Genomic DNA, 72,089 nt, shown 5'->3' on the forward strand with positions numbered 1-72,089 from the left:
GCCCATGCCTTATCCTTGTCTCCAATTTTACAACCAAACTAAAGTTGATAATCTTTTGTTATTAATGGTGGTATATGCTGCATTTTACAAAAAAATATATATATATATAAACGTAGCATAATTTGTCCACTCTATTCACACAGTTTTGCGGCATTTTCATCTATTCAAACACTCAAAATGTCAGTTCAAGCGAATCAGAGGAATAGTTCAAAAATATGCTTGTAAACCAAAAACTGTACAACAATATGATTATCTCTTTTGATGTGCAACACCACAAGATAATTACACCAACAACTCTGATAATAGAGTTTATTTTGAAAAATAGCAGAACACAACTGTGATAAGGAGGCATAGCGTTTGTATAGCCCTTCCAGGGCAAAATAAATTGTTGCTAGATCAGGGACATTCTTTCCCTAAATAACGCAAATATGTTCACTATTAAAACGTTATTTTTAGATGAGAATTTAAAACAAAAACCAGAGCAAATATTCCATTTTCGCTTACACATTGTTGATGAGCACCAAAAAATCAATAAGAATTAAGTGATTTGGTTTAATTTAGATTTTCATTGTTGAACAGTGTTATTGGTATATGTACCTCATGTCTCATAAAGGTTGGCCGCACCTGTTGTTGGTGTTTTGAGGCACACAAATTCCAACTTCAGATATCTTCAGGAAAAAACTAAAGCAGGTTCGGGCCTCTAAGCCAACAATTGCAATTGGGAAAATGTTTGTAAATGTGTTTTTCTTTCAAATTTAATAAGACTTGTTACCAAGTGTAGAAAAAAGCAACATTGATTGAAATATTATATGATACAGTATTTCGAAACCTTGTATTAATGTCAACACATCATTGTTTGTCATTTTGATCTCCATAAACTAAAGAACATTTAATCTCCGTTTATAAAGGAGTCTTTACATGTGTTAAAGAATGCTGAAAGCTAACACGTAGTACATAATTCTCGCCTAAGTACTAAAATAAAAGTCTAAGTAGAATATAAAGAGCGTTTGCAGTAGATATCAATGACGTTGCCTTGAGAGCCAGTTATACATCGCTAGAAGCATGTTACGAAGAGAGTTTGAGTAAGTACAGTGGTAAGCCCTTGGATTTCAAATTTAAGATTCTGAGTACGATTCCTATCTGGGTCAATGCTTTTTTATGAAATTGTAATTTTATAAAATGATATAAAATAATCACATTAAAATACATCACTTGTATATCTATCTATCTATCTATCTATCTATCTATCTATATATATATATATATATATATATATATATATATATATGTAGAACATAATCATTGCAGAAAATATAAATAGTAACTATTATGTTTAAGATATAACATCTGATATAGGTGTACACAGTAAATTGGTATTCTATATGTGAGTGTTAAATACAAATTAAGAAAATATTATAGCAACAAATAAGTGATATAGTTATTTGTTTGCAGCTATTTCTCATATAGAGGTTATTTGTCAACACTCCCATTACGGCATGTCATTTGAGTACTTGAAATAATATTCGAGGCATCCATAGTGGGACCGTGGTTCCAGACTAACAACTCAAAAGTAAGAACATTTCCTGAGCGCCAAAGGTCACGTGAAGAGAATGACTTTATTCTTAGAATAAAAAGCCATCACATAGTGTTATAGTTTAAGAGTCTGATATGCGTTTTTTTTAGCTAGAATTCACATGTTTCAGGACACGGCGATGCGTTGGTCTCTCTCATTCTCGCTAATATATATAAATTATATATATATCCTTTCCCTCACCCTTCAGAAATAGACTTAAAATATTGGTTTGGCAAAACTAAACATTCTCTCAAGCTTCAAGCGGACAATAACAGGAAATAGTTTCGTAAAATGTTGCTTTTTCACTGCTAGGTTTTTTTAGATAGTGTATATTTACAGTGAAGGAAGTACATGCACCCCGGTGCACCCCTAAATCCTGCCCTGTATATATATATATATATATATATATATATATATATATATATATATATATATATATATATATATATATATATATATATATATATATATATATATATATGTGTGTGTGTGTGTGTGTGTGTGTGTGTGTGTTTCCCTTATAAATAAAATTTAGAGGTTGTTTGCTTGAGTGTGTGTGTGTCTGTCTGTCTGTGTATGTACGACCGATATTTATCAAATTTATGTCTCGGGTACCTCGGTCCAGGACCCAGAGGAAACCGGATCTTTTTTTCCAATTTCGTAACAAGGGTAATCAGGGGGTGTTTACCTTGAAATGTAGAAGTAATAGAAAATAACAGATACTAGTGTCAAATTCATAGTTTTCGCGGTAGCTGATATCAATGATGAAACTCCGATCACATTAGCTTCCAAAATCACTCCTTCGGCAGCGGGCCGGGGACTACCGGGGGTAGATGATACCGAGACATGAAATAATATAACAAACTGACCTATATTATTGTCTAATCCATAATTTTCCGTGTCGCTGAGGTCAATACTAACACTCCCACTAGCGATGACTTTGTATGCGGCCCGGGAGTCAACTGGGGGGGGGGGGATTTACAGAGACAGGTAAAATAATCGAAAATGACCGATATCTGTGTGAAATTCATATTTTGGTGTACATTCATGTTTGTTCTTTTTCTGTTTAGTAATAGGTGGTTTTATTGTGGATAGAAAGTTAGTTAATGGTTGTGTTAAGTATAAACCGTGTTTACTATTAAGTCATCCCAATTAAAACACATTTACGTTGTCGGATATCCATTCACACAAAATGCATCTCTTTTTAGAATTACTTAATTCTTCTTTCATTGTTCAATTTGTTTCCATAGATATTTTATCTGACCCCTACGAAGAACTGGCATAAAAGCTAGGAAATAATGAAGTGCTTGTGTTTACGTGTGTATATGTGTTCTAAAATAATTATGATATCTCTAGAGCAAAACGATCGAAATTAATATCGGATACATTGTATCGGTGTCACTTAGTTAAATAGTGTCGAAGTTCAATTAAGCATCCATTAGCACCCAGGGTGGGTAAGTAGGGACGTAAAAAACAAGGATTCGACGGATAGTAGTGTCGAATCGTAAATCTTCAGCGCCGCAAAATTAATTGCTAGCAGTTGTAATTTCATTTACCCTCAGGGTTAGTAATACCCCTTTATCCGTTCTAGGAGAAATGGGAGAGGTTGACATCAAAATGACAAAAGAAGATCGATATTAGTGTCGAAAACATAATTATGGTGATCGTTTAGATAAAGAGAGGCATTGCGGATTGCAAGTAATTTAACCCGCAAGTACTATGGACCGTCTCTCAGACCGCTGCTACTTTTCGTATCATTATATTTTCCACAGTCTCACTACTACAAGTGAATCTTTTCGTCTACCTTCCTGTCTAGCCAATGGTTACGTATTGTGAAGTTCGTGTTATAATTGGTCCCCTGTGCGCGGCGCTGGAGGAGTCGAGCGGTCTCACAGACGTACCATAGTAGTTACGTGAGTATTTTCCTGTTCAGTTGTCTTTCGTTATCTACTTATTATTAGCAGTTTTGTGTCTTACCGTGTGGCAGGTCTTGCACCACACGTCAAATAATGACCCAGAGACTGGAAAACCTGAAATAATCATATTTTATAACGAGTAAAGACGGAGTGGATACTCTAAACAAAAAATGTACAGATTACACATCAAGTCGTCGAACAGGACGATACCCATTGACAATTTTCTTTATGCTGGTGGATGTTGCGTGTGGTGTCAATGCGTATGTCTTGCATCAAGTCTACGCGAAGTCCGCAGTGATGACAAGAATTGATTTCGTGAAAACGTTGGCAAAATGACTTCTTACGCCTCACATAGAACGTAGATTGTTCATCAGACATCTGCCACGAGAGCTGAGTTTTTCAATCAAGAGCATACTATACCTTGAAAGTAAGTTTCCCACCATCGCGCACAAGGAGTTGAAGAGGAAAACATAGTCTTCTGTTCACGAATATCTAAGCGGAAAGCAGAGATATTCGTATCAGCGGTGTGGGGTACCGATTTCCTTGCAAGTGCCTACCTGAAGGAAGTACATGCTGTCAGAAAAGTTAGTGCGGTACTTTCTTTACGGGCAAAACGTATTTTCTTTACTTTCACCATCATATAAGAACTAAAAATAAGTTTTATTCGTTACCTTTTCACTACAAAGAATGTAACAGTACAACTATAACAGTACCTTCTTGTAAGTTTAAAAATGCTCAAATTCTATGTTTTTTTTCTCCGATTTTCTTGTATATTTTATCCTCAGTGCATCTACAACAACAGTGTATTTTAAATTTGTGTCATTTTGACAACATAGAAACGGAGAAAAATTTGAATATGTCAACAATTACAATTTTAGAGTAACAATGAAAGCATTGTTGCAAATTTTGACTATTTTCTCCTTCTCATTGTTTTAAAAATATAAACCTTTTTCACACCGTGAAATTACTATGTTTTATTTTTCTATAAGCAACTAAGATATGTAGGGTGGCATTTTAAAAAATATGCAATAAAACTACTATTCAGAAAATGCGAAACAACATTGCGGTCTGACAGACCGTTCCATAGTAGTTACGTGATTATTTTCGTCCATAGTACTTAAGGGTTAAGAACCATTAGCACTCTAAAGGAGTGTTTGTAATTGTGACATGAAAACGTAATTGAAAATGACCAATGTTAGAGTCGAATCAATAGATTTCGGCATCAACAAGTTCATTAGGAGCAGTGCTGATTACTTTTAAGTTCACCTTCCAGTAGGAGTAGGGTCCTTTAGGAGATCTAATAAGGAATGTCGAAGGACGTAACATATACAATGATTCAATAGGACTGGTAATAGTGTACAGAATACAGTTTTGGTGTTACGGAAATAAACAGCAACACTTCTGGTGCCATTTAGCCATTTAGTCAGGTCAACTTGATTTTGATATATCTGGAGCAGCATCGAAGGCGTTGCTCGCAATTGCTCTAAACATTTTAATGTATGTGTATAAATGTATATTAGGGCGTAACTCCGGAATATCTGCAGCAACTTCTGAAAAACGTGGTAGACATATAAATTTCAATCTAAGGAAAAAATATTCCGGTAGTTAGATAACTGAAGGGATGATAGTTGGGGGAGGTGACATGTAAAAATAGTGTAAAACGACTGATCATAGTGTGTTATTCATAGTTTTCTGGGTCCTCCAAATGACTGGTGATGTACCCTCTCACATTTCCCTTCAAATTCATACCTATGTTCACGATATGAGAAGCTGGGAGATCTGAAAAATAAAACATCAAAAATTACTGAAGCATTTTTCGAATTTTTGGGGTAGGAAGCAGTTTTTGGGGTCAGAAATTTTTCTAATAACATTGGAACGTGCTTTGTATCCACTTCAAGTTGGGCTTTTAAACATATCAATTTCCCAGTGTGTTAGCAATGACCATTTCAACTAGTATGCGTATCAAGCCAACCTTCGGAGAAAATGTGTGGATGTATCTTTCGTCTTTTAAGACATGTTAAAATGAGAGATGGAATAGGTTGACGTGTAAAATGAGTCAAATCTTGATCATTGGTAACAGGACATGACCCGCTGCAATACATCACTCACCGTGACACACTGACCCATTACGACCCATCTATCCATTCTACTCAGTGCATTGCAGACAGCATCTTCTGAACGTTTTTGAATTTGTGTATTTTTTTAGAACACTGTATTCTTTTTTCTTTTGTATCTAATGGAAAACTAAGTTCAGGCACTTTTGGATTTTGATTTTTTTCAATTGTAATAATAGCAATAGGAATTATTACTTTTCGTTTGAGATGCAGCCTGGGAGGTTCTAGAGGAGGTAACTACTGGAAAAAATGTTTAATTCTTTTCCAGTAGAGTATAACCTCTTTAGTCAGCGGAGAGGATGGTATGGAACATGCGTCAGAGTTGATGGCGATGGGGTTTGGTAGGTCGGAGTTGGTCACAATGGTTTAAAGTATTTTATAGTGTTTTAGTGTGGATCAGGATGGGTCAATGGGCCACGTTGGGCGGTGGGCAATCGTAGGTGACGATGGGCCGTGGGTGTGTGTCGTGGATCAGGCCCGTAGTCAAGGGGGGGTAGGGCGGGCTCAGCCCCCCCTAAATTTTTTGCAGCCCCCTAACTAAAGTCATAGTTCCAATTAACGAGGGATGCCGGGGAAATTCCCCTTCGGTAAAAATGTATGTCCGGCTCGTATCACAGAAGTAACATAACATCCATTTCTGGGATAAATTTTCGCCTTCTACATTTACAGCAAAAATACATAAGCATCCCCCTCTCGTTCGAAAGTTTAATTCGAACACTGACTGAAATGTTGGAAGAAATTGTATTTCCAAATGTACTTTAGAGTGCTAAATTAAAATTTACTTTTATTATCCTCATTTAAAGTATTGGCCTATTTATACGCTACGCTTCTTTGAATTGCTATTTCTTTGAGCGTGATACTTTTTTTTTAATGCTTCATGTGCAAACGACCCTCGCTGCCGGAGAAAAATAATTTATGGTTATTCTATCGGCAAACATGCATTTGTGTTCAGAAACAACATACTTTTACCTTAATCTGCGGACGAAGAGTTTACTTCTTCCTGTCGTTCTTGGAATTTGCAACTGAAAACATCCTTTTGCTGTATGTCATTGGTTTTCAGTCAATATGCAAGAGATTGAACAAGACAGCATCCCTCAACAGGGGGTCACAACTGCTTCGCTCTAATAATCACACAGGTGTATGGGTTTGTTTTGTGTATATTGGACATGGAGAGAGAGAGAGGGGGGGATTTTGACTACGTTTTATGTCACGTGATAACGGAGTAAGAAAAGTTTCCTTTTCTGAATTGTGTTTACTCTTGTTGTGTTATGAGTTGACCATGGTTGTAATTGAAAGTTGATCGATACTGGTTTCTGAAGATGAACCGCAGCTGACTTGAAGAATGAGAAATGTAGTGTATCAGCAACTTGACTATTTGTTAAATAACTTGGAATAGATAAGTAATACTTTTAATATATCTTTAAACTAAAAATAAGTTCGATTCACTTAATCTTTCTCGGGGATGAATTATTAGATACTTTAATAAAATAATTTAATAATAGTTGCCAATCTTTGGTGCCAGAATCAAATGTTCATGCAGATCATCAGACGTAAGCCTAATCATCCAGAGTTACTATTTTGTAAAGGAATACCTTGCAATCTTCTGGTATGTAAACACACAATGCAGCGGACTAAACGGAGGTAGTAGTTGCACTTATAGGAAAAACAGAATTTTCAATTAAAAATTGAACCTTATTGGATGATAATATGTATAATACTTTATAAATTTGAAATTTCTCCTTTGACTTAAAACAGGGTGCGTTGGGGAGTTTAGCGTCCCTCTTCAGCAGGGAGACTATGTAGACACGGGACCTATGGCTTAAAGTAACATCCAAATCACTATCGGTTTGAATCCGAGGACTCCCAGTACGGTTTGAACCCGAAACCAGACGCGACAAAGGCGAGCGCTGTACCCATGAGGCTACGGGGTAGCCCACAAAAGCAACAATTTGTTAATGTAGTTTCATTTTGAAGAAGAGATATCTTCAATAGAAATAAGTAAATGGCTGTTTAAATCATTAGTTCTTAACTTAAACTTTTTTTAGTGCCTACGAAAGCAACTCATCTCGAATTCTTATATGTACAATGTAAAGAAGAATTTCATGTATACTTTGATATGAATTGTACTATACAAAGAAAATTTAATGAATTGTTACTTCTCTTATCAATTTCGTTTCGAGAAAGAAGGTAACTGAGCTAGAACAGGGAACTTTTTTGGAGTTATTTCTTATTTGAATGCTCGAGTACCAAAACATAACAGATTATTTTTACTTAAACATGACTTTAGTAGCAATCGTCCTAAATGATTGTTGATAGTATGTTCCAAAGAGTCTAGAGCAGTGGTTTTTAAACTGGAGTCCGCGGACCCCGGGGGTCCGCGTGACCTGGCTACGGGGTCCGCGACGTCTAAAAATAGAAATGTGTTGTGATAAAATTGAACTCACAGCTGTTATGCAAAATGTATTTTTTCAGTTACTAAAAAGAAAGCAATTAGAAATTATACCTACGTTTGTAAATTTGAATATTTTCTTTACTAAATTTCTGCCCTGAAGCCGGTCAACCGTTATATAGGACTTCTTCAGGTGAGAGGAATTCCTTCTTTGTTAGGGCATTTTTTCAAAAGGAGTTGTACATTAACTGCACCGTGCCGATCTTGTTTTGTTGAGTTACAACAATGACATCACCAGAAATCTCGATCTGGACACGTTCTAAGATTGGCAGCATCCAAACCAAGGAGACTTATACTGTGATTGTGTTGTTAGTGATTGTTCAAATGTTCAACTTGTTTCTACTATAGTGTGCTAACGTGAGGAGTGTATATATGTGTGTTGTGTTTGTGTTTCTTAATCTTATAAAATTTATAAATTTGTAGATAGCAAAAACCCATAAACATATCATTATTTCTTTCGAACATCACTATGAAAAACTGATCAAAAAATGTTTAGAAGTACAAGTGTAAAATAAAGCGCGTAACATTTGAAGAAATATAAAGTTTCGTATCTAAGGACATGTAAATAATAATACAGGTAAGATGTTAATTTCATTTTTCCAATATGCATATATTTGTTTAGGCCACATGTATTTCAAAATATTGATTTAAGATTTTGAGACCCTTCTCTGTAGAATCTCTTTGAAGATAGTATTAAATCTCATTACTGTCTAGATGTTTTCGAGTTTCACAAATATTTTTTTCAGTCCATCAAAATTTAAAAACGTATTTCCTGTGCTAATTCTTTGGAAATTTTAATGATTGGTTCGTTCGGCCAACTATTTTTTTTTAATATTTTTTTTTATTTCCTTGAAGATGAGAAAACGGAAGGAATATTTTGTTGCCATAACAAATAAATAAAAATGAAACACAGTATTCTAGCTTTCAGGTACAATTGTACTAACGCTATAGGGGAAAATTTTAATAGTAATTCCTTCACGCTGTAGTTTTAGTTTTAAGAGCATAAGAAATTATTCATCATCACACACAGAAACAGACATTATATATGTGGAGTGCCACAAGGATCCGTATTAGGGCCGCTATTATTTTTTATATATATTAACAACCTACCAAGTAATATTTCTCCAGCAGAAGCATCCCTTTATGCAGATGACGCTAATATTATAGTAAAAGGTAAAACAAATGAGGTTGTTGAAGGTAGTGCAAACGAAATCCTTTGTAAAATCTCTCACTGGGTTAAAGAAAATAAGCTTAAATTAAATATTGAAAAGACACAAGCAATCAATTTTCATCACATGCGCAACAAACATGCACAGCCTAGGAACATTGTAATTCAAAATAACGAAATAGAATATGTAAACTCAACTAAGTTCTTAGGAATTTGGATAGATAAAAATCTCTCCTGGGATGTGCAAATAACTAAGCTTAGTAAAAAATTAAACCAAATATATTTCGCAATTAAAGTACTTAAAAATGTTTTAAGAGAGTCTACTTTAAAAACAATTTACTTTGGATTATTCCAATCGAATTTAACATATGGTATTATATTTTGGGGAAATACACACAAGGCCAACGTAATTTTTACGATACAGAAACGAATAATAAGAATGATGGCAACTGCTAAACCAAAAGATCATTGCAAACCAATATTTAAAAAAACTTCGTATACTTCCAGTACCCTGTTTGTATATTTTAAATCTATTGATATTTGTAAAGAGACACCTACAAGGTATCCTTACCCGAGTAGAACATCAACATGATCATAATACAAGAAACAAAGAAAACTTTTCTATTGTAGAACACAGAACAGTATTATATGAAAAAGGGTGTAAATACGCGGGTATCATGCTTTACAATAAACTTCCGAAAGAAATAAAAACTCATGACTCTGTTGCTAAATTTAAAAAAGAACTCCAGAAATATTTATTACAACATTGCTTTTACTCGGTAGAAGAATACATGAACTGCTAAGTGAATAGAAATGCACCATGATGTACAGTAAATCAATGTCATTACTCGCTTTCAGCATTACATATTTGTTGGAGGGTTTCTAAATACACTGCAAGTAATAATTGCTAAGTTTATTTTTAACAATGATGTCATGTAAAATGTACAGTGTAATAAGATGTAAGAAGTAAGACTTAATTATTAACCTAGTGTATGTAATTTTCACTATTATTGTTTCTTTCACTATTGTTGTTTCTTTTACTTTTGTATTCATATATAAATGACGTGTCCACTTCATATGCAATGTATTACAGTGCTAAATGTATGAAAAAAGGACGAAATAAATACAATACAATACAATACAATACAATATATATATATATATATATATATATATATATATATATATACATGTGTGCCCACCCTAATTTACATTTAGCCCCCCCCCTAAATTTCGAGGCTGGCTACGGGCCTGTCGTGGATCAAGATGTGTTTTGGGTCAGTGTGTTGTGCATCAAGTTTTCATTGACTCGCGCCTTCTCTGGTTAACATACTAAAGATGAGATGTTCCGAAAGTATACGTCGGCGATTTTGCCCAAGTTTTGCACATAGTTAGTACCCCACCAGAAAGTAAAAAATCTGAAACCATTCACAGTATCACTTCACAGAACTCGTCATAGAGGGATTTACTTGCCTAAATTAAGACATCTGTAATTTATCCTTCTACAAAGGAGGTTTTCTAATCGTTTCCGTAGCGAAGTCGGATGAGAACGACACTAGTAAACATAATCTTGAAGGTTCGCACTTACGTGAGAGTAGCTTTTTTAGTGCTTCGTACACTCACCTAAAAATAAACAAACCAATAATATAGGCAATGTATCATATTTTGGGTGAATAATTTTGTGGTTCGTTGGTGTTTCACCGCATCTCTGCCGCTGGCGGTAAAATTTTCAAAATGGAAATGGGGCCACCACGGATCGTGGCTACGTGCCAACCATTTTTTTACCAGAGGTTGATTGTTTACCTGTAGTCCAACAATACTTACAGCTTGTGGTAGTGAATGGTGGCCTTGTAGGCTTCATGAATACCGACGTCGGCAGTCAACTAGCTTTTAGCATTTTGATACAAACCGTATATCTATCATGTTTATACGCGGTGTTGTATTAATAATAATAGGAATAATATATAAGTTGTACTAGTACCAGTATCATTGACAATAGAATAATTATATTGTCTGTGTTTTGTCTAGATGGAATTACACACATAATTGAGCTCGTTTGTTTCGACTCGACTCGAAATTATACCCAAATCCAAGCCGTTTGTAGGAAATTTTTCGCCCCGAGTTGTAGAGTCAAAGATATATGTTTCAGAATATTCGAGTTTCAAAGAAAAGTCGCACTGCCCATCTCTGCTTATGAGTGCTTCACTGGAGTTCGGCGAAATCGAAAGTCACAATATTTACCTAAGCGACACCGAAAACTATGAATTCGAAACAAATATGAATTATTGTCTTGCAGTCTTTCACATGTATCCCCATCCCATACACCATAACTAACAGGAACAGTACTGTTTTTTCTTCGGGACTATAAGAAATATATTTAAAATTACTCTAGGAGAGTAGTTATCAACCTAATCCCTATCACATTCACCTTTTATCACATTCTCTTGCCCGTAACGCAGTGATAAGTTATGTTTTATAGTAAGCTTGTGTGGGATCTTTATCATACCTATTTCTATAACAGTAGAATCCATTTCTTGTTTATAGTGTTTATAGTGGCATAGAAAATCAGCGTTTGGAGCGAGTGCATACGACTATGTTCTCATATATATGAGTGAGGTCGACAGAGTATCTGCGAAGCGCCACCATGGTTGGCGCGATGAACAAGAAAATTTTCAAAACTAAACCCTGCTTTTCCTTGGTTTTGAGCACTTTTTATTACGTTTTCCTTCTATTTTATAAATGTGCACATGCATTTTCCTAACATGCGTAACACATTTCCTGCAATTTTTTGCCCCCATTCTTCGACGCCCGGCTCTGGGCACTCAGTCTCTTCACCTGATCTTTGTGATTCATGAATTTCTTAAGTGGCAATTTAGGGCTAGCTAGTTCTTTATCTTGAACTACCATCCGATTTTGCACATGCTCTAATTAAATCACATGCTATAATGCGAACATTGAGAAGATACGAAACACTTTCAAGTAAATACACTATGTAACTTAGTTATTGCTATTACACTAGTTCTTTACTTGTAATTAATATGCTCATCTAAGATACCGACGTTCTGTCAATAAGTCAGATGTTATATTCTAAACGTTATAATTACTTATGTCGTGAAATGATTATATATATATATATATATATATATATATATATATATATATATATATATATATATATATATATATACAACTGACGAATTTTAATGTAATTGTTTTATATATTTTTCACACATTGAGGGAAATAGAATATCATAACGAAATTTTCACCCAAGCGGGTATCGAACTCACGCACTCATGATTTGAACGCTCGGCGGTTTAGCACTGGGCTAAGATGGCCGCTTCAGTAACTGCTTCTAGTGCAACTTATTTGAGCACATACGCAAATGTCCCCTCCGAACGGAAATCACAATGACATTACTAGAGTGTGAATACACAGTTTCAAAATATTGTGTAATTAAGTATTTCAATCAATGTTACTTTTTTCTACACTTAATATAATTTCAACATATCTTATTATATTTAACATAATAGAAAACATATCTGTGCAAGTTTTTTATATTGCCAAGATTGACTTGGAGGTTCGAACCTGCAGCTTTAGTTTACTTTTTGCGAAGATATCCGAAGTTGGACTTTGAAAGTGTTCGTCTCAAAACAGGCATAATAATATCGTTCAATGTGTTTGGAACATGGTATAAGTTTCTATACACAGTTCTTCGTATGTAATAATGTTTATTTATGAAAACTGTTTTTAATATTATTGTTATATTTCCCACACCAGTTTTCGATTTCTTTCGCGAGTCGGTGACCAAGTTGTCTCTCAAGAAAGGTGTCATTCACATGTCAGGTACTAACGTGTATCTATTGCTCATTGCTCAAATCGCAGAGCATGGGTAACTATTTATAGACGTACAACAGTAATTATTAAATGGGAGAAGGCTATTCTGCAACTGACGTTAGCAGGCGAGTAAGTATCGTGGTCACTACAGGAAGGCGATGGATTCTGCAATATGGTGCTACAGGCCAGAATGGTAAATTATGATCTTTTGGTCGTCGTTGTCGTTTGTCTACCGAACTGGAAGATGCGATATTAGTAAACGAAGCCCGGTTAGACCCATTAAGGACGTCTAGAAATTTAAGGGAAGATACTCACTTTCCTAGTAGTAAGCAGACAGTTGTGCGAAGACTTCGTCATCCTGGATTACCTGTTGCTGCTGTGAAGGAAACAAACTCTCAGACGCACACAAAATTTACCGTCTCGCGTTTGGACATCCGAATGTAGATCGCAACTTGGAGAACATAGTTTTTTTAGATGAATCCATATTCATAACATGGAATTGAGGACGTCGTTTGAAATATCGTCTGAGAGGAACCCGATATGATCCTTGATATTCAGCTGCCTCCAATAGCAGTTGCCATGTATTTATTTCACGCTAGAGCTGGATTTCCAGTCGCCGTGCAGGACAGCTTCACAGAACTGAATGACATCTGGACAATGCTCAGTACTTATACATTGTGAGTGATATTATGGCGCCATCCGCACGAGAACTTCAGCCTGATGGTGTAATTCTGTTCCAGGAAGACCAATCGCCTATACATACTTCCAGTGTTGTTCAGGAATGGTTCGCAGGGCGGACTGAGATTAATTTAAATGACTGGTCTCCTCGTGAAACAGACCTCAATCTCATGGAAAATATATGGGCATAAGTGAAGCGTACTCTAAGTGACAGTTGCCGGAGGCAGATCCAACACGAACTCGGGATGATCTGTGGGATCTTATTTCCGGGACATGGTTGAAGTAGGAGAAGATAGGCTTGTCACCCATTTAATAGATTCCGTGTCCAGAAGAATGGAGCGTGTAACAAATTCAGAAGGGGGTTGGACACAATATTAATGTTCCGTCCTTAACTCTCGAGAATATCCCTTTTCAGGGCTACCTAAACGTTTATGAAAATATTTCTAGGAGTAAACCCCTCCTTGTATCCGACTTTGTACATTTATAGTAACAAATACAAGACCTCAAGCTCGTTGGCATTTGCAAGCCCGTACTCTACCAGTGAGCTAACATGATCACACAAACCCAATGTGAAGAAACGCGAATTTGCATTTCCGGAGTTCGATTACTCTTATAATCGTATACGATGCAAATGTTGTATTCAACTTGGAATACTCTCCAGCACAAACACACACAAAAACACATATATAAAGCGATAGAGAGAGAGAGAGAGAGATGAATATCAAAACCATATCACCGTATTGAAATTAAACTCTATATTCTGACTTTCCGTTCTAAAGACTATCTTCTTGTTACGTTAACGGAATCGGAAAAAGTCTGAATGAAACCACGATCCGACTTTGGAAACTAAGTTTAAACGCTTTCTATATCCCTAGGAATATGTTGCATTTCAAAAATTTAGATGGCATGCTTTAATGATAATCTTGAAAAATAACCTCCATATCGAAAATAACAGAAAAATTATATATTGCTTTAAACAATTTTCTAATTAGTATTTAACATTCGCATACATAATACCAACCTAGTGTGTACATCTAACTCACACATTACATTTTAAACATATTAATTACAATTTTCTGCAATGATTACATATATATATATATATATATATATATATATATATATATATATATATATAATGTATTTTAAGGTAATTATTTTATATAATTTTTCATGCATTGTTGAAAATAGAATTTCCTTAAAGTCATTGACACAAACGGTAATCGTTCTCATAATCTTACGATTAGAAATCTAACGGCTTACCACTGTGCTAGCCCAAACACATTTCGTAACATGTTTCTAGCGATGTATAACGGGCTCTCAAGGCAATGACATTCATATCCACTGTAAACGCTCTTTTTGTGTACTTTGACTTTCATTTTAGTACTCAGGCAAGAATTATGTTCTATGTCTTATCTTTTAGCATTCCTTTTCATATGCAAAGATTCCTTTATGTACGCAGATTAAATGTAATTTAGTGTATGGAGAGTTAGGTAACAAACAAGGATGTTCTGACATTAATACAAGGTTTCGAAATATTCTATCATTAAGTAGTTCAATCAATGTTGTTTTTTCTCCACACTTGGTAACAACTCTTATTATATTTGAAGGAAGAAAACTGCATCGGCAAATTTTTTCCCGATTTTAAAGGTTGGCTTGGAGGTTCGAAGCTTTTTACTTTTTTCCGAAGTTACACGAGGTTGGACTTCCGGTAATGGGAGAATGTTGCTTCAAAATATCAATAAAGAGTGCATTCGAGCTTTATGAAACAAGGTATACTTTCTCTAGTGTACCATTTGACATAGTTATTCAAGAGGTAAAATTTATATTTTAAATACTTACTATTACTTATATTTTGAAACTTAGAAACTCCGCCAAAATAGTTCAATTCTAGAAACTACACCACAATACTTCGAATGGATTATATATCAAGTAAAAATTTTAGAGATTATTGCTGATGGTTAGGGAAAATACTGTAACTATCAATAATATGAATAGGTGTCAGCGGAATTATTTCTTACTTTTTGTTCTGGAGTGTCTGTAGGATCGTTTCCTCGGGTTTATCGTTTCCTAAGATTATTAGTGTTCACCGCGCTACGTTAGAATCACTGCGACTACACAATCAGTGAAGAATAAATATATAGATTAATGAATAATAATATCTTCGGTAGTTTCTGTAAACATCTGTTTCGTTAGTTTTTCACTGATTTTATGCCTCAACGGTCGGTGTCTAAACGAGAACAGTTAAAACCTTATAATCTGTAGGACGCAGATGGTAGAAACAGAATCCTTCTTTTCATATAAAGACTTTTTTCCCTTAAACTTACAAAAGATGCGTATATCATGTGATGTATTCGTAAATCTCCACAAAAGTTAAATAAAAAACAGAATTAAGGTACTTTCATAATATTCTTTCGTTTTGGTGGCATTCTGACAAGAAAAAATAGAAATGTTGCTAATTTTCAAAATTTCAATATATGAAAGAAATTTTCGAATGAAGATTTCTTGAATATATTCTTGAAAGAGCATTAACCTTTAAAAATAAATTGTTTTACAATCTCATTGACAAAGAGGGTATAATGCAAGAAATGAATTCTCAGGTAACACTGTGATCCATTCGTTTAATGTTGTAATTTTTGATAACGCTAAATTGTGTACAGAATTATCTTCCTGAGGATCAAAACGAGCAATCCAAAATGACTGACACTCAGTTGTGACTGACAAACTGTTCGCAAATATATGTATTAAATGAGCTATCACATTTTAATATTGTAGTTCCTCATACCTAGTAGGATCAAATTATAAAGAGTGATGAGAATGTATTTGTGTCTAGTCAATGACAAAGGCACATCCTCTGTAGTTCACAAGGGACAAGATGTGTGTAGACATATTCACTCAATATGTTATGAACACAGGGCGATCTGGGTAGAATGCAGATAACTTCAGGGATTCGTTGCAGCCGCTGGTCCAAACCGTTTCTAATGTTAGGCTAAATGATCAGCCAGGTATATATTCATATCTTTTGTAATACCATCCTACTTTAAGTTCAAGACGAATTTCTGTTCACGTATGACAATAATGTTCTTGATACGTCCAGACATACCCAGCCGTGAATAAAAAACACCCAGAACTCATCTGCATATTCTGGCCACTATGTCCCTTCATCTCAACCCAATTGAACATCTATGTGATTTCGTAGTGCATGAAAGAATGATAAGATAAGATGATAAAGAGTAAACATTTCTTGAGGTATAGAATATTACTACAGTAACCGCGCCACTATTATGCAACTATTGCAAGATTACAGGAGCGACTGTGTGGCGTAATTGTTGCATGCGATGGTTACGCCAAATTTTCATAGGGTCATTTCATTGTCTGCATCTTTACAATAAGCGATGTGTTCATTTTCTACAAAATATACCAAAATGACTGATGTTGTGCAGTTTGTGCGCTTCAGAGTTTCGTTCCCTCTTCCAACCAAATTTTACATTTGACTGATTTAAATCTCGTATCTTTCATACCAGTTGTATAGGGCTGCCGGACTCACAAAAAGTTTCGATTTACTTGTTTGGAAATACTGTTTCTTTTTAATGATGATCGCGAAAGAGCATAAACTTTATCCAATTCAGAGCAACTATCTTTGTTATGAACAACCCAAAAATATACACCGTATTCGACATTTTCGCTGTCCTTAAAATAGTATGTTTGGAATATTCTCTAAGTTTCGCTTTGAATATCGAAATGCATGGAGGAAAACGGTAATAATACAGAAAGGAACACATTAAGTGAATTTAGAGACCTAATAAAACTGATTCAAGTTTATTGTCACTACTTGGATGTTTGTGCCATCCGATAAATGTCTACATACTGCATGCTATGACATGCTATATACGCCATGTTATTACGTAGTGTTTATTATACATTCAAGGATTGTCTAGCGAAATGAGTTATCCGTTATCAACGTCAAAAAATTCAAAGACAAGGAAACACAAACATTATGGTGGCCGGGTTTCCCTAGACATGTAATCGTGATTGTGGAATGAGAGTATACCACTTCAAAAAATCAAATTGTATGTAGAGAATTACTTATTGAATCATCTAATGTGTTCCGCAAAAGAGTAACGTATGATACAACACAAATATGGGCCCTAATCTGCATCATGTAATCGATGTATGATAGAAAAATACGAAAGATATTTGAAACACAATCAAATATATTATGCAAAAAAGCTGTAGCAAATATGTAGATTTGAGCACTTTCTTGATTTCAGGAAACAGTTCAAATTCGATCCCGTGAAATGCAAAACATATCAAGAATATGAAAAATGACTTGAAAGGCGAAAAACATTCGTAAAAGAGGAAAAATGAGCAGTGCGATTCGAGAATGATAATAAAACAAAAGACAAATATGACTCCTTAGAAATAAATGTCAATAATTATTACTCCAATCTACTACATAGACAGAATAATCACATGTGGATCATAGATACATCCAAAATCGAAATTCCTAAACATTTCTTGGTTTGATAGGCAATGGAACAGAGTCCGGACTCCCTCCAGTGTTTTCAACCGACAGAAGACTTAACACTATGATGTTTGTTTCTCAATGTCGGTTGGAAACTCTGTTCGTGTGATTAAATAATTTAAGCAACTGTCCCTATTTTATTTTGGCCTGCAATGATCTTAATTTTGACCTCCCATTGTTCTGAACGATTTACATAGTCTAAAAGTTTTCGATGTCAGCTCTAATAATCCTTTCGTAACTTTATGCTTAAAATGCATTTTAAACTTCCCGGCTTAGCTTTAATTCTCAAAGAAGAAACAGGGTAATAAATAGTGATAAAAGTATCAATCAATTTTTAGTGCTCCTCAAATACAGGAACCTACTTTTTTTTTGTTGCAGTATTATTTGCCGAAACGGAAGAAAAGTAAGATACAGTAATACACAATTTCTTAATACAGGTTGAGCGTTTGATGATCAGATGACACAACTGTCTTAATCCTCTACTGAAAGCGGTGGTGGTAGACATTTAATACAAACTCAAGTTTCAATATTGGACCTCAAATAATAAAATCCATAGCAGATAGTGATATTTTTTATGTGGAGTTTGTGTCATTTGCCACTTAAACGTTTATTGAAACGAAAACTGATATATCTATGACTTCTGCTTAGAACATTTAAACTCTGTACTTTAAAAGTCTACCATGATTATAACACGAACCTTATTTCTTTATAATGTGTTTATACAACTGTAGGTATTACTTTGAAAAGCTGTATTTAATCGTATTTACTTTATATATATATATATATATATATATATATATATATATATATATATATATATATATATATATATATATATATATATAGATATATATATATATCGGGTCTGTCCTGCATGAAACCAGAGTAGCTCTGATGTGACTACCTCTCGCGTGGCGAAGTAAAACTAAATGCCGGAAGAGGTAGTGGGGGCCGTAGCCACAAGTGTTTAGTCTGCTGCAAGCGTTAGTTCGCTGTGAGTCGAGTGTTGAGTGAGGCGTTGTGCGATTGCTCATCGTTTTCCACGACACTCAAGGCGTCGTCCACAAGGAATTCATCCAACAAGGAGCGACGGTGAATGCAACTTTCTACGTCCAGGTCCTCGAAATACTGCACAGAAAGATCACCCGCGTTCGGAGAGATATCGCCAACAACTGGACCCTGCACCACGACAACTTGCCCAGTCACACGGCAAGTATTGTGTAGACGCTTTTGGGCAAGAAAAATATTTCTACGTTTCCACAACCTCCCTACAGCCCTGATATATCACCTTATGACATTTTCCTCTTCCTCCAGCTAAAATGAGACCTTAAATGACGTCAATTCGAGTATACCGAAGCTGTTCAAGCTGCCGTTACAAGGACCCTTAACGGCATTTCACAAGAGGACTTCCACGGATCTTATCTACAGTTGCATAATCGCTGGAAGCGTGTGTAGATGTCGGTGGGTGTTATTTTGAAGATTATTAGTTGTAGTGTATGTTACTTTTGATACATCAAGTTCCAAAGCCTTAGTCTGGTTTCATTCAGGAGAGACCCAGTATATATATGTAGCATTTTTAAAGTTATATATAAATCCTTTGTGTTCTACAACTTATAGAACAAAGAAGTTCAGGTTCGATTGGCTTAAAAATGTAAATATTTTACAAACGCAGTGAGCTATTACATTTTAATTTGGTTTTCAAAATTGATATTTTTTTCTTGTTGTCGTAGGGGCAAAGTCTTAAACATATGTCCTTGCACTTTGAGACAAAAATCTACATTTACATCTTCCCATCTATTATTGCTCTTTCACACTGAGAAAATGGAGGGTTTGCTAAGCCAGGGTTAAATGAAAACTCGTTTGACAGTAGCCGAATTTCTGTTAAAAACACTCTCATTGAAGAAATTCTCTGGGTTATTGTAACCTAGCAGTGTTCGGTTAAATCATACTTTGCTGTTTTAACCTAATTCTAGGCTACTAATTTTGAAAAATTACATCTAACTAATTTACTCGGCTACTTCAAATAAGGAGAGATCGGTAAACACGCAACGCATTTGATAATTACCGAGTACGTGTGGTATTTTAGACAATGAAATTGCCGTTGCAGGGAAATTGGCGCTCTGCTTTATGATAAAGAAAAAATAACATCGCTGTTCTGTCGCGGTTATCTGTAAGGCGGCATATGTGTATGCAATAGTGTAATCACAGAGGAAAGTGGTGTAATATTTCCGTTAAATCGATTAAGATGGAGGAAACAAGAACATTATTAACAACATGGAGATTGGAACAATATATACCATTATTCAAAGGTAAGTTTGTGTTGATCATGTATGTATGTATCGTTACACCCGGCTCATAGACCTTCGAAAAATAGCAGTGTCTTGCTAGTTGTTAACATAAACTGAAACGTAGCTTTCACTTTACGTCTGTACGAGACACCTCACACATAAATTTGATGTGATAATGCTGTTGAATTGTGCGTACAGGTTTACTTTTGGCGCACCACTAGGAAGGATGGGTTAAGTTTAAAGGTAAAAAAAAAAAAAAAAAAAGAGAGAAATTAAGTAAGAAATGGTGATTTGGAGTTCTTATGTGTTATTTATGTGTGTATTCTTGGCAGTAAAGTTATGTTTAATAGGCTAGAATACTAGAAACTGGGTTTTGGCAAGGGTACGAATTTCATTAACACAGAGAAAATGCATGTAGAAGTTGATACTATCTGCAATACGAGGAATGTTCCGATGATCGAGGAGCATGATAATCGTATAGGATGGTGAATCGGTACGTTGAATATATTTCTTTTACTTTGACTTTTACCGAATTACACAAGAAAATAGAATCTATTATGAAGTGAAAACCAACTTCTGTGAAAAGCGGCTAAAGTCACAGTTCTAGTGTAAGTAAAGTATTACCGGGAACCCTAAACTAACCTAATCGAACAATTATTAATGGTTTAACTGCATTTTTGAAGGTTTGAAACTGGACGTAAGCCGAAAGAATTGTTGGAAAATTAAAATTCTTTCACTAGTTTTCTTCTTATTGTGTCCTAAAAGGATTCTACTGGGCAGTATAAAAATATTTCACGTGACAGATAAAATTCAAGGAGGCAAACAAAAAAGTTCTTAAAAAATTACAAGTTGTGCATAAATACGGCTTTCGGATGTGTAACGTAAAAACTATAGTGCACAAAACACAAACCAACTTATGATAGGCGGCCACTAAAAGCACGAATCGTATCTAACCGAGTGATGGAAGGGCGAAGCTGACTCGCCGTCGCATTAGCGCGGGTTGAATCCGAAGGGACTGCGCGTTGGCGATGGTGGGTATACGCGAAGGCAAGGGTAGCAGAAAGTGGGTTTAGGCCAGGATACAAGTTTCATTAAAGCTTGTCATGGTTTCATAGTAGTATAATGCTCCACTTTTAAACATAACAGGATCTGTACACGGTGGAGAAATATGCAGCCGGTGGAAAATAGAAACTTCAATTATTTTATCGGTCGTAAAGAACTTGTAACGCTATTACACTTGTAAACCTGAAATATAGTCGTATTATTTTGTTTCATTCTGTAGCCTGCAGAAATTTCATCCTGATAAATGTCTTTTCATGGAAAGTATTAAAAATTTGCCTGTAAATCTTTCAAAATGTGGTGCTCCAAAACTACTACAGCACCGAATTGTAGCTTATTTTGTTGGCTTCATGACAGTGACGGCGAATATGGTATTTAATGCAGTATGTAATGCCGAAAGTCACTGCATGTTACAAACTGAATTTCCCTTTGATATCTATTTCATTTCTTTTATATACGATGTGTAAATGAATTTGATTACTGATAGTATTTGCAATGCCTATTTTTGTGTTTCTTTTATGTAGTAGATGTAGCTTAGTATTTCAATTTAATTGGTATATATGTTTATGTATCTTTTACCCTGACGAGTCTTCTTCACCAGCACAAATTCGTGCAATATGCATGATTATAAAGACGAAAGAAATTGAATGAATGAATTTAACCAGAATAACAATTAATTGAGAAATAGTTGGTGTAACTGAATGACAAGATTTATAATTTGCAAAAGCAATGCAAGGGAGGTATCATAGTGTTGAAAAATGAAATGTATCAGCACAAGTGAGGCTGTTCGTAAAAACTAGCGAAATTTTTAAGATCCTTTCCGGCATTATTGAAATGAATTGAAATGAAATCTTTGTTTTACGTCCCACGATTATGCCGGTTATGCTAAAGGAGACGGTGATGATGAGTAATGAATGAAATGGTGGAATGAAGAATGTGGGAGGAAACGGGAGAACCCCGAGAAAACCCCCGCACATGGTGTTGTCCACCACAAAGTTCACTTTGGGGGGGCTGGGATCGAACCCAGGACCTCAAGCACCAGAGGTGAACGCTCTACCACTGAGCCACCGCGGCCCCTTCCGGCATTATTATTGAGTGACCCTTGAATTTGAAACTTCAAATTTTGACAGTACATATGATTTGTGACGTAGGATACCGCTAAGGAAGAAATTTTGGAAATTTGACGGCGTAGGTGTGGAAAAGAGGGTGGAAATTATTTTAATAAGATGTCCATATCTCTGAATCCCTTAGGCTTAGAAACTTGAAGTTGTTTGTTTCGACTTCTTATTTAAAATAAGTTGACACGTGTTTAATTGTTTTGATATTTTAGTGAAAAGGAGGAGAAAAGAGGCGGAAAGAACAAAATCTAGTTTATTTGAAGAGGCATTTAGCTATGCAAATTTACGAAAACCTTAAATATAGTTGATTTGATGAAGCTCTTTTGCCATTTTTTCCCTTTTTTGTTAGCCCTTAAATTAATTCTAAAAATACTGTTTCTTTGAAAATGAAGTGTAAACATAAAAAGAGAAGAATATTTGTCATTATATACAATCGCATTAATTGATTTCCCATGAAAGGGTGTTTTATTACGCAACAAACTCTTAATTTTTCTTCTTCTCTCTTCCTACCTACAGCTTTACAGGTACTTAACAATAATTGTCGACTGAGAAATAACTTTAATGTCGCTCCCGTAACGGTGAAGTGCTTTTAAATTATTTTAAATTTCGCATTTCATTGCAAGAATGAGAGTTTCCTCATACAAATTTATTAACTTTTTCGGTTCTTCATGCTACGGAGATTGTTTTAGTTTATTAAAGGAAACAAATAGGACTTCTAATTAGCTTGAAAACACTCAATGCAACCATGATGATTCGTGTGGGTCTGCGGAGAAATTATACTGTTGTAAGGATCGAAAGAAATACTACTGAAAATTGGGAGAATGGCAGCCTACACAAAGAAAAAAAAATCTTTGAGTTTTACGACCCACAAATATGCCGCGCCACATAGGTTAAAACAACTGGTTATGAGAAATGAATGAAATGGTGGAATCTAGAAAGTGGGAGGATACTGAGAAAACCCATGCACACGGTGTTTGTCCACCACAAACCCTACTTGGTACGAGCTAAGATCAAACCAGAGGCTACGCGCATGCTCTACCACTAAACCATGGCGCCCTCCAGCCTACACAACCAATACGCAATCCAACGACGGTGCATCCAGTTCCACACCTCTGCTAGCTGCGACGTCATCTATGATTTATTTATATTCGACTGATAATTCTGGCTGTCTACCTTCACAAAGTAATTTGTTATTGAGAGTCATATATGTTACCTGTTAGTCTTCACTGAATAAAATTCAACATTTCAAATTTTACTATAACTTACTTTTAATCGCACACACAAAAAGGCATTTAGAATCTATAATTTAGGTTAGCAGCTCAAAATCAAAAAAAGCTTACTTGTTAGGGCCATCTAGCCTTTCTTCTTCAGAGGTTGTTAGCAACACTGAAGGTGAAAGGGGCTCTTTTGTTTGACTCAGCGAATCGAGTACGTTCAGCTAATATATATATCTTTGTGTTGTAAAGTGTCAATTTTGGTTAGGAGTTGTTTTATTCTTGCTTTTAATATGAAAAGAAAGCGAATATAGAAGAGGCCCATAATGTGAATCTGTTTGTTTACTGATAGAAAGTCTCAGGTTTTGTATTTTCTCCCCTTTTGCTTTGAGTCCTTTCCTCTCCTCCGTGTTTATTAAATAAAAATTAGTGTTAGTGTACGATGTTGCAGCTCTGATAATTAACCGTGTCCATGAAATGTTCAATAGCTTATGCATCTTTATGAGATTCTAGTAAGTGCAAGTGAAAAGTTGTTGTGACTTAAATATAAAATACCGGTAGTAAATCTACAATGAGTTAACCAGTGTATATGTTATCAAAAGTTGCATCCTCTCAGGTTCCAAGATGCTAAAACGCTACGACTGGACCGAGAGCGCGGAGAGTCTGAAGCTTTCTGTCAATAATCTATTTGCTTAGGTATAATGTGGGTGTTGAAAAGAAATATAAATAAACAGAGAATGCGAAAGTAAAAGTAATGGAAATAAATAATATAAGTTACCTTCTCCAACGGTATAGATATAAAAATAATAAATATTGTAGAAATTGAATATGTGATTATGTGTTCTCCGCAGATTTTTAATTGGATATGATACATTCACGACTAGCCTCCATAGTAGCTGTTTCCTTTTATTAATATTAAAATTAAGGAATCAGTAAATAGCCGCAAAATTGTAATAACAGAGCTTTTACTACATGTATAATGAAGAGGTCAAATCGCTGCGCAAAAAAAAAAAAAAAAAAAAAAATCTTTTGTAATGCTTACAATAATCATTTAGAAAAATTTAGATAAAAGGTTTCATGTAACAAATTCAGTTTATACACCGATTTCTTCAAATGTTTTCTGATAGCTTAAAGAATGGTTGTTCAAAAACAAGATTTTCTAACGAATAACTCGCACTCGGAGGAGCAAAGAAGAAGGGAGTGGGGTGAGATCATGTGATAAAATTTGTTTCTTTGAATTTGTCCTACTTGTCTGCAGGGCAATGTTAGTCTTCTAATAATTTAATATTACTTTTCTTAAATCTTAATTGGAAGATCAACTAGTGTAAATTTAATCACAACTAAATTTTATCACAATTTGAATTTTTAATAAATGCTAAACGACATAAAGTTGAAAGTTGTCTTTAGGATCTAGTAATGTTAAATGTGTTAATACAATGTATTTTATTGTTATTTAACTATTATACGTACTATACGTCTTAAGATGGTAGAAATTAGGCATAAAGTCTTTCAGTAAGTCATACTATAGTTTTAGAGTGTGAATATTGAAAGTATCTTAAAAAAAAAAAGATATTTTTTTTTCTACTAAGGTCAAAGTGTTCAGTGCTGCATGCTCCTTTCAGATATTGAACTTACTCCGTATTTGATTTCCGGTATTTAAAAAAGTTAAATTTTAATAAGTGAAAGTTTAAATAGATTTTATGTGTGAAATTTATGTTTAAATAGATTTTATATTTCTAGTTTAAATAGACACATGGCTGTGTCTTAGTCAAAATAATAACCAGAGGACAAAGTTAATAGTGCAAGACCACAAGTCCCCACTTTGGTTCATTTGTTCGATGCTCGATAATGGTAGTTATTGGCTTTTGCTGTAAGTGCTTGAGACGCAGCACTCATTACCAACGGAAGTAGTACAAATTCATAGCCTTCAACTTAGTTTATTCGATTTTGAAATTATTACAAATTTTAAGGCTGTGTACATACAATATTCTTTATATTGGAGAGTGATTTTTTAAACGATTCCCTTATACTATATGGTGATTAGTTTATTCGATTTTGAAATTATTACAAATTTTAAGGCTGTGTACATACAATATTCTTTATATTGGAGAGTGATTTTTTAAACGATTCCCTTATACTATATGGTGATACAATTACTTTATACGAAAGCTAATATTAATTTGGATTAAAACCAACCTCTTTTGAAGTATGGTGCCATCGTGCAATGGGTCAATATCAGATCTTTATGTATAAAATGCAAAATCTTGAGTGACTGATTAAATGAATGACTGACCCTCGCACAAGCCAAACCGCTTAGGCTAGAAACTTGAAATTTGGTCAGTACATAGGGTTTGTGACGTAGGGTAGTACTAAACAAGGATTTCTGGAAATTCGGCGGGTATGTGGGAAAGGGGGGTGGGAAATATTGTAAAGATGGCCGTATCTCCTAATTCTTTAAGGTTAGAAACTTGACGAATTGTATTTGGACTTCTGATTTAAACAGTGACACGTGTTTCAGTTTTTTATTATATTTTACAAAAAATGGGAAGAAAAAAAATGAAGAGAGGTGTGTGTTTGTAAGTATTATAGTAAAATATCGATATGTCGAAACATTGAAGGTTAAAAACATGGAATTTGGGATTTGGACTTCTCATTTAAAATAATTAGACACGTGCTTCGGGGTTTTTTGACATATTGCCTAGAAGAAAATAAAAGGATGGCAGGGGGAAAATGGGGTGGGAAATATTTTAATAAGATGGAAATTGCTTAACTTAGAAACTTGAAGGGACGTAGGATTCGTGACATAGAGTATCTCTAAGGAATGATTTATGGAAATTCGACGAGGAAGAGGGGAAAGTATTTTAATAAGATGGGCATATTTCCTAATCATTAGCATTCTTCGGAATACCCTTTTGGGCCATTAAGTTAGAAATTTTGAAGTTGTGTATTTGGAATTCTGATTTTAAATAATTTGACACGTGTTTCAGTGGTTTTTGATATCTTAGTAAAAATGGGAATTTCGAAAATTCTGTTTACTAGGGTGGAATTGTTGGTCAGACGCCGCGAAGTGGGTATGTGAAGCTACTATTATATATAGGGTGAGGCTTTTAAAACTCTGGAAATATCTGAAAAACTAAGACAGAAAACGTTGAAATTTTGCACCATTCAAACATCGGCAGAGATGATTAATAAACTTTATAATAAACACAAATACAGAAAATTTATAATAAATACAAATACAGCTTATTACAAAATAATTACAAATATTATTTAGAAAGTAGTTAACAAGGAACCAGTACATGATAAGTCATCAAATATCCTTGAGTTCTTTCTTCTGGTCCTGCCTTAACCTAGATTTTTGGGTAATTCATATTCTGGCCACACTTTAATTTCTATGATGGCAACACTGAAAATTCTTCCGATTCATATTTCGGGTGTAGAATAACATTATCTATTATTGTGGTAAGTTACATTTCGTTATCTCTTTCCACTTACGAGAAACAGGCAAAAGAAAATATGTTAGCTTTTGTATCAGTTTTAGTAGTCTGCCCCCGTAATCACATCACACCTTGCAGTCTTATTTTGTCCTACAGAAGTGTAATTATTTAATATATTTTCCAGAGAATGAAATTACTAGCAACATAATGGCCATGCTCCAAGGCGAAGACATAAATTCTCTGTTTCCAAAAGTGGGACACAGAGCATTGTTCAGGAAACATTGGAACATGTGGAAGAAAGATATGCATCCACTAGTAGACTGTGATTCTGCGGTTAGTTGTATATTTTACTTATTCGTAGTTTTATCATTACTAACATATCTGAAGTATATAAATGACAAAGCTTCTGAAGTATTTAAAGGTATCGTATAGTTATATTACACTTCCAAACGATGCTATGCATAAGTGTAAGAACAGGGTTCCTACTTCTCAGAGAGAACTGAGAGAAAATGTTGCAGGTCAGGGGAAAAGACTGGCAATCAGGGAAAGTCAGGGAAATTTTATAAAATATATTTTTCTAACATTAATTGTACACCAATTTCAGCTTAGCCAACCATTATAATACCTATTTGGTTTTTATTTCTATTTTCTATTTACACCTGAGCTATTGAGATGTTTTAGAGCAGAAAAGCTCACCACTGCTGGAACATATAATGTTAGTATGTTAAATTTAGAATGTGTTTTATACCTTTAATTACTTCTGATTTGAAATATAGTTAACTAATAACTCTGATTGCACAATACTATTCCATTTGTGATAAATTACCTAATACATATGTTCCAGTAGTGATGACCTGCGCACATAGGCTATTTTTGTCATAATAACTTTTACATAATGGCATTTTGGGATATTAAATTTCAACAAAGGTGTTTGTGACTAAATATAGGTTTAGAAATTATTATTGTAAACCTAATAAAATATAGTACCAGAGAGTAAGGAGCATACGTGCTACCCTAAAGATGTTCTAATTTCCCCGTTAATGATTGTTAGACGAGACATTCCCATTGGCGAATAACTGTTCCCTTTTAGTCGTAACAGCAGAAATCAAACAGGCTCCTTATATAAACAGTTACTTTGAAACAGAGTTGCATAAAATTCAACTATGATACCTCCCGCTTCTCTGCCGATCACAGTATACAGTAAGCACAACAGAAAATAATAGCATAAATGACCACACACAGGGAAGCATAAATGACCACACGTCTTCCTTCTATTTGACATCCACGACAAACGGGATAAGTTGATATTAGAATACCTTGAGGTTTTTGGACTTATATTTAATATTGAATGTATTTAATGGCTTAAGATCTTAATTTTAAAAATGTAATAGAAAATGATGCATAAAAGAACATTTGTTAACAGAAGTAACCATACACTTTTCATTTGGTCTTGGAAATATATCAAGGTATTCTTGTCGTGTTATAACATCTACTTTCTGTTCTTCGCTATCAGTATTTCTCGCAGGATTGCTCATTGGAATAAATTTCATATCTATCTCATTTAGATTTTGGATGCATGCTTACTAACATCATTTATTAAATGTTTCTTATTGTCGAACTAGTAAATGTGGAAAGATATACAATATTCACTTAATGGCAGGCCTTTTGTTGTAAGCAAGAAAGAATCAAACATACTAGTATTCTGTATTTTAACGAAGTAGGCGTAATTTCTTCAGGCACGTTTCTTTAACTAGCTCAAGTACTGGCAGCGAAACACCGTAATGATAATATATCTTAATGTCTTTGTAAGTAATATTAATTTATATTGCAATTAGCTACTACAATAATGAAAATAATTACTTTTTTCTTTCCAGCTCCTTAAGGACTATGAGTACATGTACTCAGACAACACAATCAGCTTATTTGAAACTTTCCCAGTATTAAAATCAAAACTTTTTGACGTTGCCACGAAAAAGAAGAAACCACGAAACTGATGGTCGACTGTTTCATTTCCTACAGTACAAAAACGGTACGTAACTTTTCCCTGTGTAAAAGTATGTAACAAAGCAGAACCTTTAAACAGTGATCCCAAAAAAGGGTATTACTATGCTTTGACAATTAACGTAAGTGTGCATCCAGAGTAAATTGTTTCATTAATTCTATTGAAGTAAGTTCATGGAAATCCTGAAACGAATTGCTTAAGGAAAGAAAAGTTTCTACGCTAAAGATGGACTTTCTTTTTTACATATCATTTAGGAAAATATGAAAAAAGATTAGAAAAATATCTGTACTAACTAGAAAGCAAGTTCTATGGTTTAAACCAGGTTTTTAGGGTTGAAGTAAGTTTTTCTTATATAAAGAGAGTTTTTTTTTGTCTGTCAGTCACAGCAAAAACTGTGAGAATTATTGACAAACGGCTTTCGGAAATCGATTCAGCATCCAAAGAATTGGTTGCATCTCCTTCAACAACCATTCACTTATACCGAAAATGGTGGAAATGGACCATTTTTGGTTTCAATACTAATGGTCATAACTCAAAAATGGTAATGCCTAGCGACAAACGGTTTCCGGAAATCGATTAACGATTTCAAGAAAATAAACCATCTCTACTCTTGCGTTTATACTAAATCCGAAAACTGTAGAAATTCACTACTACTTCCGGTTTCAACATTAATGGTCATAAATAAGAAATAGTCAGTGGTATCGACAAGCGGCTTTTGGGAATTGATTTAGCATCGCAAGATTAGATCCCATTTCCTTGAACCGGAAGTGGTAGAAATCTACTACCTCCTGTTTCAACAGTAAGGACTACAACCCAAAAACGGTAATAGGTAGCTCAAACAGTTTTCGCAAATTGATTCAGGGTTTTACTATTGCATTTGTATATTTGAAGTATACTGTACCTTTAAATTGTGGAATAATACTTACTTGTTTACATTATGTAATTCGTCACTTCTGTCTCTTCTTGAAAAATATGACAAGTGTTTTGTGTATATCTGGTTTTGCTGAGTAACCAATTGTGTATTAATGGTGTGTATAGGTTTCTTCATGGTACTTCAATTTCCTCTTACTCTCCTTCCAGCAAGTCTATTATTATCATTCATCTGTTCTTTTCACTCAACCTACAGTCACAACAGCAGGAAATTAAACTAGATCAAGGCATCTAGTTCCTGCATGAGAAACATATTTCTTCAATAGCTATTATGCTATCTTTATTTCTGTCGGCAGGGTCACTGTTCAATCCCTTGGTAAGATCTTCAGAAACAAGGTTTGTCTATAGATGTACCAAACAAATTATGGGACAATACCAGCAAAGATGGTTCAGAACGATACTTCCCAGCCCTACTTTGCCTCTGCAGGGCAGACCTTTTAGTCATTGGGGTTTTAACTCTTAACTGGATAAATACTTATATAGTTGTAGTTTCTTAAACAAAGTCCTAAGATTTTTTGTTTTAAAAATGTCTTTCCGGTTAAAAGCGCTTGAAATATTATGGAAATTGCATTAGTTTTTTTTTGTTTTTTTTCATTCAGTCAACATGTTCTGCTCACAACTTATTTTGGACTTTTTCATTCTAAATTGAAATATGGTATTACATTCTGGGGATCTACTGCACTGCTAAATTCCATATTCGTTTTACAAAAGAGAGCTTTAAGGTTTATGACCGGAAGTAAACTTCGACCTTCTTGTAAACCTCTATTTAAATTTCTGGAAATCTTACCTCTTCCATGTTTATATATATATGAACTTCTAAAATTTGTAAGAAAAGATATACAGATAGATACAAGCAGGTTCCGGTTGAACTATTCATATGCATAATACAAGACAAGCGTCTGACCTTCATGTAGAGTCCTCACGTTTAAAAGTACATAAGAATAGTACATTTCCTATGGCAGTGAATATTTATAACAAGCTTCCTTCCACTTTAAAAAACAAAATATCTGGTTTCAATAAAGCAGTCAAGTCCTACCTACTCGAGCACTGTTTCTATTCTGTAGAAGAATATCTCGCCTGTAGTAAATAATGTTTAAAGTATATATATTTTGTATATCTATAATGTAAGGTTTTATTAACTGTTATGCTGTTTTGTATCGATGTATGTAAATTAGGATAATGAAAAATTGTATCTTTTTTTTTTTTAACATAAATTCACATTATTTTAATATTGCATGTAGATTTAAACCTATACATATGTACACATTCAGTGTTCTTATGACGTGTCCAACTCATACGTTCACGCTGTGAACAATTTGTATGAAAAAGGATGAAAATAAAAAAAAATGAAATCTTTGAGTTTTACGTCCCACGGTTATGCCGGTTAGGCTAAAGGAGACGGTGATGATGAGTAATGAATGAAATGGTGGAATGAAGAAAGTGGGAGGAAACGGGAGAACCCCGAGAAAACCCACGCACACGGTTTTTGTCCACCACAAAGTTCACTTGGCGGGGCCTGGATAAAAATAAATACAATACAATACAATACAATTATAATTAGTAGCAACTGAGAAAATTTCATTCGTGACACGGCAATAATAAAGCCGAGTTATGCAGAGAATTCGTACAGTTTCAGTAGCTGAATGTTACAGCGCTCACATTGGTGCGTGGAGTCATTAGTTTGATCCCATTCATGCTAAGTGAAACTTGTAGGGGACAAATACTGTGTGTGAAGGTTTTGTCATTGTCGTCATCAAAGAATATTATATTTCTGCAATGGAACTAAATCTTATTTGTAAGAAATTCATTTATAAATTTATTTACTAGTACTTTTCAACTTTATTCCAGATTCGGAAGAAGTATCAACATTAGCAGCTTTTCTACTCATACCCTATCTTATGAACGTAAATAGCGTTCATGTGAAAACTTCGCAGAAGATTTGGAGACCAACTAAGGTCGAAGTACAAGAGGGCTTCATCTCAAGAATACAAACGTGTACAGAACTAAAAGACAGCATAAGTGCAAGGCAAGCGAAGTTCAAAGATCTGCATTTAACAGTACAGCCATACGTCATGGTTGTAGGAAGAGAACTGAATGAAGTAAGTGGCTTTCACGTAATAGTCGATGATGTGGTATATACGTTACCAAATATAATAAGTGCCGTGGACTGCTGTTTTAAGATTATATGGTCCTTAAATGCTAGTTATTCGGTAGAATCTCATGATGTGTGGGCATTTCTTCAAAGATCATGTTACCATTTATCGTCAACTTACGACAAGGAATCAACAGCCATCAACACTCTCCTTAGTGACATTGGAGTAGCTTAATATACATGTTCTATATTCTGACTTTTATCTTTTACGAAACAACAATTCTTAAATAATTACCATCCAAGTATATTTAGTTTCATAGCTTTTGTAATAATATGTATAAAAGTGTAACTTGAATGTAACAGTCATTAATTGTTATAATAACTTTTCAATATGAACGGTAAGCAATATGTGATACTTCGTTGTCACTTATAATTGTCTTCTTATTTCTCCTAGCCCAGGGATGGAAAACATGCGACCTCCACCCCTGGGCTGAGAGAAATAAGAAGCTAATAAATTCAGTTCCTTTGAGTTTTCACTCCCCTTCAGCAACAAGGCTCTATGAGACGTGGACCTACAGCTTATCGTAGCATCCCGATGGAAATCGAACCCGGGTGTCCCGCGCCAAAGGCTCGTATACTATTTACTTAGCAAAGAGGAAGATCTCAAAGTGCGGCCTTCAGTGTCTGTTATGAAAAATACTAAATTACAGTATGGCGTCGAAAATTCGAACTATTTGGGGCCACAGGTAGTTCGGATTTTCGAAAATGACCAGAAGAAAGCCATTTAGGCTTAAATATACTGTACGGTATGCACTTTTATCGATACAGTGTTATACAGTACATACAGTAATTACAATACCGTACGTAAGACTATTTACATTTAATGTTTCTGAAGAACCTGCTCGTACACTAAATTACACTGTTCTTGTAACACTCTTAAAATTATCTTTTATAGGCCTAAGGGAAAATAAAAATATGTATGCCAAATAATTACATATGAATGAGCTTTTGTAAAGTCATTGACTTCAGACAAAGAAAACTCAATTAGTGTACTGTCACTAGCTTCTAGGGACCACGTTCTGATTTTTGACGTCCGGATTATCGACGTCCTACTATATATAAAAATATGAAGTATATGAGAAATTTAATTTTGAAGTTAAATATATCAAATAGTTTCATACAGTTTCATGTACATTATTAATGTAATTGAGTTCCCTCCATGGCTAAGCGGGTGGCATATACGCCTTTTGAGTGGGAGACCCGAGTACGACTCCCGATGGGAGCTCATGTTGCTCGGATTCCAGGTTAAGCTGTAGGTCCGTGTCGCATGTAGTCTTGTTGCTGGTACCTCCAAATAAAATAAAATCAAGATCTATTCAAAATTATCATATGCGACATTTCAGGAAAATGGTGTTCTCAGTAAGGCTTTCAAAACAAATTCCCCAGCTCTTTTGAAATGTAATTTTGAAAATGAAGGGGAAACGTTGTACTTAAAAATAACATTATGTTAAAATGTGAAGTTCATAAAGACGAAACTGTCCATATTTTAAAAGTTAACATTTATCAGTTTTATGTGTGGGTAGTCACGGCAGAGACACGTCGGGAGATTTTTCTCGAGTGACTTTTCATTGAACGTGTTCAATAGTGCGTTTGAGAATTAATGTTCATTATTAGACAGTTGTTTTGTTTTACCTTTATATTCTTTAGGAAGACCTTCAAGTCTATATAAATGTTATGAATGTTATATTGATTTTTTTTATTATTAAGTTTTCATATTTGGTAAACATGTTAATTATGATCGTACTCCGGAATTTTAGGTGTAAGTAAATAACTGTTCCAACTCTTTGTAATCGCTTGAAATGATGACATGTCTAGTTTAACGTCCCACGTTTCTGCATTGATGCTAAGGGAGACGGTGATAATGAGCAATGAATGAAATGGTAAAATAAAGAAAATGAGAGGAAAGGGATAACCCTGAAAGAACTCACAAACTTGGTGTTTGTCCACCAGAAAGCTCACTTGGCGCGAGTATGGATCGAACCACGGACCTCACGCTCTACCACTTAGCCAATGCCACCCAATTTGTACTCGCATTAAAAAAAACTATGCTAAAGGAAAGTAACTAGTTCAGTGCTCTCCTATGCCATTGAGCGTGTTTTTATTCTTGAGTCTAGAACCAATACAGACCCTACTTGGTCCAGTGGCTAGAATCCTTACCCTCTGTGTGCGTGGTCCCTAATTCGATTACCGGTGGAGTACAGTTGAACGAAAAAGTGGTTCGGATTCATTTTAATCAATAAGTTCACGCCTCTTTTAGCCATCAAAGTACAAACGTAGGACGTCAAACTACAACCAATCTCGAATCAATGCGGCACAAAAAGAGAATAAGCTATAAGTGAGCATAGGTGGTCTGCAAAATTATTTACTTGCACTTACAAATTCGGCCTATATAAGATATATGTGTATGTTCAAATATTTTCTTTTTCTGTTAAAAGTTATAAGGGTACCAATGTAAATAATCAGGTACTTGTTTTGAAAGAGAGTATTGACTACCTAAAAATAACAAAGTAAGCTTTGAATTATCTGTATTTCTCTTACGAAGAGAGATTTGTTTTGTTGAATCTTATCTATGTCATAAATGTGCTTTCCTTTGTTTTCTTTCTTCTCTACTTACTAGAATTCATGAAATAAAGTGTATTATGTAGCATAAATAATTGATTTTCTTTCAATAAGTAATACGTATTTCCCTCTTGCAATATCTGAGTGTCAGAAATTCCTAGAGTTAGCTACGGTTATGTTCCGTAAATATCAGGAAGAAATTTTTCTACTCTTTTGCGTTTTTGTCATTTTTTGAACTGAAAATAGAACCGTAATCTTGTTTATTTCAGTTCAAATTAAATGTTTTCATATTTTTTTTATATATATTTTGATTCCATATTTTATTTCATATTTGTTTTCATATTTCATTTCTTACGTCGTCTTACGTAAATGCGTATTGCTATTGACAGGAACTTCTGACAACACAGTGGCCCATCCAGAGCTTTTTTTTTTTCCTTCTTTAGTTAGTGTTGCTAAGGTAGTTGGTATTTAAAACATCTCTGCTAGTTGATAACTGTTTATAAGGTAGTTGGTAAAATTATTATCTCTGCTACGATAATTCGTAAAATATTTTTCAGAACTATAACTCTTATCCGCACCATTCTATTCGCAAAAAGACGCGTTTCTCGACATAAATCTCCTTAAGGAAACAATCAAAACTTGACTTCACAATAATTTATGTACCTATCTTCTGTCAACAGATTTATGCTAAGAAACGTGTCTTTTGGAGATTAGACTGGCGCGGACAAGAGCTATAGATCTGAAAAATATTTTGAGAATTATCTTAGTGGAGAGGATATTTTTACCAACTACCTTAGCAACAGTAACCAACATGCTCAGTTAAATCAGCCGAGTTAGAAGGTTATTTTTACCAACTACCTTGGTAACAGTAACCAACATGCTCAGTTAAATCAGCCGAGTTAGATAGTTATTTTTACCAACTACCTCGGTAACAGTAACCAACATGCTCAGTTAAATCAGCCGAGTTAGAAGGTTATTTTTACCAACTACCTCGGTAACAGTAACCAACATGCTCAGTTAAATCAGCCGAGTTAGAAGGTTATTTTTACCAACTACCTTGGTAACAGTAACCAACATGCTCAGTTAAATCAGCCGAGTTAGAAGGTTATTTTTACCAACTACCTTGGCAACAGTAACCAACATACTCAGTTAAATCAGCCGAGCATAGACGGTTATTTTTACCAAGTACCTTGGCAAGAATAATAATACCCGGTTAAGGCAGCCGAGTACAGGGGGTTATTTTTACCAAGTACATTTGCTACATTAACGAATTTTGCTCGGTTATTTTTACCCTGTACTACTTGGTTGATTACCCCCTCGGTTGAATTAGCCAACTACTCGGTTAAATGCACGACAGTTAATTAACCGAGTAGCACTCGGTTGCAGTAAACGAGCTCTGGGCATGCTCTATATTGACAAAGCAACTTGGTTACTGGCAACCGAATTTTGGCTAATTTAACCCCAAAAATTTTCTCAGTGCAAATACTACCCTCTATTTTAACTAATATTAAAATAATACCTTAGAAAGGAAAAATGAATGTAAATAATATTTTCTAATATTTTACAGAGTATGCATTTAAAATAATGTCACGTAAGTGTGATTGTTTATTACCATGTGAAGAATTAATTATATCTTCTGTGAGAAAATATATATTCAGGTATGAAAAATACGTTTATTATCATTTGTAGTTTATATAATTGGATATAGAAATTAAGCTATGTATACCTTAGCATGATATGTTAGGAGTTTCTAGAGCTTATCCTACGACTGGCTAATCATAAAATAAATACGTTATTATTTGTCATATCACTTGCCACATTTTAACTGAACTTCACAATGAGGTTAGGTTTTTAACAGTTGTTGGAGAACGCTGTTGATTAGCTATTTAATGCACCCAAGTAAACTGAAATACTTTCCATTGAAACAGCTTTGCCTATTATATACTGTAATGGAATCGTTGGGTTCTAAAACCGCTCATCTCCATCGAAGCTAATGTGAGAGGAGTGACAAACAAACTAAGTCAATATGTATCTGACATATAGGGCTGTTTTCATATTCAGATTGTAAAACTGGCATTTTTATACTTTCGACAAATGATAATAACCTTATATGTGAGATAGCGTTCCTTTCACGGTTAACTAACAACCTCTGACATCCAGTGCCTCTCACCACGTGGTCGAACATCATCACTCTACATCACTCGTAAGAAAATTGTGAACCTTAGGAACCCAGGGAAAACCGGAATCAGGGAGATTAAGTATTGAGTATCTAGTATTAAGTATTGATACATAGTACCATCTATTGAGTTAATATTAGTGCCAATATAGTTTAGTTTGTGTGTTGCGATGTCTAGCTGACGAATTGTTTAGCAACTAAAGACGATTTGTTCAATTTAACTGATATGGTTAATTTTGATCGTGTGGCGTGTTCATCTCCAAGGCCCGTGAAATTTACCAGAAGTTATATAGAGCAATTTAAGGAGAAGTTAAAATTTTCTAAAAAGTTATCTCATATTTCTCTAGATTCTTTAGATGTGACCACTGAACGTTCTGCAGTGGATATGGCTTTAGAAAGAGATATTTGGCTGTCTTCAATACCATGGTCATGACCAACCGTTCTATGCTAGGCTAATAGTCTAATTATGTAGAACGTTTCACTAGGAAAGATGAGTCTACAGCTGAGACCAATGTTTGGGACGGGATGCGACGTAAACTAGTGTTTGGTAACAATCTTAGGAGTTCAGGAGAGTTGGTTTGATAGTATGGACAGAAGACTGAATTTTGTTTCAATGACGTGTGATGAATTTAAAGAGGCTTCAGTAACAGCATTTAAAGACAAATTTGGTTCCTCAGTTAACAAAGGTCAAAATGCGAGCAAGATAACAGTGTGAAAACGAGTTTCTAAAAGCTTATGTTTATGCAAAGCAAGATATTACTTTGAGAGCCGATTCTACTGCTTCCGAGAGTAAGCAAATACAGCTTATCATAAAAGGTTTGTTGTCCAACTTCATCAAGATAGTGAAATGTAATTAATATAACACTATAGGTGCTTTACTTCGTGATCTAGTAGTTGATGAAAAAAACGCTTCTTATTAAAGAGGAAAAAGAAAAAATCTTCAGCATTGAACTCACCGTTGCTGCCACCAAGCAATCTTGAGAATCGGAGTCCTAGAAATGCCGAATCAGTAGTCCAATATCCGGTGTACATGCTAGAGAATTCTACGCAGACAGCTCCTGTTCAGAATCAGCAATCTCGGATAGTTTATGATCAGTGAAACTGACACTACAGATATCTGTGTTACTCGTAGATTCAAGTAAATAACATGAAATTTATGGTGAACCGCAATTTAGAATCAAATCAAATCCTCAGCGAAATGAATGTAATGAGAATAGCAAAAAAGTAGTATCAAAATCATAATGACAATAACAGTAATAATAATAAGAATAACAAGGATTTAACTTCTTCCATCTTCTCATGGTTAGGGTTCGACTCCAGGTAAGGATCCGATTGCTTGTTTTCTTTGTAAAATGTTCAACGACAGTCAACGTTTCCATAGAGTATCTTTAAACTCAGAAACCTAATAGACGTTAGGGACATGTCTGCTCAGAAATATGTTATAGTTCCCATTATTTCTTTAAACGAGTTACCGCAAGATTTTGTTCTTTTGGACAGTCAAAAAGTTAATATTAAATAGTAGCACTCAAATTAGTTGTCTTTGGGAAAACCTAGCTCTTAAGGACACGAGACCTTTCCGTATAAGCGAGAGATTAAGAGAGGTTCTGGCAAAAGTCCCAGAGGTGTTCGAGATAGGTTTTTGGGATTTTCAATTAGGAAATAACTGTTTCGCGCACATTTTTAGAACCTACCGATTGTTCATTATAGTACTTTAAATGGTGCTGACTTTTTCGGAAAACCTAAGTCTCTTTTCAAATATAGCAAGCAGATTTTGACTTTGTATCATTTCGGTAGTCCTCCGTCAAGAAGTTGCCACCTAGGAACATAGAAATGTATATGTTTGAAGCTTGAACACCGAGAATTACTCACGAGTTTAGAGCTATTTCTAGAGTCATAGTGAATACCGTTTTACCGTATGGTTCTCACACATTAATAAGGGTACGTTCCTGTTTAGTAATTAGGAGGGAAGCGTTACTGTTAGCGTTTCAGAGGATAGACGTAAGATATCTTTACGTCTTTCTCTCCTTATCCTGAAGGTAATCGTAAACTATGAAGCTTCAGAAGTCTTTGTGACGGATCCTACCTTCAGCACTGTAAAATTACATCACGAACGGAACGTAAAGAATTGTGAGGTCTCCGAAGAACACAAGAAGAAAGGATTGTCAGTTTTAATGAACTTATGCCGTCCCCTGAGAAGTTAGAAGAATTCAGAAGGATGAGCGACAAAATCCGGGTAGGGGGGAATCCAGATTTATGTTCAGAAGACCGGGAACTCTTTTACCACTACATACGTCCGTTCGTCGACATATGAAGTTGATCTGAAGACGATATGGGACGTAGAAGTGTATTGGAACATGAAATTCGTCTATCTAACGAAACCACGGAAACACGGCGTACTGCACCTTACCACCTCAATGAAGTCTTCAAAAATCAGCTGGATACAATGCTGAAACAGGGTATCAGGAATGAAGTAATATTTGGAAGGGGATTACCTAATTCTTGTGGTGAAGAGATGGACAGCGACCATTCGTAGGTGACCTCAGGTCTTTTTATCTACAGTCGTTTCCAATAGTGAAGATGGATTCGATACCGGTTGGTTGTTTAAATAAGTACTACCCGAATGTAGCTGGATTAGCAGAGAATTTACAGAAACTGGAAACATCATAGATCGATGTTTTAGGAAAGGTGTAACAGACAAGAAACTTCAGGAGGTGGGTGAGTTACATTTTTTCTTAATGGAAGTTCCGGATCCAAGTGAAAAGAAGGAATTGGAATCATTATTTATTCGAAAGGTTGTGTTCAGGACGGATTTACCATCTTGAGATCAGGTTGGTTCGAGCACGAGTTCCGTAGAAGTTTTAGGAAAACCGACGTTTGCATGAACCGCGAGATGCATAGAGGAATAGCGTTATAATACGAATGCCTTACATCACTAACTTCAGATTGCACAGTCAATTCATCAAACTGTTTTCTAGAGCCATGAGGAGTTGATTGGGCAAATGCAAAGTCTCGCCGTAGAGGAAATAGAGGAAGATGTCCCGCTAGATGTCCTCCGAAGACCATGGTAGCACATGCATTACTCAAGAATCTCCCAGTTTCTTATGTTTCTTCAAGAGTCACTCATGTATGCGTACCTGACGGTGAAAATTAAAGATGTGCTACAAGAAGGGGGTGGAGTTAGCTGCGAATTGCTACATAAGATCTATTTCCTTTCCCACCATAATGAGCTTTTGGGTTCCCGAAGGAAGATGCATCTCGAATAGCTTTGCAGTCGGTACTACTTTTCCGGAAAGAAAATCTGGATTCCATTTACAGAAAAGTGTCTGTCCAATTTAATAAATAAAATCAAATAATATATGAGCAACTTATGCACCTATATTTTCTCAAGTAAAAAAGAAAGAAACAGGAAAATGCATTATTAGGGTAGTTGCCTGTAAGGCAGCTATGTTTATATTAATGGACCTAATGTTATTTACACTCAGACCTTCCTATCTTACTCAGTATAAAATGGGATTGAAAAGATATATCCTTGCTTCCATCTCAATCATCTTTTTCGGCTTTTCCCCCACATTTCTTATTTGTCAAGGTATTTATTGGCTAGGATTCACAATTCTGAACTACCTGGAAAGAAAAGAGAAAAATGAAATTAGTAAACATAATATTGAAAAAACTATAATGTATGTTAAAATCTATTGATATATTAATTAGAAATGTAAAATGAATCGGAATCATTCATTTTAATTGTTTGCTTCGTTTCAATTACAAATATTGCAGGACACTATAAGTTGCTTTTTACTTTCCAATATAGTATATTTTGCCGAAAAATATTACTGTTAGCTCCCATTTGCATTTTCGAATATTGCCTAATCAACATTCTTTACGTATAGCACTTACTTAGAGCTTTCCGTTTCTCCATAATCTCACGACTTATCCGTTATTTCAATTTCTTCATTCCAAAGGAGACACACCGCTCCTAACTACTCTTTGTCAATTTACGGAAAAACTACATTATATTCACACGTATATTAGTAATTTTCTTTTAATACGTGTTAAGTCTTATATTATGTAGTAATATTTTTAAGAACTGGAAACACTGTTTCTACGAAATTTAGATTTCATTTGTTATTCAAGATGGAAAGTGTTGAAGAGAGACGGTGCATAAGACACGAGGCACGAACCTTTCTTCCATAATTTTAAAGTTAAGTTCGTTATTTAAGTGCAATGAACACAGTGCAGTTATTATATGTACTTTGTGATTTATTTTAAGTGTTAGTTGAAAACCAGCGATTACTAAGGTACAATAAAAACTAAAAACAAGTATTGGAAGTTTCCATTGTTAGAAGACAGTCCATTACCAGTTAAGTAAATCGCAAACATTTACGAACATCAGCATAAACAGTTTTTTGGTCCTCCAGTGCCGAATAGAGGAAGTGTTGTGCCAAGAAAAAAATAACAAGTGAAGCACTCAAACATTCATATTGACTATGTGTGTGTAAAGACAGTGAGTGTTAAGAATCAGACGCAAAATTGACCTAGTGGACTTATCACGTAAGCGCCTACGCATTCAGCTGTGCATTGCAATCTGAAGAAAAACAAAGGGACATATAGCAGTCACGTAGCTAATTATATTTTTTTGTTTCTTTTTACTTGTGTAAAGGTCTGTTGTTATAAGAACTTCAGGTAGATATATCACAAGCAATGGATTTAAATACAAATTATCTTATTAAGGCAAGAGGCCTAGCTAAAGCTTCCCTTACAAGAATGAAAACATTTGTTGAACAAATTGGAGCAGACGGTGATGTAATGCAAATTTAATTTAGGTGTGCACGTTTACCCAATATATTGAAAGAGTATGATGAAGTGCAAAAACAGCTTGAATTAAAGGACGAAAACGATGAATACACACAGGATAGAGACTTGTTTGAAGTTACTTACTACGATACTCTTGCAAAAATGACGTCAATTGTTGAAACAGCTAAGAAGGCTGGTATTAGCAATAGAAGTTCGTCAGGTGATTCAACCGCGAATACAGGGTGTCTAAAATTACCAGTCATAAAGCTTCCAACATTTAAAGGTCAAGTTATAGATTTCAGACATTTTCATGATACTTTCAGTAGTTTGGTTGTAAACAATCAAAGTTTAGATGATATTCAAAAATTTCATTATTTGTTGTCATCATTATCAGGTGAAGCAAGCAAATTAGTTGAGAATATACCAGTGACAGGTAAAAATTTCAAACTTGCTTGGGAAATGATATGCAAAAGGTATAATAATCCAAAGCTAATAGCAACTGCTCATATCAAGGCATTGTTTTCATTGCCGACTGTTAGTAAAGATTCAGTGGCGGACTTAAGGGCATTATTAAACCAAACTATAAGTAACGTAAATACACTTAAGGCGTTACAGTTAGATACTCCTTTGGAGGATATATTGTTATCGCACCTAGTTTTGGAAAAGCTAGATGAACAAACACGTAAAGACTTTGAAAATCAAACAAATAAAGAACAGTTTGCTAGTTTAGAAGAACTTCATGTCTTTTTAGAAAATAAATGGCAGGCCTTAGAATTGGTAAAGTCTACGTAATCAAAGTCGCATCTCAGTAAATCTAATGTTTTCAAGGAAGTAAAAAATGCTAGACAATCTTATGTGAGTACTAATGTTTTGTGTTCGTTTTGTCAACAAAGTCATGCGTTACACAAGTGTAATGAGTTTCAGAATATAAGTGTATCCAAAAGATTAAGTTTTGCGAAACAGAACACACTTTGTTTAATTTAAAAGTTGAGTTGATTTTAGTTTAGCGTCCCTTTCAGCAGCGAGGCTATATGAGATGTGGACCTACTGATTAACGTGGAATCCGAACCACATGAGCTCCCGCCGGGAATTGTTTGAAAGTTGTCAACCATGTAGCGAAAGATTGTTCGCTAAGTGCATGCAAAATATGTAATCTCAAGCATCACACGTTATTGCATAGTGATTTTAAGAAATCACATCCTAATCATGCTGCAAGTGTTGAAAATGATTCTGTTACGGAACCTGTAGGGGCAAAGTCAATGACTCAAGGACAGGAAGTTGTTAATACTAGTACTTATTGCTCTGTGAAGCCTAAAAGTAATGTGCGTGTTTTACTTTCAACTGCAGTTGTTCAAGTTAAAAATTGCAATGGTAAATTACATATGGTTAGGGCTTTGCTTGATAGTTGTTCCCAATCTCATTTTGCAACAGAATCTCATTCAAAGGTTAAAATTAAAGAAATTTCCTATCAATGTTCCTGTACAAGGTATTAATAATGTAAGTTGCAACGTCAAATACGGAAGTAAGTTACAAGTATTCTCTGCTGTAAGTGATTTTAGTGTAGATGTTGAGTGTTTTGTATTGCCCAAAATAGCGGGAAATTTACCTGATGCTGATATTGACATTAAAGAATGCAACTTTCCACCGAATTTACAGTTTGCGGATCCTAATTTCAACAAGTCTGGTAAGATTGATTTGTTGTTAGGTTCTGGAATATTCTTTAGTCTACTCAAAGCAGGACAACAAGTGCGTCCAGGAGCATTTCCAGTTCTCCAAAATACAGAATGAGGATGGATAGTTTCAGGACAATATCAGATGTCAAAGCACAACAACTTCACACCAGAACATCGAACATTCTTTTTGCACAACAACGATGATTTAAGCCATCAGCTGCAGAAGTTTTGGAAAATAGAATATATTCAAGAAACTCCTCTATCCAAAGAAGAAAGGGAGTGCGAAGAACATTTTATCGCAAACACTAGAAGACATTCAACAGGACGCTTTATAGTGAGACTGCCATTCAAACAAGAAGTTATCCAGTTAAGTGATACTTATAAGACAGCTGTTCAGCGTTTACTGCAACTAGAGAAAAGGTTAAATAGATGCCCCAAGTTACGCACAGATTATGTAGCACTCCTTGAAGAGTATGAAGCTTTGGAACATATGAAGGAAGTGGAAGGCAGCTCTAACATTACTCAAGGATATTACTTGCCTCATCATACAGTTATTAAGAAAGCTAGTACTACTACAAAGACTAGAGTAGTATTTGATGCATCCGCATGCTCAACTAGTGGCGTTTCACTGAACGATTTTCTCAAAATTGATCCAACTGTGCAAGACGATTTGTAGTCAATTATATTAAGATTTCGAACCTACCCTATAGCTTTTACTGCAGATATAGAGAAGATGTATCGACAGATTTTGATTGATGAGCGTGACTCTAAATTCCAGAAGATCTTGTGGAGAAGATCAGAAGAAGAACCCATTAAGGTATATGAATTAAAGACTGTCACATACGGAATTGCCTCAGCGCCTTTCCTTGCTACTCGCTGTCTCCAGCAATTAAGTGCAGAAGAAGCTTGTGAATATCCGAAGGCAGCACAAATTTTCAAGAATGACTTCTATATTGACGATTGTATTTTAGTGGTTGAAAGTTTGGACGAAGCTTTAAAGATAAAGGAGGAATTAATACAAATGTTACAAAAGGGTGGTTTTTTGCTAAGAAAGTGGTGTTCCAACAGTACTGAGTTATTGGAATCCATCTCTGAAGAATTGAGAGAAACACAACTTCCATTACGCTTAGACGATAAGGGTCAAGTCAAAACATTAGGATTACTTTGGCATCCAGCACCTGATCAACTTCAAGTGATGAATGGATTCACTCTAAATCAAAGGTCGAATAATAATTTAACAAAACGCAAGATGTTGGATATTATTGCTTCAATCTTTGATCCGTTGGGAATTGTTAGTCCAATAACAATCGTATCTAAGATAATTCTTCAAGATCTGTGGCAAGCAGGATTGGAGTGGGATGAAACACTTCCTAAAGAACTACAGCAAATATGCAAGACAGTACTTGAATCCATTCCTTCATTATCAGATATCAGTGTAGACAGAATGGTTCTTCAGTCATTCACCTTGATAGACATTCAAGTTCACGCTTTCTCACATGCTTCAGAAAATGCTTATGGGACATGTGTGTATTTAAGATCGGTCAACAAGGATGGTCAAGTTACTTCGAAGCTATTATGTGCTAAGTCCAAAGTGGCGCCCATAAAGAAGATTTCCCTGCCTCGCTTAGAGTTATGTGCAGCAGTGTTGTCATCAAAACTTGTCAAGAAGGTAACATTAAAACAACGAATATCCCAGGTATATATGTGGACAGATTCTATGGTGGTCTTAGCATGGTTAAGAGCAAGTCCAAATAGATGGAAAATATTTGTTGGCAATCGAGTTACTGAGGTGCAAGAAGTGGTAGGAGAATGGAGACACGTCGCTTCAAGTGAAAATCCTGCAGATATTGTATCAAGGGGAACAAGTCCTAATAAGTTAATACATAATAATTTGTGGTGGAACGGTCCTCAATGGTTACAGTGTTCTTCAGTTGATTGACCTAAGACGGAGCCTGTCCCACTCAGAGAGATTCCTGAACAGAAGAAATTAAAATCAAGTTACTTAGTGACAACTCAATATAATAGTATGATCGAAAGATTCTCTACTTTGAACAAACTTCAGAGAGTCTTGGCTTATTTCATACGGTTTTCCAAGAATGCTAAAGTAGAAGCATCAAGAAGAAATGTAGACGCTCTTACTTTGGAAGAAATTGAAGAAGTTTTAATCAGACTAATACGAGAAGTTCAAAATTCAGTTTATACTAAGGAAATGGCTGATCTTAAAGAAAGTGGAAGAGTTAGCAATAAGAGCAAACTATTGTCTCTCAATCCTTTCATATGTGATCAAAAATTACTAAGAGTTGGTGGAAGATTAAAGATGTCTGAACTTGAATTTGATGCTAAACATCAAATTATTCTACCACCAGATCATCACCTAACAAGACTAATGAACACAGGCGATTGCTACATTCTGGATTTCAGTTAATGCTAGCATCACTAACGCAAAGGTATTGGATACCTAATGGTACAAATGCCATCAAGAAAGTTATTAGAAGGTGTATTACATGTCAAAGATTAAAGGCGTCTGGACCAGAACAATTAATGGGATAACTACCAAAACATAGAGTAGAACTAACAAGACCTTTCACAAATTCTGAAATTGAGTTAGCCGGTCCTATTTACATCAAAACTGGCACCAGAAAGTCAAAAACAAAGGTGAAGTGCTACATTGCAGTGTTTGTGTGTTTAGCAACACAGGCTATCCATCTCGAAGTTGTGAGTGGTCTTACTAGCCAGGCATTTTTAGCTGCTTTGAGAAGATTCATATCTCGTCGAGGTAAATTCAAGCATATCTATAGCGACAATGGAACTACATTCATTGGTGCCAACAAGGAACTTCAAGAAGTCGCAAAGTTGTTGCATACAGCTGACCATCAAGAAAGGATTAAGAATTTTGCAACTACTGAAGGAATCCAATGGCATTTTATTCCGCCATATTCACCCAACTTCGGTGGTCTTTGGGAGGCTGCAGTTAAGTCCTTTAAATACAACTTAAGAAGAGTCATGGAAATGTCATATCTCACATTTGAAGAATTAACAACATTAATCACACAAATAGAAGCTTGCTTAAATTCGAGACCTCTTATAGCATTATCCAATGATCCTAATGATCAAGTAGCATTAACTTGGGGTCATTTTCTTATTGATGAACCATTGACAACACTACCAGAACGTGACTTACATCAGGAGAGGATTAGTTCAATTCAAAGATGGCAAAGGATCCAACAAGAATTTCAACAGTTTTGGAGAAGATGGTATATGGAATATTTGTCACAACTACAAGGAATAAATAAGTGGAAGAGAAGCTGTGCCAACATACAGCCAGGTCAATTAGTGGTTCTCAAAGAAGATAAGCTACCTCCTCTATCGTGGAAATTGGGAGTCATCACTGAAGTACATTCTGGACCTGATGGTTTGATTCGAGTGGCTACTGTTAAAACTTCCAATGGTTTATATAAAAGCTCAATTAGAAGACTTTGTGTTTTACCAAATAATGGTGAATCGTAATGTCATTCATGTTATAAATAAAATATATTTATTTCCTTTTTTAGTCTATTTTATTTGTTGTTATGTAAAGTTTGTTTCCTTTTCTTTTTATTTTTTTTTCAAAAAGGTCACTAGCCCTTTTCTGGCGGGCGGCATGTTAAGTCTTATATTATGTAGTAAGATTTTTTAAGAACTGGAAACACTGTTTCTACGAAATTTAGATTTCATTTGCTATTCAAGATGGAAAGTGTTGAAGAGAGACGGTGCATAAGACACGAGGCACGAGCATTTCTTCCATAATTTTAAAGTTAAGTTCGTTATTTAAGTGCAATGAACACAGTGCAGTTATTACATGTACTTTGTGATTTATTTTAAGTGTTAGTTGAAAACCAGAGATTCGTAAGGTACAATAAAAACTAAAAACAAGTATTGGAAATTCCCTTTGTTAGAAGACATTCCATTACCAGTTAAGTAAATCGCAAACATTTAAGAACATAAGCATAAACAATACGAGTACCTCCAAATTCCAGATTCCATCCCTTGTGAACAAGAATCTGGAAGTTCTATTTTTTCCTTCGTATGCGATTTCCTTCCATTGTTGTGATGTGGCAGATTCCTCGTCTGTTGAAGGCATGAACAAGAGAAAAGTCAATTTGAAACAGACGATACTAGAGGCACAGAATCAACTCTTGATGAATAATCTTTTTATCGAAAATTCGAGAACCAATTTTTTAGCTTTGAGGGACAAGGCAAAGACAACTGTGAGAACATTCTAAATTTTTCATTAATATCTTGTTTTTGATCAAGAAAAGAATATTGCTTACCATTTGAACAACGCAGCGAACAACATGGAAAAGGGAGCTACCGCTTTCGTGTCTAAATCTTTTTCGACATTGTTGAAGTTTACAGAATTTTTACAGATCTTCAAGTATGACTTACATTAGAAATTTGACTAATTTCGAAGCTAAAGCAGAACATCCCATTGTACAAAGCGTTGTGCGTAGATTTATCAGAATTCTGAAATATTACTTTGAAAAATAAATATAAAATGGTGATAGATAAGACGTTTTCGGAACTGCATTATTCTATTAATGTATTTTCATCTTCTATAACGGAGTCTTACATTTATTTGCAACTGAAAGCACTTATCTTGGAAGAACAATCATTTTTGAATTTTATGAAGTTAAGCCTATACCGTTTGCAATTTTCTATCACATGTAGTATTGACGTAGAAAATTTGGTTTCTGTAGTACAAAATGCAAAGCACTTGATACCGAAAGATGGATCTGATCTGTTGTTTTGCATATATTCTTCTGCAAAGTTATGCAAAATCGCATCTCATATCGTATCGAACACAAGACTGGCCTAGGGGGCGCGGTGCCTCAGTGGTGGAGCGTTCACCTCTGGTGCTGGGGTTCCGGGTTCGATCCCAGCCCCCGCCAAGTGAACTTTGTGGTGGACAAACACTGTGCTCATGGGTTTTCTCGAGGTTCTCCCGTTTCCTCCCACTTTCCTCATTTCTTCATTTCACTCATCTCTCATCATCACCGTCTACTTTAGCCTAACCGGCATAACCGTGGGACGTAAAACTCAAAGATTTCATTTTTTCAAGACTGGCCAACTCATTGCATTCACCTTGGATAGGACAAACTGTTCGAGATGTCATTATAAGTTGTGATCATACAAGCGAACAAAAAATTGACACATATAATGCAAACTGGATTGCATGAATTTGTCATAATACATCCGTCACTTACGCTAACCATTCAGACTAAATAAAGTACGTGAACAGTTTCTTTTCGAGAATCTTCAATATTAAATGGAACTACTATGGACATAAAGATGCTATGACATACGAAACTGTCTGCCAATATATTTTTTCGTCAGATCCAAATTTCCCTGTTTCGAAAACGATCTTAAGGATCGTGTATTTCTTCACTATTCTCAAGCCCATCTGATTTTCAACGACTTCTTACTGCTAAACGAGAAATATTCAGCCACATTTAATATTCAACACCTCTTCGTTACTCAATAAAGTGTGGAGATCAAGAGTTCGCAACACAAATATATATGTTCTCACGATTTTGGAGCAAAGACCTACGCCAGTGCCCATCTAAAGACATCAGTACTTCATTACAGGAGTAATGTTAGATTGCAGTATTGTTCTTTCTGTATTTGTGGTATATTTACTTAGAGACACGAAATTTTGAGTTCCTTTTGTACAACGACTGTAATGAACAGCCTGACATGTCGATGACAGAGATTAGTCAGGTTGTTGACATTCTTCAGTTATTTTATGCTTTTGTGGTTGTTTTCTTATTGTACTGAGTTGCAAAAATGTTGGGCAAACAGAAAGAGCGACGACTGCCGACAGAATGATGCATTGAAAACAAATAATATTGTTGTCACAGATACGTCCGCAACTTTGGTCAGCAACAGTGACTTATCGTATATATCTCAAATTTCGCTTCCACTTCTCCACAAGAAATGTGCTGTAGGTGTCCCTTCACGTTTCCAAATCACTATCACATCAGACACAGTGCACCTAGGGATGTTTAGGAGTGTGGAAATCTAGCGTACAGACTTGACACAAGTGACACCAATTACCTGATCACTTTCGAAGTCCGTGAGTTCCGCAGTGCATCCCATTCTGCTTTCTCACGATGTTTAATTACAACTGAGATCTCTGATAATGAGTACCTGGCAATAGGTGGCAGCACAATGCACCTAATATGAAACACGTAGGTTTCTGGGGGTGTTCTTGTATTTTGATCGCATTGTATATTTTACTATGTATTTTACATTCTTCTATCTTTTTACTAATTTCTTCACTTCAACATGCATCCAAAATTGGTCGCCATATTTATCTTTCTTGCTACCCATTAACTCAATAAATGGCCCTCTAGATTTCATTGGAAAGAGCCACTCACCAGTAGTGCAACAAGTATCGGAAATGTAGCACCTTCCGATTATTTTCAGTCAACTGACACAAAATATCAGGAAATAAGCACATCCTGTCAGTTTTACGTCCTTCGCTCTTCTTAGATTTGAGATAAACTTTATAAATCTCATTTCTTCAAGTCGGTTTCTGGCCATCTGTTCCGAAAGAAGCTGCAGCCCAATCTATCCAGACCAGAGGCACTTTACTCTTAACGCTCTTCATTTGCATTGCTCCACGGAAATACAACAAATCAATAAATGCCTCCAATTCATCGAGAGAAATTGAACAGTTAGGATCATCTAAAACTCGACGGGCCTCAACTTCTGTACACTTCTTCATATTTCGCAGTAGAGTATCGGTTACAATCAGTCTGAATGCACTTCCACAAGCATCATCCATATGACGCGTAACGAGTAATGTGGGTTCTGGTTTGTTACGAAGTACAACTATGAGCAAAATGAATGACGCGTCTCTTTATTTTGAAGTTTTTTTTGAAAACATTTCCGTTTTCTTTACAGTTTGGAAATTTCAGAACGTTGCCCCAGCAAGCCAGGTTAATAACAAAGCCGTTCTTAATATTTGTGTTAGATATTAGCTTAAAATAAATAAATTAGAAGCAAAAAACATTAAATCGATCGAAATCACGAGAATTACCAACTCTGCTAAAGTGGGTAATTTTCAAAAACACGAGGGAATTCTGCAGTTCAACACGAAGCAGCAACATCTATGTCATTGAGAGAAATGTGGATTAAATCTACAAACGAAAATTTTAACGAAATATTTCTAATATGTCTTATTACATACATTATTTGCGAACTCCAAATATATGAATCTGCACTAAGTATTAACGTATAGATAGAACAAAAAGTGGAAATTGCCTATGGAAAAGGACGAATTGGTAGCAGGATCGTAATGAAAAATTGTATTTACCGTAGAACAGGTTTAGTTCACGTAAGACAACAAACAGCTCACTTAGTTAAAGCACCGAGTTTGTAGGCCAGAGTTGCTTTGTTCGATTCCCATAGACGTGCAATTGTTATTATTATTACTATGGTTATTTTCTTTTTTATGTGGGAAAGAATCAATTTGTAACATATGTGTAAAACTCATGAGTATACCAAAAAAGAAAAAAACGTCGTTGTCGCACTTGCATTAAAGTCCCTAATTTCTGTTTGCAAAAAGTTTCGTAATTATTTACCCTGTGCTCACTGCTCACTACATGCTCACTGGTGCTTAACGAATGTTTTACAGTAAATGTTAATTCTAATTTGGAGAATTTTATAAAGTTTCACAATGTTTATTACTAGATAGTCTTCTATCTACTTTTTTGGACACTTCGATAACAGATTTCCCTATTAAATGTTTAATTTTCCTTATGTATATACATAATTACGGAAAAGTTTTACAATGTATTTGTTTTAAATTGAAATTGTTTTGAATTTATCACATGAGATAGGTACCCGAATGAGAGCTCAAGTAACTTATATTCTATGTAAAAGCAACCAATTGTAGATCTATGATGCTTCTTACCTTCAGCACAAAATGTTTACGTTAGGGAGTCAGACAGAAAAATCCTGCTTTTTCCTCCCCTATGACCACTCATCTTAAACCTCTACATGTAATGATTCGGGTCACATGATGTCGGCTCTCCAAAGATATTCATATAATAATAATAATAATAATAATAATAATAATAATAATAATAATAATAATAATAATAATAATAATATCATTATTATTATTATTATTATTCCTCAATATGCCTCCTTACATAATGTAGTAACCTTAGACTAGTTTCAAGTGCTTTCTTTAGTAAGCAACCACGTAACAAAATTTAAAATGTAGGAGGGCCACGACGTTTTATTTTGCCCCTCTCTTTTCATCACCCTCCCAATAGAAAGTATTTAATATCTGACAAGATGGGCAAACAAAATGAATAAAAAATATATTTAGAGCATCCTTTCCTCCGTGAATGGAATATTACATAGCATTTTTTATTCTACGGAAGATGACTCTAGGCCGTTATGGTTAGGTAACAAAAGAAATACGTAATATATTTGTAGCACCTGTTTACTGTAATAGTGCCGCTTCTTCATTTGTTCGAGGGCGCCCTACACAACAAAGAATTGGAAAAGTGTCTAAAGATTACAAAACACTTTATAAAACGGTTTTTATTAACAAGTGTTTCACCCTTGAGGCGCTTATAAAATTAGGCGATCGTTGCGATTAAAATTAGGCGATAAAATTTTTGCCGATCGTTGCTCTAAAAGGATTTTTCCGGGATAGTTTATTGTCTTGCTAATAACGATGAGTATGTTTATTTACATCACCATTAAAGAAATAGCAAACTTTCTGCAAGGAACTTACTTAGGAAACATCAGGTTCTCCTTATACTTAGCCAGAGCCCATTCTGAAAAATTGCATCTGAAAGTTCTATGGGACTATCAGAAAAATATATATTCCCGTTTCCACGCTGATGGTAGAATATCTGAAACAGTTATTGAATTACGTTCGAAGCATAGCCGTAAATAGCGCCCCCGCAACATTGTGGCGTGGGGACCGCACAAGCTGCAAAACCAAAAAGTATATAAAAAGTACGCAGTGGCGGACCAGGAACAATTTTCACCCGGGCAAAGTGACTTTTTGGAACCTCCCCCCTAGTACTAGGCTATATTTTACATTTTATCATTGTTTTTAATAGTTTAAACCTATTTTTCAAAAATGCATTCATTACCTAGGAAAACTTAACAAAGAATATTGCCCGCTATAAACAATAGGACCCCCCCCCCCGCTTGGTCTAGTGCCTAGCACGCCTGCATTCTGTTGTCCCGGGTCCAATTCCCGGTGGGTTACTCTTGAGCGATAAACGTGGTTCGGTATCCACATCTTCTTTGGCCATTAAGGCATAACCGTGGAAGGCTAAACTCAAGCAAGCAAACAAACAATACTTACTCCCCTCCACTCTTTATTCTACATGCCATATCCCCATTTGCCGATACAGTCCCCTTAGTACTATGAAACTGTCATCTTCCATGGTGAAATAGACAAAATTATATAATTACCGCTACTTTACAAGCATATAAATCAAAATATCCAGTAGAAAACGCATTATAAAATTTACTTCTGTGCAATAAAACAGAATAACAATGTTTCTGTGTTATTGCTTATGGTGTTTTCTGGGAGGTTAATAAATACGTTTACCCAATTTTGTACTCTTTGTTAACTCCTTGTCTTATATACCTTTTTTTGTTAAAAAAATGTTGCTAGGTAATTTTGATTTCAGTTTAGGAATTAATGTCAGACAGAGGGAAGCAGTTGAAAGATTTGCTTTTTGTTCCATATTTCTTTCTAAGTTAACCATAAACAAGTGTTGGGATTACAGAGCAATAACTACTATGACAATTGTGAAAGAGAAATTCAGAATCAATTCACGTTTGATTTAGGACAGCAGGTAGTGACAGACTCCGACTGAATACAAACAAATCATAATTAAGTCCACATTACAGATCAAGTTTTTCATGAAACATTTGTACTGATTACATCATCATTTTCTACAGGTATATGACACTAAATTTATTGATTCTCTTACAATAGAAAAAAGATATTTAAGTACTACTTCCTTCTCAATAATGTGTTTAACTCTGACGCCGAAAATATATTATCAAAGGACAATAACCGTTTCGTCATGTTTCTGGTAATATAAAGGATAATCACATATCGTTTCTCAAGAAATGTGTGAAGATATAACAGTAATGGCTTCTGATAATATTCAGGTAAGTAAACGCGGGTTACCTAGAATACCGAAGAACAAATATTCCACGGTGGAGGAGCAAACGAAAATCAGATTTAGAGAATTATCATTGAAACATACTGTTAAAATTCTTTGCAGTAACTGCGGAAAAGGATGTAGAGGAAAGATATCCCAGAGAAGCAGGGAGGAAATAAATTAGCAAGTTCGGGAGATGTGCAAAAATGAAAGACGTATATTCGTCTTCTGATGTACAATGCGTCATGCACTGCAGAGACGTCGAGGAACTGATAGTACATACCCTAGCAAGTCATTTTGTTATTTTTTGTATAATGAGAAAGGAGACAAAATATCAGTACCGGTATGCGAAACTTTCTTCTTGATTATATAAGCATTTGCGAAGAATAATGACACATTCATACACACGTTCCTTTGCAGTGACGTTTCTTGTATAACTACATCGCCAGAAATTGCAACTGGTAAAACACCTTGAAACGCAAAGAACCATGGAGTTATCAAGAAATTTATCGAGTCCTTCAATCCAATTGCTCCATATTATGGACAAGAGCACGTCCCTAATCGAAGATACCTTGAGAAAGACACCAGTATTAAGATATGCACATCACTTTGTTGAGACCAGCGGAATGTAGTGTTCCTGTAAGATTTACATAGCAGTTCTGAAAATGATTACAAAACTTGGAAATGAAGAATGTCGCTTGTTTTAAAAAAATGACAAGCATATTTCGGATACAAGAAAAATCCTAAAATGTTTGACTGTGTTGATTGTTATCAGTTTATGGAACATATGGAGAAGGCCAGTGAGGCCAGAGCTAAGCACTGGGAACACACACACAAACTACCCGGATAAACATTAGTTTTCTGCTTACTTGGAAACTTTATTATGCTACCTCTCATGGAAAATTTTAGAAGTGCTGTCACTACAGATTCATTACATTCAAGGAGATATTTGTATCTTTAGGAAAGAATGCGAGGGAACATTCATTATAAGTTATCTGGCATGAAACAACGGCGGGAAGGAAACAAGAAGATATCATAAGCACTTTCCATGCCTTTCTTCCTTCACTATAGAGAAGCAGTTAATTTTCTACGGCCTATCAACTGTTCTGTACGAAATAAATATGGGTCCCTATTGACTTTTCTCATGTACATTGTAAATCATTGAAGAAAATATCCACGAAATGTGTTGAAGTATATTATTTTGAAGCAAAATATATATCTATGTCTGCAGATTCAGTTCATCACCAACTGGAACTTTTCTTGGAAAGCCAAGATGACACTTGCGACTTCGTATGTATTGAAACATCAGTTCAATTAAAAGTAAGGGAAGTTGAAGATTTCAGTGGACTGAAAACGATCAAGATTTGACTCGGCAATAGTGCAGAACAGTAGAAGACAGATGCGCGTAGTTGCTAATATCAGTCTCAACACAATTGTGGTTGTCAGCGGTTCTCTAGCATATATTTTGTTTCGCTGTATGAAAACAAGGCCATTCATGAGCATTTTTGCGAGTTTTGAGTAAGTATCCCTAACATTCTGATTATTGTTTTTCAAAATTGCCTTACTATTTTACATCTAATACTTGAAAGTTAATATAATAATTGTGGTCGTTTACATATTCGTGCAAATTGCGAAATGTAAGCATGTAAATATTACTGTTGCCAATTGGCAACAGGGTGCTATTCCCCTACCATACTTTGCATGGTTTGGGGAACTTATGGCCCGTAATGTTTTTCTTGCAGGCCTGGAATTCTTTACATGAGGCTCTTGATTTTTTGTTTGATGATAATGTAGCAAGCAACTTAGGCTCAATATACATCGCACCTCCAAAGCCGTTATCTTTAACATGAAGATTCAGCTGAAGAAGACTGAGGTGGTACTCTAGAAATCTTGTCACGGAATCAGTTGTTGGCAGATGTTGATTTGAGACTGAGCAAACATTCGGGTACATTATTCGAAGATTTAACTTTACGTACTGAGAGAAATATGTGTCCTTCAAGTTCCTCTGTTCATTCTTGCAAACAGAAAACCTCAATTTCACAAGCCGCAGTAGTCACTTCGTAGTCTGCTGGTCTTTCAAAGTCTACAGATCGTGTTCATGCTTTTACAAAGGATGCTTCACCCTCTCCACCTAGGAAGGTAACTTCCTCACAGATTGATTCTTCACTTTGTAATGCTTCATCGAGCGCAGATCTTAGTCAAGCTGGAATTCATACATCTTGCACAACGAGCGGTATTTCTCAGAAGCTTTTACTAGAAAGTCAGCAAATTATACACAAAATGTAAATGATTCCCTGGCCAAGAATAGAAGCAAAAGTACCAAAATGACAAAAGTTGGATTCACAATGGCGATCTTCATCCCCTGCAATTTCATTTCCCGAAGCCGATGTTAAAAAATATAGAGATTTTTCGAGCACAGGATCGTGGTTACTTTGGCATAGAAACAGTGAGAAACAACCGTGTTCCGTCAAGCTGCGAACTCACGGACAACAAAATTTTGAAATTCGGAGCTAGACGAGGATACTATGAGTCAGCTATGAACCAGAACAATGGCATATGTGTCACAAGGTGGATAGACAATGGAATCTTCACAGCTACTTCTATTCCTCATGGAAATAAACCTGTAGGTACAATCAAGAGGTTTTCATAAGCTGAAAAGAAATTCGTTAAAATATTCCAACCTGCAGTTATTTCACAGTATAATACGTTCATGGGCGGAGCGGATAGAATGGACGAAGAGCTTTCCCTCTACCGTATGAGCATTAGGACTAAAAAATGGTATTGGCCATTGTTGTCCTGGATATTCGATGTCAGCTTTCACAATGCTTGGGTTCTGAGAAAATCTAGTGGAAGGATTGAGCTGCAATTGTCATTTAGAAGGGAGTTGGCTATGTATAACATATCAGATTTTGGAACAGAGAGGAAAAGAGGTGATCGACCCTTTTTATCACAGAAATCATTGCCTTGTGATAGAGTATCTGATGAATTAAGACACGACGGAAAAGATCACCAGGTTCGCCGGATTCCAGAGAATAAGAAGTGGAGGTGAGCGGGGGAGGGATGCTCTTCAATTATGCGTACAATGTGCTGTGAGGGTAAGGTTGGCTTCTGCGTAGAGTGTTTTTATGATTTTCATTCTGTCACGATTACCATAAATAAACCTTACAAATATATAAAGTATATCATATTCTCTTCCTGAGTTTCCATAACAAGATAGTATAATATAGCAGTGGAATAGCCCCGTGATGCCATATGGCAACACCTCCAAATGAAGTGAACAAGGTAACAAATTAAAAACGTTATTTTTTATTGTTTTTAAGCTGTTAGAGAAGTAACAAAACACAATTCACGATGCTTTAAAAATAATTTGGGATAATAAGGGTTAATACTGTAAATATAATAAATGCTGTATTACCTAAAAGCCTCAAAGGGAACTAAAAGGCTGGAACTCTAAAATATAAACGTCAACCTAATAATCATGTTGTGTTTAAACGTCAACGCTGGAGTTAAGGCATTTTTCCTTACTCTGATCGATCATTACCGTAAGGGCATAAGCCACAACATAACAATAACTTGAAAGTTACCCGTAAAGGAACAATGTAAAATAATGATATGTGTTACCACATACATTTTACATTGTGAAAATGTGTTTAAGAAAGTTATACTGACCTACAACAAATTTAAACGTACAGCCTAAGCCAAAACGCGTTTAACATATTCTCTCGAAAGTATGTGAAATGAAGGTAAGGCCTTTCGGTTAAGAGGGATAACCACATTTGTATAATAAAAGAAGTAAATTGTTTAGTACAAGATGATAGTGATATACACTTCCCTGAAAATATTATATTTATTTATAAATGACTGGATGTTATCTATTAAATCAAAGGTATAACCAAGGAAAATCCCCAAAGCATCATAGAAAAGGAAGAGAATTGACCGTCTACTGAACATACTACAAACCACACCATAGTAAAGAAAAAAAGAAAATAATGTGTTTATCCTGATATGATTGGTTTACTAAATTTAATTTATAACGTAATGATCTTACCAACCCACCTGCTTGAATATTCGTATTGTATTATATCTACTCAAATGAGATTGATAAACTTCAATTATTATCATAAATAAACTATTAAAAATTTGCCAAAAATAATATGTAATATAATATTATAGTTTAAATTGTACTCTTTTAAGACTTTAATCTAGATATCAATACGTCTTGATCTTGACAATTATTAGAACATCAAATGTAAGAAGTAGCGAGAAATATTGTAGAGATATAATTTTAGTGATCCAAAAGTACAGACATACTGTGGATAACATATCGTAGTAGAACTCCCTAAAATCATAAATAATAACGGGTGTAATTATGTTGCACCTATTCGTAACCCACTAAAAGTGGTATTTAACAACATTCAAGTAATAAATACAAGTACAATCCTACACATCACACAACACAAATGCATATGTACACATAGCATACATTTATCATCCCCATATTTAATACAGCAATATCTAAAATCAATATATGAGCGGTTTGGGGAGTGGAAAGTGATTAGTGGTATTTTCTAACTTTCGATTAAACGGAAAAAGAATGTTCAACATTCCCATGCAGTGCAAGTCAATGACAAACATGCTCCTGCTGCTATCTGAAGGTACATTTCGAAAATTAAACTCCCTACAAGCTGTTCTGTGGTTGAATCCAATACATTGCACCGAACTCAATTTCACTGAAAGCGACTCTTACCATTTTCTTCCTCCAAGCCCCTCATATCAAAGCACATGAAGAGATCTTCACTCAAACCGAGCACTTATGCTTTGGAAAGACGAAACAATGAAAACAGCGCTATAAAGAAACTGAAAATCAACAACCACTTGTCAATCCAATTTACATTAAATTATGGCTTACAAGATTCCATAGCACTTATAATAATGTAACTATGGACATACATTTCTCAGATTTTACAAAGTTGCTGTTATTGAACGTATTCAAGTAACATATCAATTGGAGCAATTTAACTTTACATTAGTTTTAATTTTGAAAAACATGACAATGAAGGTTAGCAGTATCATTGATCCTTTTCCAAAAAGTGGCTCTTGAAACTTTTTAGGTATCGGAGCCAGTTTTTAAAATTTTCTCTAAAACTTTAGATATAGTGCTTAGGAAAATAACTAAATCTCAGATAACTCTTCGTTTTACAACAGTCAATTGACTCGTTGACCCAAACAATGGGACAAACTCAAACGTTTCAAAACTTCGACTTTCAATTGAACATCAACATTTAGGCTTTTTTTAAATAACACATTTCAGGGACTTTTTCATTAAAAGGCGCTACATAGTGCTGCAGACTCGATTTAGTCGGAAAAGCCGTCCTTATCCAATCGAACAATTCGACAGGGTTCAAGGAAACAGCATCGATGTCTCATCCTCGCGCAAAACTCACATGATCACGTGAGTGACGTTTTCTTCTTCCACGTCGGACGCATTTGTTTCCGTTTACTGGATTTATTGTTCATAATTGTTGATGCCCTTTTTTTGCTCACTTCTCTTATGTCTGGGTGGCTTATTGGTAGTGTGATCGCATTTGGTGTCTTCGACCCCTCGTTGGTCCCAACTCCTGCCACCTGGATTCTGTGGTGGGCAAATGAAATGTGCGTAGATTTTAGGGGTTTTCTCATTACTTCCATCTATATTCGCCAATTCATTCAGTACCATCCTCATTATTTGGCTTAGCTTTTTAATATAATTTGACACTTTGACTAATAAAAGGGTATTGGATATTTCATAGGTATGTACGATGTGTTTTAACAATAGATAGATACTTTGTGGGCTTTATTTTTTAAAAGAATATTAATTTGTGTTATTATTATTAAATTTATTAATTTGTGTTAAAAGAATATGAGTTTTTCTAATAATAAATATTAGGTTTTATATTTTTGTTGATTTCGGAATATAATAATATAAAAGTGCCATTTCCTTCACTGTTTTGTACATCAATAAATACTGAATATCCTTCTTTCATCATTTTCTCTTCTATTTATCTACTGCCGGGCAGCTTTAGATAGTAGAACTGGGAGAGAAGTGGTTTACAACTATGTACTTTGCTTGCCAGATAAAGAATATAAGGAATAATTCTATTCCTGTAATAGGAACCTTTCTATTTGTGCAAATCTGAGTAGAACCGAGAGATATGTACGCTCTTGCAGAGTGGGCCCCAGGTGGATGCAACATCTGCTGATTATTTTCATTTTAATCCCCTCTTCTGCACAGTTTATCCGGTGGCGTTTGTTCCGCTGTTCGACTCAAAGCCTCAATTAAGACATGTGTTGTTGCACATCAGTGTAAGTATTATCTTGTTCATCTGGATGCTATTCATTTCTGTAACGTTCTTTGGTTCATGTCAGAGATGCAAATTTTGAATTAAGATATCGCATATCTATGCAAAATTGGCCTTGACATTTTTGTGCTTTCATCCCTCTTAAAGATGTCGTTTATATGCTTCAATGGAAAGAAACATCTATTTTATGTGGTGAAATATTTTGTATCAAATTACAAAGTTGCCTCGCCTTAGATAGGAAATTTATTGTTAAGAAATTAATAACGCTATATAATAGTTCTTGAAGTTGTTTGCGGTCAGCAATCTTTCCCTGGAAATGGCCTTTTTAATTTTAAGTTTATGTCAACATTGATGACTTTTGAACATAATTTGTAAAAATTAGGTCGTCTAAAAGATATTTGGACTCTGGAAATCAAACAAACATTTGTTTGTTATATCAAAGTTATATTATGAAACCACAAACACAACGATTTGTTTGATAACTGTACAACTCTATAATCCGTCTCTATAGAACGTTTGTGGTTTATTATTCAATAAACTCATTTAATGTTTTTTCACATGAATCTTTTCAAACTAATTTAGCAGTCAGGTAGATCTACAAAGACTGAAAGAAATTATACGATGGATTATACAATGGAGACAAGAAAACTTCCAAGTCAAGTTTCCGCAATTTCTGATCTTTCGTTAAAGACACATTGAATCTGTTGTCAGTTTGGTATGAGTCAAACGTTTTACCGATCACTTCCGGCCGTTTTTTTTATGAATTTTTAGTAGCGTTCACGCTAATTATCATCTGTACTTGTACAAGTTTATTGTTCATCCTAACGGTAGCAGATCATGATGTACAGTGCCTTCTCATTCCTACAAAGCATAGCATAACCTTCCTGGATGTCGGTATAGTATCTGTTATGTGGAGCTCCTACTCTTTCGACCACGATATTTTTTGAATATTTCCCATAGTTTAGTCACTTTTCACATTCGTGATCAGTCGCTTAAGGCATACTTTAATGTGGTTACTTTTAATACAAATTCGTAGATTGAAATTTCATTGAGGAAATATAATGATTAAGATCGCGAGGTTTAAGATTATTTTGTAGCCAGCTTTCTTCAAATGACTTGATATTGTTATGTGATGGATGTTAGATGACTGGCGTTGATTTGACTGTTTTCATTTTGGTCTTGCTAGACTTTTGCCGGAATACAAACCACTTTTTATGGTGCTCGTTACCCATTACATAATCATTGACATCTCCAGAACGAAAGTGACTTTACCATCTTTAGGCTCTTCATTTCGATAATCTATATTGGCCATATATAGCACACACATTTTCTTGAGTCTGCTGAATATTGCGTCTTTAACGGGTTTATTTCGCGCAATCACTTATGTCTCCTTATAAGAATTCCAATACTTCTTGCATACTCAGAAGAGTCAACTGTCAGCTATCAAATGACGTTAGTCTCACTTGCTGCTATTTACGTGTATATACCCTGAGATTTGGGACACTAACTCAGTCTCGTGGGCACAAAGATCAATAATTAAACATACCTGATATACGGACACTGTTTGGTTTAACTCTAGTTACGTTATTAGTATCCTTAGAGTAAACAATAATATTAATAGACAAGCAAATAATAGTAATCATATTAATACCAAGCTAACTTACTATATTATTTAGAACCGATGCATGATTTGAATCTCACCGTAGTGAAGGCCAAGTACAACGATTTACTATGTATAACAATAATAGAATTGAAGTTATATATTGAGTTACGGTATATGGCAAATCTTGGATTGAATAAGCTACCATTAAAATAATACTGTACAGAATACAAGTGACATATAGCAAAAGTCTAATTCTCCCATTCAGTAAAGTATTGTTCTAGTAAATTTGCTACCTCTGAACGGAGTACAATTGTATTTGCAAGAGTACTAGAGTTTCCTTCGTTTTACTTAAATTAATCTAAATGTGGCGTGCGGCGTTATTCAGTGGAATATTGAAATTTCGCAAACATGATATAACATCGCTTGCAGCAAACTTGAAATTTTCTACACGGCATAGAACTGTAAGATCATTGAATTAAACAACTCGAAGTTAAACGTTTACAACGAGTTCTAGACAAAGAGACTGGACTACACCAAAAGTTGCGTACTCCAGCTATAACTAGCATTATGAATATAGAGGTAAAAGTGCGTCTGATGGTCATGAAATTAAAGTACACACAGAGAATGAAATCGACACCTTATTTATCAATGCTTTATATTAAGTGCATCGTGCTCTAGAAAATATACAATTTAAGAAAGTGTAGCAAAACTTATTAAGGAACATTGGAATCAATTAACAATGATTGTAAACCAGTTCAAACGTCTAATAACAGGCACATGAGAGAATTTGTATGTACTACACCAGCCATACTAGCGGCTTTTCACGTACGAGTATATTAGTAAGAAGTGGCGACGTTATATTCAAAATTATAATTAACGGTAAGAAGCAAAAGAAAAATCTACGTATCGCTATGATTGAAAACCCATTCCAGAAGACTAGATTTGGTGCGCAGATTCCGTGCTGCTGTGGTAAGAATAATAGTAGAAATAAGCCGTCCAAGAAAACTTTAAAGTGGATTATTAGTATGTTTGCTATGTCTGACACTCCTCAGACGGTAAAACGTTGATAAACACGTATTATGTTGTATGTGTAAATTGTTCATTAACCCTGGGAAGGAACTGGGTATAGTACTGCGGGACATCTGATATTGTATACGTTTTGAACTTGTTCGATTGCATACTCTCTCATATAAAACTAAGGAAAATACACCAAAGTAAAACACTTCCCATTACAAGTACAATGATTGTGCTACATTCTTTCAGGAGTTTAATGATGTTATTTGGAGCTATTTATGCATAGCGGCATTATAGTTTCTGATGCTTATTTGCTTCACGATACGATACCGTTTTTTTTTTCAAGAAATTGTGCTCGTAAGAAGATAGCAACTTTACATATTTCGTGCATTCATTATCATTCTAGTATGAAAAGTACATATGCACCACCATATTCACAACAGTAATAGTTGCCATAAGTATGAGAGGGTGCTGTAGTATATACTTCACGGAAAACATTTCCAAACATAACAATACATACAATTTTGGAAAAGACAAAATAAAAAACGCTCTCTTAATCTAACACGAATATTTTGAAATATTTTTTCACAAAATGTGCCGCGTGATAAGCGTATCACATTTTCCATAGACACTGTTCATTAACTTGCGAAAAATTGATACCGTGCTCAACATCAAAGAATGTCTACTACAAATTGGACACTGAAATGTTGGGACGGACTTAGTGGTAAAGATATTCAACTTTGAAAATTTGACATCCATTTAAATATAATATACGGAATGATTATTGAACGTGAAGAATACAGATACGAAGAACAAAACATATTCCCAAAATTAAACTCACTATTGCAGGTATTCTCAACTTTTTCTACTAGCATACCACTTACGCTGTAAATACAACTTAGTAGCGGCTCGCGTACAACAGATTGAGGCACCGTGTCGATGTAAATTCTTGGAGTCAATTGTGTATACTGTCACGTTTACACACTTTTCTCTAATAGAACAGACAATATTTCAAACATTGAACTTTTTAGATAAAATGAAACTAAAGACCTAGATTACTTTAGTGGATCTGCGTCTACTGCAGTCATTACTCCAACAATTTAACACTCCCAGACAAGTAGGATTCCGAAACACACAACAACATGGAGTAGCCTGTATTGAGAGCTATGAATATAATATCCTTCCACCTACTCGAATATCATTTATCAACTATATAGAGCCGAATTATTTTATTTAACTTGATCCGGGTACAAATGACAGTTTCATTCCCCACAGCATATTGTACTATATATTTGGTTGAGTTAACTGGTTGACAAGCGGATGGTGGGTTTGCTGAAGTAGCAACCATTAAATTAATTTACAACTTCATTCCTTTTTTCTTAGAAATTAAGATACGTATAATTGTTTATTTTCTGAAGAATTTATAGATTCCTTATCTGTTTTTATTCAAACCTCAAGTATTAGTAGCTAGTAAATCAATTGTCTTAATTTTGCGTCCACCAGAGCAAAAATTGTGATGAAGAAAGATACTACGGTTGATATGAACTCAGTACTTCTACAGTAGAATAAATCTCTTCTCCATCATATCCGTTTTCTGCAACCGGGAGTGATATATATATATATATATATATATATATATATATATATATATATATATATACACTACCGATTTCAATATGTAATCGATATATTTTTTTCATTCATCCTTTGTACAGCCAATAAATCATAGGAAAACGGGTTTTCTGATCTAGATACTATCACACATACCACTGAGACAAGTTTCAGACGTTAGCTATGTTGCAGAACTTCTGGCCGCAAAAGATTGCATAGGTGAAAGTTGATTTCGAAGTGTTATTTTCTTTGCAGTGTCAGGTGCTACAAAGGACTCACAGCTATCAGTGATACTATTCTTAACAGCATAGGGCAATTTTGAATCAAGTAACATTTCTGACTCCCACGTATGGTATTCATTGCATATCGCTACCAGAAGTGTATGCATATTGGGTTAGCTTTTTAGCAGGAGACACAAAAATTTAAAATCAGTGGGTGGTGGGTGAAATATATCCCTTTACGGAAGAAGCTATTTCAATGAATGCCATCCTACGTGAGTGTCTAGGGACTAGTTTGAAGCCGATTGGAACCAAACTTGATGTAAGTCGTGGGCTAACATACAATACTGTCCAGAAAGATTTTCAATACTAAAAGTTAGTGCAGTTTGGATGTCATAGACACTCACAGATGAACAGAAGGTATCATCCTTGGAGGTCAGTCTCGCACGTCTCTTGCTGTTCTCCAGAGAAGGAGGTGGGTTCTTGAAGCACATTATATCCATTGATCAGGTCATACAAAGCTAAACATTAAATGTGATATAAAGTATTGGAAACATACCTTGTTCTTTTGAGTCAATAAGAGCAGACAACTGGACTCGGATATCAAAGTTATCTTGGTGTTATTATTCAATAAATGTGTTCCAGTTCTCACTCAATTTATCAGACAGATTGAAAGAGTTACTACTGCTCTGCACACTATGACATTATGCTAAACGAAATGAGACTTGCGATCATGAACACGTGCATTGTTCTTTTTTCCAAGTGGTGTCACCCCACTACAAAACAATGTACGTCTTCACTTTGCTGTAAATAAGTTGTTATATGGACAATATGGCAGAAATAGGTTGGGAATGTTTTGCTCCTCCCGTAACAGCGATGACATTTCCTCCTGTGACCTTCAGGTGATTTTACTGTTGAAACAGGCTCTATATGGAATTCATTTTTCCCTCTGAGGCGGTCTTCAATTGGTTTTCACACAAGACATAAGACTTACGGAACAGTTTTGTAACAACCTGGTCAATGGTGGAAAACCTGCATTAAGAATGGAGAAGAATATGCTGAACAGTAAAAGATTCAGTCCTGTTATTTATCGGCCTAAAAAATAATTTAACATTAACAAATGAAATTCATCTGTGAAACAACTAACATATCAAACGTACACACTTCTAAAACCATAAATACAAGCCACAAGTTTGGGTACCAATTAAATAATGTCACATACAAGTTTCCGATCTGATATGAATGATCTAGCAATTAAATTATTGTCCTTTGTAGAATTTATATAACTTATTATCATTACAGATCTAATACTATTATCATTGCAGTTATGACATGGAGAAAAGATGCATAATAAAGTTCAATCCAGTTTCGGAAAAGCTCCACAAAATGAATGTCGCTTCAACACTTGATATGATTGGTAAGATAATTGATGTTAATTTAATATTTCTTTAGAAAATTCAAAATCTCATTATTCAAACAATTAGAAAAGAATATTAAGTAAGGAATCAATAGCCAAGTTATCCCGCTTACGATGTATTACCAACTTGAGAATTCATGGTTATAATTATGGCAATTAAATATTCATTCCAAATTAATTTATTAAACATGCAATTACTCTATACAATAATAATCTAAGAGGAAAGTAATGCATAACCTGAATTTTTAAAATTGTGTTTGAGTAAACAAATGTAAAACACATTCGCTTTTGCATGCAATCATGAATTTCTAACACTTTTTGCCTAGTGATTGGGTAACTTCCTAATGCTACCTTACAAGAAGGAAAATAGATGTGTTGACAGCAAGTTGAGGATGATTTCTCTTACTTCATTATCACCGTTGTGTCGCTGTCTTATGGTTGCTTCTTACAACAGGCCAAACAAATTGGAGGCATATTACAATAAATATGAACTTTAAGAAGAATTTGCAGAGTATACTATGACGTTTCTTCAATTTCCCCATGTCTGGTGTATTTCCTTACGTTGTCATGCAAAATAAATACTTCACAAATAGTGCTGCGTTATCGTTTGTTGAAAAGCATAAATAGATACAATTGCCTCAAATTTTATGAGCCCAACGCCTGTAGTATAGTCTTGAACAGCATAGAGTGTGTATACCTTGGACACTTATATCTTACTGATGCAAGCTGTTCCTTTGAAATATAGACGAGCATCTGATTCCTCCCTCATATCTATCAAGATCCTTACTTCAGATCATTTCCAGAGCCGCTACATGGTAATTTTAAAATTTTCTTAGTTATTTTGTTAGTTGAAATAGTTGAAAACGATATTATATAATTAATTATGGCTGAATTTATAAATTATGATTTCATTTATTGAAATGAATTATTGGTGTTTAAACTTGGGAATATGTAGATGTTCCTTGTTTCAGCCTGCGATACGCCGCCAGAAGAAAACCATTCAGATCGTGAAACCCAGATAAACAAAATCTGTTCATTAGATACTGCACGTATTCCATATTACATTGAACTTTTCGTTAAATTATTGTGAATGAGTATGCGTGAAATCATATTGGCTGCAATCATATTGCCCGCAAGTATGCACTACATGATATAATAAGTATTTCCCCCAGGCAGTTCTTGGGTTCCCTCAAATTCAATATCAAAAACATTCATAAATCATATTCTATCCCTTTCACTCGTTCATCAAGATCTTTATTCACAGATAGTAACCCTTAGTTACCTTTATTGAATATAACGGTAAGTCTTTCTTTAAGCTCTCTATAGCATTTCTGCACATAACAATTACTTCTAACCAATTGGCCACATTCCTAAAACATTCAACGGTGAACTGTGGCTGTGTCCTTCGGCGAAAGAAATCAAATTGCATCGCGTACCTCAGATTTAGCGGCGCCTAGATTGCACTCTATATGTTTTCAGACACGCTACTCCACAACGATTTGGAGGAGATGTATGTATAAAATCCAATGAACATATATGGCTTATGTACAGTTTTTCATTTGCCCACGGCACTACTCTGGCGGTCTAAAGGGGGATTAAAGAGATTTTCTCGCATCATTTAGTTATACGAATAAGGCTTACTTTGTGTCAAGTTTCTTCACTTCATACCAATCTTCTAAAATTATATTTAGTTCTGCTTCTTCTGGCTGAGAAGTACTCTATGCATACCCAATATGTCTTTAAACAAATAGTTTCTACCTCTCCATTGAAGAATATTAAGTGCATGTTTAAATAATTCTGATCTCGATAACGTACATTTATTACCTTAAGATCTCATACTCCTGTTTGAAATGTTTTATTGCTAATCATGATACAAGAGGAAACATTTCTCTATTACCTTCTCCGCCACCAATCCTGCCTGTAACAATTTCATTTTAAAGAATCATCATTTTCTCCAATTCTTAGAGAAAAAACATTAAAGTTTTTAATGTGCTTTCCGCCTATAATTCTGTCTTTGGTGTATACAGAGCACAAACGGTTCAATTTCAATTACAAATGTTATTAAGAAAAACCAACAAATTTGGAACGCTCCGTTTGAATACATGCAAAAGTGAACCTTATTTTTTACATAAAGAATTAATACATAGACTTCATTCCTTTAAACACTGAAAGCAGCGTCATAGAGATGTAAGTAGAGATCTTACATATGAGATCTTCAGGTAGAGATACTAAGTATGAAATATATTCCAAATTGCCTTAAATTGGATATGAACTATTTGTATGCCTTGTGCAAACTCCTTTCTTACTTTTTTATTCCACGAGTTAATGGTAAGAACAGTCCTTCTAGCTGGTCTATTGGCTAAAGTACTTGTTTTTAGTGCAGGTAGTTCCGCATTCGATAAGTGTGAAAACGCATTGAACGCACTAGAGAGTAGGGTTCGACCTAAAACTGTAAGTCTATGTCTCATATAGCCATGGTCCTGTAGAAGAACCTTAACTACAATACACAAACATAAATTTTAAGGAAACAATGCAACTTTAGAATAATATGATTTAAATAATAAAATTTTCAAATATTTTTGTAAGGGCGATTGTTCCGATGTGTTCCATTCCTACTTACATATCAAACTCAATATTTTACTGAATTTTTGTGCTTCATGTTTGAATAACGTTTAGGAGATGTATTAAATACGTTTAACCGTTTAACCAAAAAGGCTTGAACAATTATTCCAGATCATGAAGTTGTCAGTCGATAACAAGTTTGTTGATGATGAACTGTCTCCAGATCTAGTCTCCATAAATAAGGCAGAAATGTACGGATATAATAAGTTCTGGTTATTCCTGATTCTTCATATTGTTTTAAACACATACCACCTAAAACATAAACAACGCTTTGAATTAGATTAGTTGTTTTTTAATAACTTAAATTTTCTACTGTTTGTTGGTTGTTTATTAAGTTTGAAGACATATCTAATAAGAGTGGAAGTATGATCCTCATCTTCTGTTCCTATCTTATTTTTTATCTAAAATGTAATTTTCAGGCTGTACTTTAAACTACTCTCGTTTAATGGAATCATCAAATGACTTCAATTGTTCCGTCATGACAGTTATGACTCAGAAGATGTTTTCGCTTGTTCCAAAGATTTTTAGCCAACTTATGTTCTTGTTCAGAAAAATATCTTTGGAATATGAACAGCCTATGTATGTATCATTTCTGATTTTCTAGATGGTACTATATGTATAAATCCTTTTATATTTTATTTCAAATTATTTCTGAATTTAAAATTCAGTTTTACTCAGGCACGCTTGGCTTACCTGTTTATACATTAGTGTTGATGATATTGGATGATGCTGTAGAGATACTTATATCCATGTTTCAATTAAGGAGAATACTAGGAGGAAGAAGTAGTGAATATAAAATACTCAATGTTCATAATCATATGATAAGCAATAGTGTTTGAAACGGTAAAAAATACTTATCCATAACTTGTGGCTTGCTAACTGCGGGTAGAGTAGAAACAAAAACGAGAAAAATAAACATGATAATGAAATAAAATAAATTTAGTTACAGCACTTGCAACAAACAGTGCTAGTTAATTTAGACAAATAGTTGTCTATAAAATCATAACGAAAGTATGTTACAACTTATTGATGCTATTATCGCTTCTGTTGGAAACATATCAAGCACGTAATAAATTGGAACATTGTGCCTCACAACATTTCTAATAAGTATAAACATTGAAGCAGGTGCTTAGTAAGCTGCTAGAGACACACTTACTAATTCACCTTATAATATTTAAAACCATAGTGTATTACAAATACTATATCCTACTTGTTATTACCAAACCAAAAGTAGTAATAGCATTAATGTTGAAAAACCTTACTTCTGAAATATATAATATAAATCATAATATAATATAATATAATATAATATAATATAATATAATATAATATAATATAATATAATATAATATAATATAAATCATAATCAGAAGTCATCCTAAAGCACAACACAAACGTTTAGCGTTATGAAATCATATGTTATAAATAGCATTTTTGTACAAAACGTAACATGTTGGCAATAAATCGTAACATTTACCATATAATATCTGTTGCCGCAAAATCCATCACGCAAAAATGTTCACTCGTGTAAAACATATAATTAAAAATAAAATGTTCTCGTAATAGATGTTGTGAAAAGAAGTGTGTATTTTGAAGGACGATTTCTCAGAATTGGAGACTGAATGTAATGGAACAATTACATCCTCTGTTCAGAACAATCTTTGTTTGATTCATATTCCGTGTATTTGTACTTATGTTGACTCAATCTGTCAGTCCATCATTACCTTAGCACCATTGCAGGTCTGCTTGTTTAGCTACGTCTCACAGTCACGTAGGAACTCTCAGCATGAGGGACCTCATTTTCTGCAAATATTTTAGGTCTACTTCGTCGATCTGTTGGTTTCGTGACTTGACATAATTTTGGCTGATCCATACTTCCCAGTGCTGACTAACCATATTACCGGTGTCATCATTGCTCACCTTTCTTAATATTAAACTTCTGCTTTGCTTAACAATCATCTTTGACATATGATCCATTCTAAAATAGTCGATTAGTTTAATGCAGCAGCCTCGCTATTTTTGACCCTAGAATCTAATCATTATGCCTGTGATTCTCAAGTCCAATATAACCTAGTCGATACACTGAAGCAGCTATTTGAAAGTATCCGTCAAATATTGCTCTCCTGACGGTAATACAACTGTGGACAGAGAACGACTACAAAGCAGTATATTGGGGCAGTGCCACCGACTCCTTAATCAAAATTGGTGAATTGCATATAAGAAAAATAATTGTACTAAAACGTTTTCTGTTCAAGCTATTTACTACTACATTGAGGGGTTTCTAATTGTTTGTGTTAACATACACTATATGAGGGTAGCGTTAAATTTCGTTAATTAAATTTCTCTATTTTCTACATTTCAACGAATTTTGTATATTGACTACATAATTGGCATCTTTCTGGTAAACGTACTTTAAATGATAGTTTTTTAAATGTCATTCATTAAATTATTAGCCCGATGTATTTGTTAAATAATTGGAGCAATATTGATTATAATTTTTATGAGGTACAATACACAACTTAAATATTTGAGACATAAAAACGTTGTCTAAATTTAAACATTTTATTATGCTTGTTTCGCTTACTCAAAGCTGTTTTCAGCTATCATATTTCTTCATCATCAATATGCAATAAGCCACCAATACCTTTTCTAATTTCTTCCAACCTTGGGTATAAAAGTACGTAGAACAAATATTTGCAACGACAGTATTTTTATATCCAGATAGGAGTGCTTGATCCAATGGAGGAAATCTCTCGACTTACTCCCGTCACTCAGAGAACAGTACAACTTTTGGCAATAAATTTGTTGATCGGTATAAACTCATGGCACCTATGAATAATACTTTTCCGTATAATATACAAAGCAGTATTGATATGCCTGTCTCCTTTACATTGAACAAACACTTTTCTGAACTCTGGCTCTATTCCACGATTATTTCTGTGAAGCTGATACAACAAGCTGTTGGTTCTTGGCTGCAGGATTCATTTTTCAAATGTGTTTTTACTACGGCTAAAATTCCCAAACCAACGACGTACGGTGTGTTTGCTCAACAATTGTAGCCTTAATATAGGGTTGATGTTTTCCGCAGCTACTTGCAGAATGTCCCACATTGAAATAGTAAAGTTCAATCATTTCAATTTTATGTTCACCATGCTTTTCTTTTGTATGACTCTATTCAAAGACTTACTACATTCTGAGTTACCAGGCGTCCCTGTCTGCTTTCTAAACAGGTACAGAGTTTATGACGCTATATGCATGACTTCGGTTCAACTATTGGTTGCGTTACAGTAGGCACCTTCTCTCCTGATTTAAATTGGATATTTCAATCTCACCAACCTAATGGATAAATTGGTATTTAAAATTGGATTTTAGTTTAAGTTTAGTATCAACAACGAACAATGAACTATACATGGCGT

The 72,089-nt window shown here is 34.8% G+C and overlaps 4 protein-coding genes across 4 annotated transcripts; all 4 read left to right on the forward strand.

The window, feature by feature from the left end:
• The first annotated feature begins 20,160 nt into the window (after positions 1 to 20,160).
• LOC145680989 (uncharacterized) lies at positions 20,161 to 35,179 on the forward strand. Its single transcript, XM_081752248.1, has 4 exons — positions 20,161 to 20,567; positions 27,559 to 27,707; positions 29,249 to 29,403; positions 32,155 to 35,179. Exons 1-3 carry the CDS (start codon positions 20,504 to 20,506, stop codon positions 29,366 to 29,368), a joined length of 333 nt encoding a protein of 110 aa, XP_081608374.1. The 5' UTR covers positions 20,161 to 20,503; the 3' UTR covers positions 29,369 to 29,403; positions 32,155 to 35,179.
• An 8,620-nt stretch (positions 35,180 to 43,799) lies between these two features.
• LOC145682172 (uncharacterized) lies at positions 43,800 to 44,333 on the forward strand. Its single transcript, XM_081753759.1, has one exon. It carries the CDS (start codon positions 43,800 to 43,802, stop codon positions 44,331 to 44,333), a length of 534 nt encoding a protein of 177 aa, XP_081609885.1.
• Positions 44,334 to 44,390: 57 nt separating this feature from the next.
• On the forward strand, positions 44,391 to 45,596 carry LOC145682173 (uncharacterized). The gene has a single exon (XM_081753760.1). It carries the CDS (start codon positions 44,391 to 44,393, stop codon positions 45,594 to 45,596), a length of 1,206 nt encoding a protein of 401 aa, XP_081609886.1.
• Positions 45,597 to 45,683: 87 nt separating this feature from the next.
• On the forward strand, positions 45,684 to 47,164 carry LOC145682174 (uncharacterized). The gene is made up of 2 exons (XM_081753761.1): positions 45,684 to 46,077; positions 46,347 to 47,164. The coding sequence occupies exons 1-2, from the start codon at positions 45,684 to 45,686 to the stop codon at positions 47,162 to 47,164; spliced, it is 1,212 nt and encodes a 403-aa protein (XP_081609887.1).
• The last annotated feature ends 24,925 nt before the right edge of the window (positions 47,165 to 72,089 follow it).

This window comes from Thermobia domestica, chromosome 3 (genome assembly GCF_964235325.1).
Source record: "Thermobia domestica chromosome 3, izTheDome1.hap1.1, whole genome shotgun sequence".
NCBI lineage: Eukaryota > Metazoa > Arthropoda > Insecta > Zygentoma > Lepismatidae > Thermobia > Thermobia domestica.

What these genes read in the sequence shown, in the direction of transcription:
- LOC145680989 (XM_081752248.1), top strand. Translation starts at nt 20,504, where the DNA reads ATGGAGGAAACAAGAACATTATTAACAACATGGAGATTGGAACAATAT. An exon ending in ATATATACCATTATTCAAAG is followed by an intron (nt 20,568 to 27,558) that starts GTAAGTTTGTGT and finishes TATATTTTCCAG; the next exon opens with AGAATGAAATTACTAGCAAC. An exon ending in TAGTAGACTGTGATTCTGCG is followed by an intron (nt 27,708 to 29,248) that starts GTTAGTTGTATA and finishes TTTTCTTTCCAG; the next exon opens with CTCCTTAAGGACTATGAGTA.
- LOC145682174 (XM_081753761.1), top strand. Translation starts at nt 45,684, where the DNA reads ATGATCGAAAGATTCTCTACTTTGAACAAACTTCAGAGAGTCTTGGCT. An exon ending in TTGCTACATTCTGGATTTCA is followed by an intron (nt 46,078 to 46,346) that starts GTTAATGCTAGC and finishes TTGTGTGTTTAG; the next exon opens with CAACACAGGCTATCCATCTC.
- LOC145682172 (XM_081753759.1), top strand. Translation starts at nt 43,800, where the DNA reads ATGTCAAAGCACAACAACTTCACACCAGAACATCGAACATTCTTTTTG.
- LOC145682173 (XM_081753760.1), top strand. Translation starts at nt 44,391, where the DNA reads ATGTATCGACAGATTTTGATTGATGAGCGTGACTCTAAATTCCAGAAG.